General features: G+C 42.6%; 3 protein-coding genes, 2 long non-coding RNA genes and 1 pseudogene across 5 annotated transcripts in view; all 6 read left to right on the top strand.

Annotated features, from left to right (window-relative positions):
- Positions 1-8855: 8855 nt before the first annotated feature.
- Positions 8856-24211, top strand: LOC106592482 (adhesion G-protein coupled receptor G7). The gene is made up of 16 exons (XM_045697972.2): positions 8856-9002; positions 10053-10763; positions 12255-12359; positions 12474-12583; positions 13060-13203; positions 13323-13408; positions 13531-13655; positions 14058-14171; positions 14446-14615; positions 15585-15737; positions 18619-18731; positions 18989-19320; positions 19587-19668; positions 21689-21847; positions 22152-22311; positions 22557-24211. The coding sequence occupies exons 1-16, from the start codon at positions 8966-8968 to the stop codon at positions 22734-22736; spliced, it is 2781 nt and encodes a 926-aa protein (XP_045553928.2). The 5' UTR covers positions 8856-8965; the 3' UTR covers positions 22737-24211.
- A 1840-nt stretch (positions 24212-26051) lies between these two features.
- Positions 26052-34691, top strand: LOC106592483 (uncharacterized). The gene is made up of 3 exons (XR_001325650.3): positions 26052-26469; positions 28229-28359; positions 32391-34691. It is a non-coding gene; the product is annotated as an uncharacterized LOC106592483 (long non-coding RNA).
- Positions 34692-36790: 2099 nt separating this feature from the next.
- LOC106574768 (adhesion G-protein coupled receptor G7) lies at positions 36791-48239 on the top strand. Its single transcript, XM_045697973.2, has 10 exons — positions 36791-38242; positions 38789-38886; positions 39373-39516; positions 39635-39720; positions 39858-39991; positions 40210-40323; positions 41026-41195; positions 41663-41815; positions 45385-45497; positions 45881-48239. The coding sequence occupies exons 1-10, from the start codon at positions 38086-38088 to the stop codon at positions 46323-46325; spliced, it is 1614 nt and encodes a 537-aa protein (XP_045553929.2). The 5' UTR covers positions 36791-38085; the 3' UTR covers positions 46326-48239.
- Positions 48240-48765: 526 nt separating this feature from the next.
- Positions 48766-53507, top strand: LOC145861144 (uncharacterized). Its single transcript, XR_014380985.1, has 3 exons — positions 48766-51017; positions 51309-51468; positions 51711-53507. It is a non-coding gene; the product is annotated as an uncharacterized LOC145861144 (long non-coding RNA).
- Positions 53508-56999: 3492 nt separating this feature from the next.
- LOC106574662 (protein jagunal homolog 1-B pseudogene) lies at positions 57000-57538 on the top strand (annotated as a pseudogene).
- Positions 57539-69001: 11463 nt separating this feature from the next.
- Positions 69002-72089, top strand: part of LOC106574663 (adhesion G-protein coupled receptor G7-like) — a 9828-nt gene continuing 6740 nt past the window's right edge. The window contains exons 1-5 of the mRNA XM_045697974.2: positions 69002-70747; positions 70843-70944; positions 71061-71170; positions 71813-71956; positions 72075-72089. The exon at positions 72075-72089 is cut by the window's right edge and continues 71 nt beyond it. Of these exons, the coding sequence (XP_045553930.2) occupies positions 69505-70747; positions 70843-70944; positions 71061-71170; positions 71813-71956; positions 72075-72089 (1614 nt within the window). The 5' untranslated portion in view covers positions 69002-69504. The remainder of the gene's footprint in view (positions 70748-70842; positions 70945-71060; positions 71171-71812; positions 71957-72074) is intronic.

Consider the following 72089-nt stretch of genomic DNA (forward strand, 5'->3'; position numbering starts at 1 on the left):
TTCAGTAGAGGACTTGGATGGTCAAACCTCTGGCCCTAGAGTGTAGGCCTGGTCTGGAGAAATGTAAATCAGGGAGTGTTTTATAGTGCCCATCGAACAGGCTGGTCAAATGACGCCTGGTCCTGTATATGTCCCTGGGGCGTGCCTATGACTCAGTTAGATTTGGTTACAGAAATACAATTCTATCACATTACATCAGTACATAGCATCTCAATGTCTTACAAAAGCTTTATCCTTATTAATACATTCCATACACCCATATGAGGCAAGTCTTAAACTGAGTCTATTATATAAACAGTTTTATGGTAATATGGCTATATTGTCTCTTCTGAGTATCACAAAATTGTACCAAAAGAGGCCAACGTCATGACAATCTATAGCCATTCCATCGCATGACAACTACCGCCGACAATTCAAGTCATACTCTAGCGGGTCCATTCAATGGTTGGAGTACTTGGCCCAGGATAAGAACATTTTTATTCAACATGCTTTGAATAGAGGGGAGATGGCTATTGGGCCATATCACGTAGATGGATACACAGAGATTGACGTTGTTGAGACAGTGTTTGAGTACAACGGTTGTTTCTTCCACGGTTGTAAATCTTGCTTTGTGCCCCAGGCCATGTGTGTCTTATCCCAAAATACTTTTGGGGATATGTAACAGGAGTTCCAAGACAAATTGGAATCTTTACAGGATACTTATGGGTTGAAAGTGAATGTGATGTGGGAGCATGAGTGGACAGAACTCAAAAAGTCTGATCCTCATGTTCGAGCTTTCCTTTCCACCTTTGACATACCAGAACCCTTGGGAACCCTGACAGGCCTTGTATGGAGGTCATACCAATGCTTTGACATTATGGTATGTAGCGCAACCCGATGAGACAATTGGATATGTAGATTTTACATCCCTTTATCCTCATGTAATGAGTTCCTCTTGTTATCCTATGGGTCATCCTGAAATTATTCACCGTGACTTTGACTTACCACAAAACTATTTTGGTCTGATAAAAGCAACTGTTTACCCTCCCCGGGGTTTGTTTCTGCCAGTGTTGCCTTACAAGGGACCTCAAGGAAAACTTTTTCTTTCCCCTTTGTCGCACCTGCAGTGAAAACAACAACCAAGAAAAGCCTTGTGATCATTCCGATCAAGAAAGAGCCCTGACAGGTGTATGGGTCACCGTTGAATTCTCTAAGGCTCTAGAGAAGGGGTATCGTGTGGCCAAAATCTTTGAAGTGTGGAACTTTTCCAGGAAATCAGACACTCTTTTTAAACTCGCTTTGGGATAAACTATCCCAGAGAAGCAATATGCTAACAACATCGATCATTAAAGATCCCGAAGAATTTATGGAATTTGTTTTTTCGGACCAATACGAAATTTCACATTTTTCATTCTTGAGTCAAGACATTGCCCTGGTGCAATGGAGACGTAACAAGAAGTGGGTTCTACCCCCGGGGTAATGTAAATGTGTTTCTTGCAGCATTTACCACGGCCTATAGTCGAATGGAACTGTACACACTCATGGAACAGTTACAGAGGCAAGTTATTTATCGTGACACAGACTCTGTGGTCTATGTAAGCAAACTGGGTGATTGGAACCCCCCTCTTCGCAACTATCTGGGTGGTTAACGAGTGAACTCGAAGATGGTGACCATGTCATAGAGTGGTCATCCTGTGGTCCCAAAAGGTATGCTTTTAGGACTAAAGACAATCACGTGGTATTGAAAGCCAAAGGCGTGTCTCAAAACTATGAAAATGCCCCGCATATAAACTTGGAATCAATCACACGCTTGGTCGAGGGGTTCATAAACGACCGGAATAGTGAATTGGACATTTTGAACTCCTACAAAAAGATTGTTAGGGATAAAAGGTGGTTCCATCTACGTAATGCCCCACTTACTAAAAGATTCCGGGTAGTCTATGACAAGAGATTGCTTTCCCCTGACGGGACCACCTTGCCCTTTGGTTACTGACTTATGTTACAAGCCCCGTGTGTCTTAACCCTTAAGATATAATGGCTGCTGTAGAAGTTTTTGATCCCAGGTTGCAACTACCATTTTCGGCCTTAATCGCAGGCCCATCCAATAGCGGTAAAACTTGTTTTGTAAAAAGTATTTTTAGAGAATTCTGAACATTGTCAGAAACCTGACAATATTGTGTGGTGTTATTCATGTTTTCAACCTTTGTATGATGAGTTGTTGAAGAAAATAAAAATAAAAAATTTCGAAGGAATACCAGCATCCCTGTCTGATGATGAACTTTTACCTCCTCATAAAAACAATCTGCTGGTTTTGGACGATATGCTATTTGCCGGTAGCGAACATCCTGAAATTGCACGAGCTTTTACACAATATACTCAAAATTGATACCTGTCCATGCTTTACATTGTACAAAATGTGTTTCACCAAGGTAAAAATAGCCGTATCATTAGTTTGAACGCCAATTACATGGTTTTGTTCAAAAGCCCTAGAGACAAACTACAAATAAACACTCTAGCTCAGCAGATGTACCCTGGAAGGAAATCCTACTTTATGGAAAGCTATGAGGACGCTACCAAAGCACCATTTTCTTATTTAACCTCTATGGGCTAGGTGGGACGCTTGCGATATTCAAATACCTTAGAAATGCTATTACTTCAATTTCTCAAACATATGACTATTTTACACCATTTTAAAGACAAGACTCTCGTTAATCTAACCACACTGTCCGATTTCAAAAAGGCTTTACAACGAAAGCAAAACATTAGATTATGTCAGCAGAGTACCCAGCCAGAAATAATCAGACACCCATTTTTCAAGCTAGCATATAATGTCACATAAACCCAAACCACAGCTAAATGCAGCACTAACCTTTGATGATCTTCATCAGATGACAATCCTAGGACATTGTTATACAATAAATGCATGTTTTGTTCAATCAAGTTCATATTTATATCAAAAACCAGCTTTTTACATTAGCATGTGACTAGCATGTGACTAGCATTCCCACCGAACACTTCCGGTGAATTTACCAAATTACTCACGATAAACGTTCACAAAAAACATAACAATTATTTTAAGAATTATAGATACAGAACTCCTTTATGCACTCGCTATGTCCGATTTTAAAATAGCTTTTCGGTGAAAGCACCTTTTGCAATATTCTGAGTAGATAGCCCGGCCATCACAGGCTAGCTATTTTGACACCCACCAAGTGTGGTACTCACCAAACTCCGATTTACTATTAGAAAAGTTTGATTACCTTTGCTGTTCTTCATCAGAATGCACTCCCAGGACTTCTACTTCAATAACAAATGTTGGTTTGGTTCCAAATAATCCATAGTTATATCCAAATAGCGGCGTTTTGTTCGTGCGTTCAAGACACTATCCGAAGGGTAAAGAAGGGTGACGCGCCCGACGCGTTTCGTGACAAAAACTTCTAAATATTCCATTACCGTACTTCGAAGCATGTCAACCGCTGTTTAAAATCAATTTTTATGCGATTTTTCTCGTAAAAAAGCGATAATATTCCGACCGGGAGTCGTTGTTTTCGTTCAAAGAGAGAGAAAGTAAACATGCTGTCGGCTCGTGCACGCGCCTCCAGTCTCATTGTCCTCAGATCGACCACTATCCAAATGCGCTAATGTTTTTCAGCCATGGCCTGCAAAGCTACCATTCATCATTCTGGCGCCTTCTGAGAGCCTATGGAGCGTTAGAAAATGTCACGTTATGCCAGAGATCCCCTGTTTTGGTTAGAGATGATCAAGAAGGCCAAGAAATAGTCAGAGAGAGCGCTTCCTGTTTGGAATCTTCTCAGGTTTTGGCCTGCCAAATGAGTTCTGTTATACTCAACTTTAGGGTGTTTTCTATCCAAATCAAACAATTATATGCATATTCTAGTTACTGGGCAGGAGTAGTAACCAGATTAAATCGGGTATGTTTTTTATCCGGCCGTGCAAATACTGCCCCCTAGCCCCAACAGGTTTTAAGACATGAAGGTCAGTCAATACGGAAAATTAAGAACTTTGAAAGTTTCTTCAAGTACAGCCGCAAAAACCATCAAGCGCTATGATGAAGCTGGCTCTCATGAGGACCGACACAAGAATGGAAGACCCAGAGTTACCTCTGCTGCAGATGATAAGTTTGTTAGAGTTACCAGCTTCAAAAATTGCAGACCAAATAAATACTTCACAGAGTTCAAGTAACAGACACATCTCAACATCAACAGTTCAGAGGAGACTGTGAATCAGGCCTTCATGGTTGAATTGCTGCAAAGGAACAATTACTAAAGGACACCAATAAGAAGAAGAGACTGGCTTGGGCCAAGAAACATGAGCAATGGACATTAGACCGGTGGAAATGTATGCTTTGGTCTGGAGTCAAATTCTGAGATTTTTGGTTCCAACCTCCGTGTCTTTGTGAGACGTGGGTGAACGGATGATCTCAGCATGTGTATTTCCCACCGTAAAGCATGGAGGAGGAGGTGTTGTGGTGTGGGGGTGCTTTGGTGGTAACAATGTCTGTGATTTATTTGGAATTGAAGGCACACTTAACTAGCATGGTTACCACAGCATTCTGCAGAGATACGCCATCCCATCTGGTTTGAGCCTAGTAAGACTATCATTTGTTTTTCAACAGGACAATGACCCAACACACCTTCAGGCTGTGTAAGGGCTATTTTACCAAGAAGGAGAGTGATGGAGTACTGCATCAGATGACCTGGCCTCCACAATCCCCCAACCTCAACCAAATGGAGATGTTTTGGAATGAGTCGGACCGCAGAGTGAAGGAAAAGCAGCCAACAAGTGCTCAGCATATGTGGGAACTCCTTCAAGACTGTTGGAAAATCATTCCAGGTGAAGCTAGTTGAGAGAATGCCAAGAGTGTGCAAAGCTGTCATCCAGGCAATGGGTGGCTATTTGAAGAATCTCAAATCTCAAATATATTTTGATTTGTTTAACACTTTTTTTGGTTATTACATGATTCCATATGTGTTATTTCATAGTTTTGATGTCTTCAGTATTATAAAAAATAAAGAAAAACCCTTGAATTAGTACTGTATACATACAGTTGAAGTCGGAAGTTTACATGCACTTAGGTTGGAGTCATTAAAACTCGTTTTTCAACCACTCCACAAATTACTTGTTAACAAACTATAGTTTTGGCAAGTTGGTTAGGACATCTACTTTGTGCATGACACAAGTAATGTTTCCAACAAATTGATTGCAGACAGATTATTTCACTTATAATTCACTGTATCACAATTCCAGTGGGTCAGAAGTTTACATACACTAAGTTGAATGTGCCTTTAAACAGCTTTGGCTAATAGATAGGCTAATTGACATCATTTAACCTTTTAAAACTATGCTATAATTAGTACAAACAATTTTACTATTCCTTTCTTACAGATAAAGGGGCCGGCTATATGGTTAGTCCTGACATCCATCCGTTTCCAATTCACCATCGTCAAGACAGGCTCTCTTGCTCGCTAGATATCCCGCACATTCCACGTTCCATAAGTTTTCATTCCATGGCTAGTTCAAACGTCTTGCACTTAGGCTGGCACACAACCGGTTGTGTCTTAGGGATAGAAGAGCCCAGTGGCGTAATTGTTCACGATTTTGGAAAAGATTGTCCAGCTTTTTCATCATGGTTAGGAATATATGATAATCATCCCCACTTAAAGCTAAAGACAGGCACATCCTTGCAGGCTTTGGAAAATACATATGAACTAACTGATTTTGTAGCATTTGAACTATATCTGACATGTTACTCTGGTCTTTGTTTAAGTCAATAAACATGTGTGTAAAGTGTACACTTTTGTTTCACAGTAGATTTCTTTAAGACCACCAAGAAACACCTGATTTAGCCCACTGCATTAATTATTAAGTGGGGTAGAAAATGAATCTGTTTAAGTCATAAGTAAAGGGCCCAACTTTAAGAGTAAAATTACCCTTTCAAAAAGAGGATGGCATGATTGACTGTGACAGCCACCCCCTGGAGAGCAGCTCTCCTTTGGAGTGTAAGGGGTATAAACGTTTTTTTTTTAAAACCCCCAACCTAGAAAAATCACCTGTTGTTTGGGTGTCGTTAAGTATATATGCCCTCCTATTGTTGAATTGTTTAGATAAAAAAACATTGTTTCAAACACCCCTGCAGAGACGCGCACACGCACACACACACCAAAAAACATTGTTTTGAAACACAATTGCACACACACACACACACACACACACACACACACACACACACACACGCACGCACACGCACGCACACGCACACACACGCACACACACGCACACCCCAGGATAGATCAACTGCAAACACATGCTTTAACATATACAGATGCACTATCTTGTTAAATAAACACTAACTCTAAAGCATGACAGCTTCAAAGGAATAGATGCACTATATGCATAAATTAACTCTCACTCTAAGGCGTGAGAACGGACGACAGGATGTCCTGACAGGATGCCCATATATGGGCACTCTCTAGAGCACTTGATAACTTCCCGCCAGGATGTCCTGACAGGATGCCCATATATGGGCATACACACGTGACCCATGACATAGGGTCATAAATCACACGTTTGACGTGTGCCGCCTACTGTATTCTCTCTCATGTTCATCTGTACAAACAATAGTATGCAAGTATAAACACCATGGGACCATGCAGCCGTCAGGGCGTGGCAGGGGTGTGTTTGGTATGTGTTGTTGGGATTTTGGGGATAGTTGTATGGTTCTTATGTTTATATTTCTACGTTCCCTTCTAGGTGTTGTATTTCTAAGTTTTGGCCTGATATGGCTCTCAATCAGGGACAGCTGTACATCGTTGTCACTGATTGGGAGTCATACTTAGGTAGCCCTTTTTTCCACTGTGTTTGTGGGAAGTTGTTTTTGCACTGCTGTGTGTAGCCTGCAAGACTGTTTGGCTGTCGGGCGTTTTTTCTTGTTTTGTGGTCTCTAAAGTCAAAGATGAGCACTCAACCCGCTGCGCCTTGGTCTACTCAATACGACGGCCGTTACAATATCCACAGTAAAACGAGTCCTATAATCAACATAACCTGAAAAGCTGCTCAGCAAGGAAGAAGTCACTGCTCCAAAACCGCCATAAAAAAGCCAGACTACGGTTTTCAACTGCACATGGGGACAAAGATTGTACTTTTTGGAGAAATGTCCTCTGGTCTGATGAAACAAAAATAGACCTGTTTGGCCATAATGCCCATCGTTATGTTTGGAGGAAAAAGGGGGAGGCTTGCAAGCCGAAGAACACCATCCCAACCGTGAAGCACGGGGGTCATGTTGTGGGGGTGCTTTGCTTCAGGAGGGTCTGGTGCACTTCACAAAATAGATGGCATCGTATGGCAGGAAAATTATGTGGATATATTGAAGCAACATCTCAAGACATCAGTCAGGAAGTTAAAGCTTGGTCGCAAATGGGTCTTCCAAATGGACAATGACCCCCAACTATACTTCCAAAGTTGTGGCAAAATGGCTTAAGGACAACAAAGTCAAGGTATTGGAGTGGCCATCACAAAGCCCTGACCTCAATCCTATAGAAAATTTGTGGGCAGAACTGAAAAAGCGTGTGCGAGCAAGGAGGCCTACAAACCTGACTCAGTTACACCAGCTCTGTCAGGGGGAAGGGGCCAAAATTCACCCAAGTTATTGTGGGAAGCTTGTGGAAGGCTACCTGAAATGTTTGACCCAAGTTAAACAATTTAAAGGCAATGCTACCAGATTCTAATTGAGTGTATGTAAACTTCTGACCCACTGGGAGTGTGATGAAAGTAATAAAATATTAAATAAATCATTCTCTCTACTATTATTCTGACATTTCACATTCTTAAAATAAAGTTGTGATCCTAACTGACCTAAAACAGGGATTTTTTACTTGGATTAAATGGCAGGAATTGTGAAAAACTGAGTTTAAATGTATTTGGCTAAGGTGTATGTAAACTTCCGACTTCAACTGTATATATACATACATAGTCCGTATATATTATGTTTGTGTATGTATATATAGCCCATATATATTCTGTTTGTTCATTGTGTGTCTGTTTATTCTGTTTATTGTAGCAGCTCCATTTCACCCAGTCAAATTCCTGTAAGGTGATTCTGAGTTCCTTGAAGGAGGAAGAAGGAGTAACGATTACAGTGACATCCTGCTCCCAGAAGACACAGGGTGGCGAGTACCTTTCAGGTGAGCCGGCAGTGATGACCCCCATTGTATTTTAAATACTGTACTTCCTCACAGTCAACTTTAGCTAATTGAATATTCCAGGCACTCTGACTGACTCGGTTTTATTTGGCTTTAATCAAGCTGGACAGAGTGAAGAGACTATAATGTAGGTCCATTATAATTTTAACACAGTTTCGATGTGGTTTGATTCAAATAATAACATCTTGATGAGTTGGTTATTGTAATTAACTGTGTAGTGCTAGGGTGAAAAACAAAACATGCTCCAGGAGGGCCCCAGGACTGAGTTTGGGAAACCCTGTTCTAGAGAAGTCCACCCTCTAGTGGCCTCACATTCTAATCCAGACCTCCAAGACACTTCCATTACTTTGTTTTATTCTAACCCTCAAATCAGGAGATCTAATTACACCTGCTCTAGTGGAAAAAAGTTGTTCTGTTTACCAAAACATGTACTGTACCTTACCAGGTGCAACCAATAATGTTTTGTATAGAGAAGGTTAATGCTATTTGTTGACTGGTCCTCACACTATCCATCCATGTGTATCCATTTTATTCATCCTATGATGTAGCTGATCTACTTGTGTGTGTCTTTAATGATCCTGTTGACAATGTAGGTTGTGCTGGAGCCAATGTACAGTACTTCCCCCTTAATTTCAATAGTAAATCATTAACTGGTACCTGCACGTTACTTCAGTCTCTGTAATAGGTTGAGAGCAGCACGGCATAAGACCAACAGACGTCCTGATAATGTGTAGTCTGCTGACACTGCATGCCTGTAAACAGCAGAGATGAAGGAGCTATGGATTATGGTTGTCTTTGCGACAGGTAAGACTTGATCTATATTTGATTCATTCAGGGTGATTTAAGATGTTCAGACATGCACTGAGTGTAGAAAACATTAAGAACACCTGCTTTTTCCATGAAATAAACTGGCCATGTGATTCCAGGTGAAAGCTATGATCCCTTATTGATGACACTTGTTAAATCCACTTCAATCAGTGTAGCTAAAGGGGAGGAGACAGGTTAAAGAAGGATTTTAAAACCTTGAGACATGGATTGTGTTTGTGTGCCATTCGGAGGGTGAATGAGAAAGACAAAATGTATAAGTGCCTTTGAACGGGGTAGGTGCTAGGCGCACCAGTTTGTGTCAAGAACTGCAACACTCCTGGGTTTTTCACGCTCAACAGTTTGTATCAAGAATGGTCCACCACTCAACGGACATCCAGCCAACTTGACACAACTGTGGGAAGCATTGGAGTCAACATGGGCCAGCATCCCTGTGGAATGCTTTTGACACCTTGTAGTGTCCATGCCCTAATGAGCTGAGGCTGTTCTGAGGGCTAATGTTTGGGGGGTGTTCCTAATGTTTGGTATGCTCAGTGTATGATGCTGGTGTTAAGTTTCTTCTATGATTGAGAAGTGTGTAGGAAATTTGCTTTCACTTCAGATGTGCAAAAAAGTATGATTCATTTATCTATTGATTATTACCAATATGTGAATTCAGTTTGGTTTAAGTATTTAAAAGTTTGGTTTATGATTGATCAATGTTTTGTCTGTTTGCTGTGAAGAATACATCAGTGTCTATTAAGACATTGTTTCAGACATTATTTTATGCAGACACTATTGACGGTGAATAGACTACTGTCAGGTCTCAGATACAGTTGATAACAGAGTAGCCTTTGCTATCAACTGTCAACCATTTATTGGCAGTGATAATTACTTCTTTCTGTTATAAAGTACAGTAGAAAAGATTTCTATACTGATGCAGACACAATGAAACTGGAACAGCATGGATCATCTCCTATGATTATAGGAACTGCCACTATGTATCCTTGTTTATGTGGTTTACAGAGTTCTTAACATTTTTTGGGGCAGTTTCTTTGTCACAGGTGGATCGAACCACATCCTTTTCCATTCCAACCGCCACTGACTTAACTATCCCAACTACTGATTCCCCTTTAACCCCTGACCCTACATCTACCGATTCTCCTATAGCCACTGCCCCTACAACTACTGATTCCCCTATAACCCCTGCCCCTACATCTACTGATTCCCCTATAACCCCTGACCCTACATCTGATTCCCCTATAACCCCTGACCCTACACATTCCCTCATAACCCCTGACCTTACAACCCCTGAGACTCCAACCCCTGAGACTGCAACCCCTGAGACTGCAACTCCCGATTACCTAACTACTACTGGCATTCAAACTACTGACACTCCTACTCCCGAATACCTAACTACTACTGGTCTTCCAACTACTGACACTCCAACTCCCGAATACCTAACTACTACTGGCATTCAAACTACTGACACTCCAACTCCCGAATACCTAACTACTACTGGTCTTCCAACTACTGGTTACCCTACCTCTATCCCTATTACCAGTACCAGTCTCCCAACCACCTCTACCACCACCTCTACCATCACCACCACCACCTCTCCTACCACCTCTACCACCCCCACCATCTCCACCACCACCTCTACCACCACAATCCCTCCTCTGGACTGTATCAACGGTGGTGAGCTGCAGAGTGGAGTCTGTATCTGTCCTGATGAGTGGACAGGAGAGACCTGTTCAGAAGGTACGTAAACACTCACTTACACTATACTTAACCCTGGATCTACCATTCAGACTCCTCCACAATACTACACCACTATACTTAACCCTGGATCTACCATTCAGACTCCTCCACAATACTACACTACTATACCTAACCCTGGATCTACCATTCAGACTCCTCCACAATACTACACTACTATACCTAACCCTGGATCTACCATTCAGACTCCTCCACAATACTACACTACTATACCTAACCCTGGATCTACCATTCAGACTCCTCCACAATACTACACCTAACCCTGGATCTACCATTCAGACTCCTCCACAATACTACACCTAACCCTGGATCTACCATTCCGACTCCTCCACAATACTACACCTAACCCTGGATCTACCATTGACTCCTCCACAATACTACACTACTATACCTAACCCTGGATCTACCATTCAGACTCCTCCACAATACTACACTACTATACCTAACACTGGATCTACCATTCAGACTCCACTCCACAATACTACACTACTATACCTAACCCTGGATCTACCATTCAGACTCCACTCCACAATACTACACTACTATACCTAACCCTGGATCTACCATTCAGACTCCTCCACAATACTACACTACTATACCTAACCCTGGATCTACCATTCAGACTCCTCCACAATACTACACTACTATACCTAACCCTGGATCTACCATTCAGACTCCTCCACAATACTACACTACTATACTTAACCCTGGATCTACCATTCAGACTCCTCCACAATACTACACTACTATACCTAACCCTGGATCTACCATTCAGACTCCACCACAATACTACACTACTATACCTAACCCTGGATCTACCATTCAGACTCCTCCACAATACTACACTACTATACCTAACCCTGGATATACCATTTAGACTCCTCCACAATACTACACTACTATACCTAACCCTGGATCTACCATTCAGACTCCTCCACAATACTACACTACTATACCTAACCCTGGATCTACCATTCAGACTCCTCCACAATACTACACTACTATACCTAACCCTGGATCTACCATTCAGACTCCTCCACAATACTACACTACTATACCTAACCCTGGATCTACCATTCAGACTCCTCCACAATACTACACTACTATACCTAACCCTGGATCTACCATTCAGACTCCTCCACAATACTACACTACTATACCTAACCCTGGATCTACCATTCAGACTCCTCCACAATACTACACTACTATACCTAACCCTGGATCTACCATTCACAGTACACACCACTACACTATTATACCTAACCCTGGACCTCACATTCACAGTACACACCACTACACTTGTATACCTAACCCTGGATCTCACATTCATAGTACACACCACTACACTACTATACCTAACCCTGGATCTCACATTGAGTCTACAACACTTTTCCCTGGATCTCTCATTCAGAATGTATATTTCATGTTCAGTCATACATTTGGTCAATGTTGAAATGCATTTTCCTTCGATAGGGAATTTCTGCAATTCCACCATCATTGGTCATTTCTCATACCCAAGAACAACGGTTGGCTGGTCTGCTTATTCAAAAGAGTTGTGTGATGCGAAGACAACCAGTGGTATTACTTTTATTCACCTAAAATGAGAAAAATGTATTCATCTGTTACAGTCCTAATTAATGTTGTATTAGGTAACACAAAATCTTGACTATCTTTTTATCTTGGTTCCTCCAGCCGGTTTACCAAGATCATCAGCAAGATGTTTGAATAACACTGGATCTCCAATGTTTGGTACTCCTCATGAACTGCAGTGTGAATTTACCCTCAGTGAAATTCAAGGAAATGTAAGTCAATAAGCATATTTTTTATGATCCTGATATACGACAAGTCTCGATGTTGCGTTACTTAGGTTATCATTACGAGGAGTGGATCTTACAGTTTGAAGATCAGTAACAACAGGCTTTTACCTTCAGCACATGTATTCTGTTCCTTTATTCTGCTTAACAGTTGATGAAGAACATTCTTTTTTTATTTGTTGTGTTTTACATTACGGTATTTGGGGCATTTTAGTAATTTAGCAGACTCTCTTATCCAGAGCAACTTAGAGTAGCAAGTGCATACATTTTCATACTGGTCCCCCGTGGGAATGAAACCCACAACCCTGGCGTTGCAAGTGGCGTTGCAAGTGCCTGATCCACATAGTTAGTACTGCCAATTTTAATATTGAAATGTACTCACAGTTCAACATGTTGCTGTCACTTATAAAATGTTCTGTTGAAAAACAACACTAAAATATAAATCATTCTCTCTCCCTATTCAGATCTCCAGCAGTCCAGGTGATTTACTACAGTTAGCCTTCAGTACTCAGATCCTGACCTCCCAACCAGAGTGGCTGTCAGCTGACAACATCACCACAGCAGCTCAGATAGCTAACACACTGCTTCAGTCTGCAAATATCACAGAGGTATTAGATGTTTTGAAATCAAGTCGTGAACTATGACATGTTCTGGAGAGAAACGTGAGGTTGTTACTGCAGTGATATGAACACTTGAGGGTCATCCCCTGGTTTTGATTATGTTGCAGGACATCGCAGTGGCAGCTGTAACTACCATCAGTCAGCTGCTGAATGCCAGTGAGGAGAGTACACAGGAGAGAGACGCTGTCCAAAAGTACTGGACTGTGTGTGTGTGTGTGTGTGTGTGTGTGTGTGTTTCTGCATATATTTGAGTTTATGTTTGTACGTGTATCTGTATGGGTGCATGTAAACTAATGTTTTGTGTTTCTCTCCCAGCCTCACAGAGACCTTGGGGAACTTTTCCCTGGACCAGCACAGTAATGTGGTTCAGCCCAACCTGGCAGTCCAGTCGGTCCAAGTACAAAGTGACTCAGTAGGGATCCAGTTTACTGCTCTGACTGGTGGGTGGGACTGCTAGTGAACCTACATACTGGCATTTAAAGTGATAGTTACCTCTTTAAGGAATACCTAGGATAGGATAAAGTAATCCTTCTAACCCCCCCCCCCCCCCTTAAAAGATTTAGATGCACTATTGTAAAGTGGTTGTTCCACTGGATATCATAAGGTGAATGCACCAATTTGTAAGTCGCTCTGGATAAGAGCGTCTGCTAAATGACTTAAATGTAAATGTAATAGTTTATATCTGTGTTGACAGACTGGGTTAAACTTCTCATTTTTTGAAATGTTTCCTCTGTTGGTCAATAAGGTTTGTAATGGATTGTATCTGTTCTACAGACAAGTACAGAAGTAACACTATATTGTTCTGCCTTAAATGTCTAAATCAAATGAATCTCCTTCTCCAGGAAGATCTGGTAATTTTGTGGCCAACAGAATTCATCTCAACACCAACACCTCTGAACTGATAGCTGACAAAGGAGGTTCTACCGATATCCAGATTGTTATCAAATTCCCACCAGGTGAATCAATGTTGGTATGCAAACATAATTTATCCTTCCTTATACCGCTTTCATCGAGAGAACTTAACTGCTCTTTGTGGTCGTCAAAATCAGGTAAGCAGTGCCACAAATATTGATTGTTAAATAAAGTTGAGTCACATGAGAAATGGATAAGTAAACTATCGAGATAAGCCTACAAGGCAAGGTCAAGTTACTCATGGATATTAAATCCTGAGATAATAAACAATCTCTCTCTCCCCCCTCTCTCTTTCTCCCCCTCTCTCACTACACTCAGTTTTACGTAGTAAAAACACAAACAACTCCATTGGTTTTGTACTCTACCAAAACGACCGGTTCTTCAGGTCCAGGGCTTTCAGTGCTTCTTCAGGGACCAGCAGAAGGGTCATCTCTGCTAACCTGGGACAGGTGTCTGGGTTACATGTTGAGATGCTCTTCAAGCCCACAGTAAGATTTATCTTAGAATCAATAAATGCATAGCGGTCCAAATTCTCTGGGATACATAATGGGAAGTTAACCATTATCTAAGTCACATGTGTCAAACTCATTCCACGGAAGGTTGAGTTGCTGTGGGTTTTCCGCTTCTCCCTTGTACTTGATTGATGAATTAAGGTCACTATTTAGTAAGGACCTCCCCTCATCTGATTGTCTAGGTCTTAATTGAAAGGAAAAAACTAAAACCAGCAGACACTAGGCCCTGTGTCACGGTTGTCATTGGTAAAGGAGGACCAAAACGCAGCAGGTATGTGTATGCTCATCTTGACGTTTTAATAAATTCAAAATGAACACCAAAATAACAAAAAGAACGAACGATCAGCAAAACAGTCTGGCAAGGCACAAGGCTAAACACAGAACAATCTCCCACAAACACACCCAACTAATATAGGACTTCCAATCAAAGGCAACACCACACAGCTGCCTTCAATTGGAAGTCCACCCCAATTAACTCAACATAGAAACAGACTACCTAGACTAAACATAGAATACATGAATCACAAACAGTGCCCAAAAACCCCGGAATACTAAATCAAATGCCCTTTCTACAAAAACACCACCCTGAACCACATAAAACAAATACCCTCTGCCACGTCCTAACCAAACTACAATAACAATTAACCCTTATACTGGCCAGGACGTGACACCCTGCATGGAATGAGTTTGACAACCCTGATCGAAGTTTTCCATTGACGCTTATATTTTGGCCAGTGAACAAGGAAGCACATTTTTGAAAGTGAACCAGGAAGCATATGTTGTCTTGTATATCATATGATCTATAATAATTATTTCCCACATATGCTTAATGACCTGTTATATTTTACAATTTACTTTATGATTATTTTTTAAATGAGGAATACTGTGAATGCACGTGTTTGCTGAAGGATTTACAGTGAGTTTGTTTCTGTTCTCACTTCTCAGGCTGTTCCCAACGCCTCTCTCTATGACTTTGCCTGCGTGTCATGGAACTACACGTTGAAAGACTGGAGCACCTATGGCTGCTCCAAAGTCAACCACTCAGAAGACAGCCTGCAATGTTTCTGTAACCACACCACTAACTTTGCTGTGCTTATGGTGAGTACTGTAGCTAGCTGCCCTAATCTCCCTTTTACTGACCACACTCTGACCTATGATCAAACGTTTTTGGCCCATGACCCAATTTTGATATCTGATAATTCTCGACCCCAACCATGTGAATTTTTTTGTAGTAATTAAGATGGCAGTCAGTTGCAAAACATTCGAACAGTTTTTCTGATTGTCTTCTCAACTCACCATCACATACTTTTAATGTGGGACTATGACAGTCAATTGCAAATGAGTCTGACATAATGTCTTTTATCTCACCACCACTAATGAGATGGTTATATAGGAGACATACTTGATGCATGTTGCTTTGGATCTTCTCAAAATCAGGGGGTGTGGTTGACAATGCTCCCCTCATCTCTGCTGTCACTTCTAACTTGGATCGATATTTGGTTTTAATGCAGACTAGTACACTAAATCCAGCTTCACACCGATATGAGCTGTCAAAGAGTACCATGACTTTTAATTCTCAGAGGGAGACGGCAGGGTATTTATTCACTTTGGGTCAGGAACCAAAATGCTTTATCTGCAGCATTCGGTCATAAGGGCGAGACCCAGATGCAGACACGGGAGGCAGATGGTTTGAGTCGCTGATATTTATTAGTATCCAAGGGGCAGACAAGAGTATGGTCGTGGACAGGCAAAAGATCATAAGGTCAGAGTCCAGGAGGTACAGAGTGGCAGGTAGGCTCGAGGTCAGGGTAGGCAGTATGGTCAGGCAGGTGGGTTCAGAGTCAACGCAGGCAAGGATCAAAACCGGGAGGACTAGCAAAAAACAGAGAAGGAAAAAGTAGGAGCACGGCATAACATGCTTGTTGACTTGACAAAACAAGACAAACTGGCACAGACAAACAGAAAACACAGGTATAAATACCCAGGGGATAATGAGGAAGATGGGTGACACCTGGAGTGGGTGGAGACAATCACAAGGACAGGTGAAACAGATCAGGGTGTGACAATAATGGCTCTTGAAGCTTTTGATTTCACTTACTGGCATGTCAACAAAGGCAGGATAACAGTCGAACAGATTTCTCTCCAGTAATAAATATTTCCTCTGAATCCACTGATTCGGTCACTCATCTGTAGAATGTTTTTGTATTTCCCCTGCATGCTTGCGTTCAGTTCGTTCAGTTTCCCAAATATGTCATTTACATAGGCAACGAGACGTATTTTCTTTTCATTATAAAGAAAGTCAACAAAGGCTGTTTGTTTTTTTGCCCATCAGTCAATCCCATGGAATCAGTTTTTTTTGTCAATATAGTCACGCATCCTCTGGGCAGTTTCATGTTCAAGAATCGTTTGACAGAACAATATGTCATCGTGAATAACATCCCCGACATGTAGCGAACAAAAGTAAATGAACGGGCATCTCGGCCCTCACAACTAACATCCATTTGGAAAGCTGGGGCGTTTTTTAGTGGTTCAGTCAGTTTCCTATTGATTGCTAGCTATAGCATCAATTCTTAGATTCAGTGTTAGCTGACAAAGGTATTGATGTGAGTTTTTGTTCCTGCCCATTCACCTGGGAATAGGGTGACCACGTGTATCCATAAATTCAAACACCACCATCAGTCAGACATTCCAACCTGTCTCTTGCAGTCACAGAGTGAGTGAGTGAGTGAGTGAGTGAGTGAGTGAGTGAGTGAGTGAGTGAGTGAGTGAGTGAGTGAGTGAGTGAGTGAGTGAGTGAGTGAGTGAGATTTTTTTTCTAAAACCTGTACATTATATACCTTTTTCAATTGACATTTCTTTGTATATATCCATAAAAAATTATGCCAGCTGAATCACGATTTCGACTGGCTGAGAAACACTGCCTCCCTGTCAAATCTCCAAGTGTTGAAAACGAAATGTTAGTCTAAAAGAAATGTGAGATAATGTCTAGATGCTTTTTATAGTGGAGTTAAAGTTTATACATTTCTTGGCTAGGCTGATGACAGTGGACAGCACAGTCAGATGGAACAGAGTAAATAGGCATTTTAACATCATAGATTTAGCCGGTGGTAATTCATTCAGGATTAGACACACATTGTATAAAAAAGCTGAATCAATTTCTTGGAAGATCACTTAATGATTAACTAGTATTCTGCATAACAGAATCAAATATAATAGCATAGTATAACGTTACTGTTACACTAAAAACACCACCTCATGAGATTTAGGATGGTTAGCTGAATAGTCCCAAAAAATGATAATGCAGCCAAACCTCAACAGCGCACATGCCACTAGGCAGAATGTGCTTTGATTGAAAAAATTCAGGAAGGCTATATAGTTTAACACCATATGCTCTAATTTGTGCATGAAACAGTTACTCAATAAGATCTAAATGCATATTCTCATGAATCTGATTGAGATCAAACGATTGGCAATCAGACGCAGTTTGGACATTTCACTGGCAAAACATGAAGAATTATAATTTGTGATTGACAGCGATGATGCATTGGCCTATTTTGAAGTTAGGTACAGGGTAGGTTACACTGTCCCGCAAATCCTTTTGTTGTCTCGCATTTGTGTATTTTAAATGTGGTCCCATTAACTGGGAATGATTCAAGTGCACCGGTCAAGTGCTGCCTTTTGCCACAATTTAAGGGTGCTCTCTGGTTTAATTTCATATTTAATATTTGAATAATTTTCATTTAAATTAAGGTTAACCACATTACAGGGATTTTGAGATCACTGAGATTTTATTTTATTTTTATTTATTTTTTTGCAGGATTTTGGAAATTCTCATTTTCATATCAAGTGACCCCTTGTGTGGGAACCGCTGACCGATGGTTTACCGCTGCATATCCAGACACATGAGGGGCGAGGACTTTATACAGTATGACTGTGACAGAAACAGTGTTGAAATGTCTTTTTTTCTTTTTTTCTACAGTTGTTCAGGAGGGATTTTAAATACGCTGAAGCGCTAAACTGGATCACCATATTGGGATGCTCCATGTCCATCATAGGGTTGAGTTTAACAATAACGTTCCAGATCGTGACCCGGTAAGATACTACAGGGTTCCAGAACCAATTCAAAATATACAATAACATTCCAGATCGTTACCCAGTAAGATCCTAGAGGGTTCCAGAACCAATTAAAAAAATAATGGGTGATTCTCAATAGTGTAAAGAAGCCCTTTGTCTGATCCAACAGGACTTGATAGGTGAAACCATTATGAAACCCACTATTAATGAACCAACAAATCCATAGCTGCACATATAACTTCCCTAACATAGTGTTGTCTATCACCTATCCCCAGGAAATTGCGCAAATCCAACCCAACGATCCTCTTAGTGAGCGTCTGCGTGTGTCTCCTGATCTTCACCCTCCTCTTCATGTTGGGAGTGGACAACCCTCATAAACAGCTGGACAAACCTGAAATACAGAAGGACAACATTCTCCCCCCGTCCGACACACACACAGAGCGGGACAGAGGGCCCTGTACTGTAGTGGCGGTCCTGCTGCAGTACTTCCTATTAGGGACATTCACCTGGAACACGCTGTACGCAACACATGTCTTCCTGGTGATCAGAAACAGCTTGGCCACCAGCCCGTCAGACTTCACAGCCTATACCGTGGCCATCGGATGGGGTAGGACAGCATGGAGAAAAATACATTATTTTGTTGTTTCAGAAGCTATGGCTGGCATTATCCCTGGGCTCCTTTAACCAAAACTAATGCTAGGTGATATTTTCAGGCTCTAATAAGCCTGAAATAGAACTTAAAAGCAACTTGTATAGTGATGTTATGTCTTTAGAGGATGTATGTGTAGTATATTGTGTATATACTGTATATACTCTGTATATGGCTGCATGCAAAACTACCAGGAAATAACAACATCATTCTCTGTCTTTTAGGACTGCCTGCGGTTGTGGTGGCTCTCACCTTAGGAATTAGTTACAGAGTGGATGATCCACTGGGTTACAGGCAGGAGGAATTGTTAGTCATTACTGTACTATACTACTACTGTACTGTTCTGTACTGTTCTATACTCTACTGTACTACCACTACTATACCCGAGTACTGTGCTGTACTACAATTTAGTTCCTCTTCTGTGGTTATTTTATAATAGGTTCAATTTAATTTAAAGTGGAGCAATTGCATTATAAAATTACATAACTCATGCTGTTAAAGGTTATCCCTATCAATGTTCGTATGCATGTTTGTAATGCATGCTAATAATTGTCCAAAAGCAATGTAAATATACAGTGGGGGAAAAAAGTATTTGATCCCCTGCTGATTTTGTACGTTTTTCCACTTACAAAGAAATGATCTATAATTTTAATGGTAGGTTTATTTGAACAGTGAGAGACAGAATAACAACAAAAAAATCCAGAAAAACGCATGTCAAAAATGTTATAAAATTATTTGCATTTTAATGAGGGAAATAAGTATTTGACCCCTCTGCAAAACATGACTTAGTGCTTGGTGGCAAAACCCTTGTTGGCAATCACATAGGTCAGACGTTTCTTGTAATTGGCCACCAGGTTTGCACACATCTCAGGAGGGCTTTTGTACCAATCCTCTTTGCAGATCTTCTCCAAGTCATTAAGGTTTTGAGGCTGACGTTTGGCAACTCAAACCTTCAGCTCCCTCCACAGATTTCTATGGGATTAAAGTCTGGAGACTGGCTAGGCCACTCCAGGACCTTAATGTGCTTCTTCTTGAGCCACTCCTTTGTTGCCTTGGCCGTGTGTTTTGGGTCATTGTCATGCTGGAATACCCATCCACGACCCACTATCAATGCCCTGGCTGAGGGCAGGAGGTTCTCACCCAAGATTTGACGGTACATGGCCCTGTCCATCGTCCCTTTGATGCGGTGAAGTTGTCCTGTCCCCTTAGCAGAAAACACCCCCAAAGCATAATGTTTCCACCTCCATGTTTGACGGTGGAGATGGTGTTCTTGGGGTCATAGGCAGCATTCGTCCTCCTCCAAACACGGCGAGTTGAGTTGATGCCAAAGAGCTCCATTTTGGTCTCATCTGACCACAACACTTTCACCAGTTGTCCTCTGAATCATTCAGATGTTCATTGGCAAACTTTAGACGGGCATGTATATGTATTCTTGAGCAGGCGGACCTTGCGGGCGCTGCAGGATTTCAGTCCTTCACGGTGTAGTGTGTTACAAATTGTTTTCTTGGTGACTATGGTCCCAGCTGCCTTGAGATCATTGACAAGATCCTCCCGTGTAGTTCTGGGCTGATTCCTCACCGTTCTCATGATCATTGCAACCCCACGAGGTGAGATCTTGCATGGAGCCCCAGGCTGAGGGATATTGACAGTTATTTTGTGTTTCTTCCATTTGCGAATAATCGCACAAAATGGTGTCACCTTCTCACCAAGCCGCTTGGCGATGGTCTTGTAGCCCATTCCAGCCTTGTGTAGGTCTACAATCTTGTCCCTGACATCCTTGGAGAGCTCTTTGGTCTTGGCCATGGTGGAGAGTTTGGAATCTGATTGATTGCTTCTGTGGACAGGTGTCTTTTTTACAGGTAACAAGCTGCGGTTAGGAGCACTCCCTTTAAGAGTGTGCTCCTAATCTCAGCTAGTTACCTGTATAAAAGACACCTGGGAGCCAGAAATCTTTCTGATTGAGAGGGGGTCAAATACTTATTTCCCTCATTAAAATGCAAATCAATTTATAACATTTTTGACATGCGTTTTTCTGGATATTTTTGTTGTTATTCTGTCTCTCACTGTTCAAATAAACCTACCATTAAAATTATAGACTGATAATTTCTTTGTCAGTGGGCAAACGTACAAAATCAGCAGGGGATCAAATACATTTTCCCCCCATTGTATATATTATTTTCTTTCTTTTTTTTATGATCAGTTTTGTTCAAAGGTTTCTTGTTTACTTATGCCACCCACCATGTTTACTTCATACCACATTATTCAAATCACTGGTGTCCTGTTTTGTCACTGTCCCACTCTCTAACTCATTCATTTGACCTCTCAGTTGCTGGCTTGCTGCCCTCGATCCAAAGGGGAACTTTGACTTCAAGCTACCAATGTTTTGGGGGTTCCTGATACCTGTGGCGTTCATGCTTATCTTCAACACAGTGGTGTTGATATATTTTGCAGTTACAACATGCAAGACCAACCCACATTTAACTAGGTAACATTAATGGGGGCATTTTGGGGACACAAAGTAGAACGTTGTAGTCATAAAGATCAGTCTTGATTTGAAATGCCTACTAACGAGCTTGTTATTTTTTTTTATTGTATTTCAATGAAAAGCTTGTTATAAATAAAATGTATTGTTATTTTGTCATTATGAATTCAGCCATTAGTAATCAAATTATCCAATTTAATGAGCACCTTGCACTAACCCACTCAGTCAATGGAAGAATACTGTTATTATATCACAGCATTACAGCAGTCTATTACAGCAATCTAAGTATTTTGGTTATGTTTCCCAGTACAAGACACACATCGATGAAGAAGAAGTTCCTCAGTAGCTTTTCTCTGGCTATGGTGCTTGGTCTCTCCTGGATCCTGGGCTATCTGTTGCTCATTACACAGAACCAGACCATGTACACCATACTGAACATCTCCTTCTGTGTACTCACCACCACTCAGGTAGTAAATGTATGCACTCACTGCTGGAAGTCACTCTGGATAAGAGCGGCTGCTAAATGACTAAAATGTAAACTATAAATACTAGTGTACTATTGTACCACAGAATTCAGACATGATTTGAAAATTAGACACCGAGTAAACATAAATATATTGAGCTGGTCTTTATGGAAACGCTACCTTTTGTTTGTCCTTGTGTGTTCCTGAAAATACTTTATAATGTCTGTGTTTTTGCTTTCGCTCCACAGGGCTTGCAGATTTTCATTCTGTTCACAGCAAGAACAGCAATTTTCAAGAAAATTATGGCAGATGCTTTGAAATCTGTTTCTAGTGTTGAGATCCCGCTTCACACCGGGAGGTTCAGTCTATGGCGAGGCAAGCACAGAGAAAATGTGGAATCATACACACAGCTGGACACTATTCTGTGAACCTATTAACCATTTAACTGCCACAGAAAAGTATTTTCCTGAAAAATGTGTATTTAGCCTTAATATAGGCCATAAATAATTTGTATTTGATCGCAAACATCTCAACCCGCCTACTGAGTTTCCCGATTAGGTTAAACTAATGTTGTATTGGATTTTACATATGCTTTTTAAATCATCTGAAAAATGGTACATTAATTAACGTCATGTCTGCTTCAGTTACTTACAATGGAAGACAGGCCAAGATAAATGACGACTGATATCAAATATGATACATTTGTGTGTCAATATGAGTATTCATATATATGTAATTTCATGTTTACTGTTTATATGCACATAATACCTGTAAACTGACATGTCCCGAAAACATTTGTGAAACAAATTGAAGATAACAGGCTGATATCAATATGAAAATATTTTTGTATTTGCATAGAGAAAAAATCCCATAATAGTATTTCTCCAATGTCCATAGTAGCTAGCTTCGTCTAAATAGCATTCCTTTAATGGGCAACTCAACCACCTGGTAGAGCATATTTTTCAAGAGTTCCTCAAATTAATAAATAACAACATATTAGTAATTAAATGATACCAAAATTATGTTTGAGGCAAAAACATTTTACAGTCATGTCATATCCCATTTTATACACAATTAGTACTGAAAGTGTGTGATTAATCAGGATCAATTTTGCTCACGTTAACGTCTTCTCTCACCTTCACATCTTTGAATGTTTGTGTAAATAGATAGGAGTCCAATAATGAAAACCACATGATCATTTTAATAAATGGCATGATAAAATTTCATTTCATTTAATTTGGTTGTCAACTGCTCAGTTGAGCTGCCTCTTAAAAGGGTTAATTTTCACCTTGTTACTCACAGATTGTATAAAATAATATATATATATTATTTTTTATTTCACCTTTATTTAACCAGGTAGGCCAGTTGAGAACAAGTTCTCATTTACAACTGTGACCTGGCCAAGATAAAGCAAAGCAGTGCGACAAAAACAACACAGAGTTACACATGGAATAAACAAACATACAGTCAATAACACAATAGAAAAATCTGTATACAGTGTGTGCAAATGAAGTAAGGAGGTAAGGCAATAAATTGGCCAATAGTGGCGAAGTAATTACAATTTAGCAATTAAACACTGGAGTGACATATGTGCAGATGAGGATGTACAAGTAGAAATACTGGTGTGCAAAAGAACAGAAAAACAAAAAACAAATATGGGGATGAGGTAGGTAGTTGGTTGGATGGGCTATTTACAGATGGGCTGTGTACAGCTGCAGCGATCGGTAAGCTTCTCTGACAGCTGACGCTTAAAGTTAGTGAGGGAGATATAAGTCTCCAACTTCAGTGATTTTTGCAATTCGTTCCAGTCATTGGCAGCAGAGAACTGGAAGGAAAGGCGGCCAACCGAGGTGTTGGCTTTGGGGGTGACCAGTGAAATATACCATTAAAAAAATCAGACATCTTTGTCTTTGTCGTGTCCCTTGTATATATCTTTTTACATCTTTTTCTTTGCATATCTTTAAAAAATATTTCCTAAACCTCAACTTCTAAATACTCTCCTGCAACCCGTCTCACCCAATGTGGCGTGGATCTGCTTTTTTATCTCTAAAGTATTTCTATTTACTTCGGATCTGGAATCCCTCAATTGAAGCTAGCCAGCTAACTACCTACCAACTATCAGTCAGCAAACCATTGCTAGCGGTCATCAGCTAACCTTTAGCTCGGAAAGCTCTCGCCAGTTCGAACAACGTGACTCAAACCAGAGCATAACGGACCTATGCTGACCAGTGAGCTGAGATAAGGCAAAGCTTTACCTAGCAAATACTTATAGATGACCTGGAGCCAGTGGGTTTGGTGAAGAATATGTAGCGAGGACCAGCCAATGAGAGCATACAGGTCGCAGTGGTGGGTAGTATACCATATATCATTTTTATGATTATTTATTTGAATTGCGCGCCCTCCAGTTTCACCGGAAGTTGTCCTGCTAGCGGGACACCTAGCCTTATTACGTTTTTTCAACAACAGGTTATGGTCAATAATATTAAAGGCAGCACTGAAATCTAACAGTACAGCTCCCACAATCTTCTTATTATCAATTTCTTTCAACCAATCATCAATCATTTGTGTCAGTGCAGTACATGTTGAGTGCCCTTCTCTATAAGCATGCTGAAAGTCTGTTGTTAATTTGTTTACAGAGAAATAGCATTGTATTTGGTCAAACACAACAGTTTGCTAAGAGCTGGCAGCAAGCTTATAGGTCTGCTGTTAGAACCAATAAAGGCCGCTTTACCACTCTTGGGTAGCGGAATTACTTTGGTTTACCTCCAGGCCTGAGGACAAAGACTTTCCTCTAGGCTCAGATTAAAAATATGACAGATAGGAGTGGCTATAGAGTCAGCCACCATCCTTAGTAGCTTTCCATCTAAGTTGTCAATGCCAGGAGGTTTGTCATTATTGACCGTTAACGATCATTTTTCCACCTCTCCCACACTAACTTTACAAAATTCAAACTTGCACTGCTTTTATTTCATTATTTGTTTTTTATGCATGAATATAATTGCTCACTGTTTGTCGTGGTCATTTCCTGCCTAAGTTTGCCCACTTTGCCAATGAAATAATCATTAAAATAATTGGCAACATCAAATGGTTTTGTGATGAATAAAGCCATCTGATTCGATGAAATATGGAGATGAATTTGTCTTTCTGCCCATAATTTTATTTAAAGTACTCCATATTCCTTTATATCATTGATTTTGGCTTCGTAATAAAGTTTATTCTTCTTTTTGTTGAGTTTAGTCACATAATTTCTCAATTTGCAGTAAGTAAACCAGTCAAAATGTACAGCCAGATTTATTAGCCACTCCTTTTCCCCCATCCCTTTCAACCATACAGTTTTTCAATTCCTCATCAATCCATGGAGCCTTAACAGTTCTAACAGTCAGTTTCTTAACAAGTGGATGTTTATCAATAATTGGAAGAAGCAATTTCATAAATTCAGATGAAACTGGCAAAACTGAAAGGTATTATTTTATGTCAGATTTGTTCAAGCCTAAAATGTTAGTCTGTAATCGTAATGTGGTGTTCATATGTTCACAGATTAAATTTCATGTTTACGCTTCACACATTTCTTATGAGCCTAACAATTTACATATGGATTTTCTTACTATCCTAACGATGCGTACGTTAAACCTTTTGGCAGCTATCTGGCTCCATACTGACTCACCAAAAAAAAAGTGTCAAGGAAAGCAAGCTTGGATTTTGGCGTCACTCCTTTCAAGTCCCATTGAGAGCACACGTCATTGACAGATAAACTTGAATTGTTGCTTCTCGTTGTGTTGTTGTCCTCCGGTGGCTAGCTAGCAAAAAAAAAAAGCCCTTTCCTAAATTAGCCATGGATGGAGATAGGGATTTTGACTTGTGGTTTTATTTATCTTCCGTAATGGCGATTCTGATCCAACCATTAATTCATACATTGTTGTGCCACTGGCCTGAGAGGATGGAAGTTCAATATGTAGCTACAGTAACGTTAAATGTAGAAGGCTAATGTTTTAACTCGCTAATGTTGCCTCGAATTGAAGTTAGGCTAGCGAACAAGCATTTTAGCTAGGTAGCCTAGGACAACAAACAAATAAAAGCGTGTACTGCTGTATGACAGAGTGATAGACCGTGTCCTCAACATGAAAGCGAGGAGGATGGCATTGGCGTTTCTCTACAAGTAGTGTAGGTTAACATGTTTTTCTACTTGCACACAGAAATCAGAACCAGGACAGCCACATCATATTTAGCTTACGTTGATTGGACTAAATTGTTTTTGGTATCTTTTTGTTGTGACTGTATTAGACAAAGCAGAGGTGATTTAATGATCAAATGTTTAAGTTGAAATGGTGCTGGAATAGTGGAGGCAGCTCCTGTTTTCTTTGCGACTTGCGGTAACACTGGTTCTAATTCAATAGTAGTTTAGTGGTCATAAAATTTCGAAACATTAACTTGCTTGACAATGCTGTAGGTCATGTAACTGTCTTACTGTACACGTAATATGCTCTGTGGACTTCATTGGACAGAGCTATACGGTTTTGTGATAAAACAAAGGTGTGGTTGAATTTATTCTGCCGCTTTGTCTTCTTATTGTCTCGGCCTTTAGACCTATATCACGGTCGCAAAGATTACGAATTAACAGGTTATAGCACAATTATCACAGGACAGGTTGTAATATGGCTTTTTTGTTGTTGTTGGGGGGGGCTTGGTATTCCCGAGTGATTTTACCCAGGCACCGCTGCTGATAGTCTACACCTGTTGATTACGAAGCATGTGACAATTCCATTTGATTTTTGACGCAACCTCTGTGTCTACCTTCAACTGCCATGCGGTGGCGCCAAACTCTTCCTCTAAAGGATGTCCAAACTGTTCACCAGTCTTCCTCATTAATGTGCAGATAAATAGAGATGTTTATGAAAACACTTTGAGCATATTCACTGTCACTGATGTATGTCTAATTTCAAGAATTCAAGGTTCATTTAGGGGTACATTCTTAGAGAACTGCTATACATTTTACTCACTATTTTATGGAAAAAAGTGACAGTTCAATAAAGTGATACAAAAGCCTTTGAGCCTTCATTAGGGCCAATAGGCTGTCCTGTCATCTACCTGGTAAACCCTCGCCTCATTATCTCATCTCCTGGCTCTGGAGTCTCTGGACAGATTAAGACTTGAGTTGTCTATCTGAGACTTCAGGGTTTACTGTTGACCTGTCCTGCTGCCTTTAGAAACCCATCCTCTTCATATCTCATCCTGGTCTATGGAGCTGGCTGCCATAATCTGTCCTGCAAGGGATAGTACGCTAGCTACCTCCAGTCTTAGCCATATGTTCCAAGTTTCGCTCTTTCCTCCCCAAGTTTGAATTTGTTCACCTTCACTGATTTGAAAGGAAATTACTGGAATAATAAATATGGTAGAAACTCCCACTAGAACAGTGATGGACAACTTTGAAGGAAGTGTCTCCCACACATGCAGTCAGAGCCAGCCCTAACGTTTTGGGGGCCTTAAGTGGAATTTTCTACCCCCACCCAGTTTAGGAAACTCACTTCCTACCCCAGGACCGAATTTGGAAAACCCTGTTCTAGAGAAGTATACCCTCTAGTGTCCTCAAATTCTAATCCAGACCTCCAAGACACTTCCATAATTTTTTTTACACCTGCTCTAGTGCCAAAAAGGTCTGCTGTGCTGTACCTTCCCAGCTGCAACTAAGAATGTTTTGCATAGAGAAGGGTAATGCTATTGGTTGACTGGTCATCACAGTATCCATCCATGTGTATCTAATTTATTCATCCAGTCATGTCTGTTCTATTTTCAAAGAATTTTCTTCTTTGTCTTTACTGATCCTGTTAACAACATTGGTTGTGTTGGAGCCAATGTACAGTAACGTTACTTTCCCCTTAATTTCATCACTAAATCATTAACTGGTACCTGCATGTTACTGCAGTCTCTGTGACAGGTGGAGAGAAGCACAGCATAAGACCAACAGACGTCCTAATAATGTGTAGTCTGCTGACACTGCATGCCTGTAAACAGCAGAGATGAAGGAGCTATGGATTATGGCTGTCTTTGCTACAGGTAAGACTTGCTCTATATTTGATTCATTCAGGGTGATTTAAGATGTTCAGACATGCACTGAGTGTACAAAACATTAAGAACACCTGCTCTTTTCCCTTATTGATGTCTCTTGTTAAATCCACCCCGATCAGTGTAGATGAAGGGGAGGAGACGGGTTAAAGAATGATTTTTAAGCCTTGAGACAATTGAGACATGGACTGTGTTTGTGTGCTGTTTACAGGGTGAATGAGCAAGACAAAAGATTTAAGTGCCTTTGAACGGGGTATGGTAGTAGGTGCCAAGCGCACCGGTTTGTGTCAAGAACTGCAACGCTGCTGGGGTTTTCACGCTCAACTGTTTCTGTGTGTATCAGAAATGGTCCACCACTCAACGGACATCCAGCCAACTTGACAAAACTGTGGAAAGCATTGGAGTCAACATGGGCCAGCATCCCTGTGGAATGCTTTTGACACCTTGTAGTGTCCATGCCCTGATGAGCTGAGGCTGTTCTGAGGGCTAAGGGGGGGTGGGGGGTGTTCCTAATGTTTGGTATACTCAGTGTATGATGCTGGTGTTAAGTTTCTTGTATGATGGAGAACTGGATCGGAAAATTGCTTTCACTTCCGATGTGCAAAGATGTATGATACATTTAACTTATCAATTGATTATAACCAATATATAACCTTACTGTTTTTACAGTTTGGTTTATGAATTTTGAAGTTGAGTTTTTCTTAAATGATTGATTTATGTTATATCCTTTTCTTGTGAAGGATGTACAGTTGAAGTCAGAAGTTTACATACACCTTAGCCAAATACATTTAAACTCAGTTTTTCACAATTCCTGACACTTAATCCTAGTAAAAATTCCCTGTTTTCGGTCAGTTAGGATCACCACTTTATTTTAAGAATGTGAAATGTCAGAATAATAGTGATTTCTTTCTTTCATCACATTCTAGAGGTCGACCGATTAATCGGAATGGCCGATTAATTAGGGCCGATTTCAGGTTTTCATAACAATCGGAAATCGGTATTTTTGGATGCCGATTTGGCCGATTTTTCATTCTTATTTTCAATGACGGCTTAGGAACGGTGGATTAACTGCCTTGTTCAGGGGCAGAACGACAGATTTTTACCTTGTCAGCTCGGGGATTCAATCCAAGGTAAGTTGGTAAGTTGCGAGCTAGCATTAAACTTACCTTATAAAAAACAATCAATCAATCATAATCACTAGTTAACTACATGGTTGCTCCAACCATAAACATCAATGCCTTTCTTAAAATCAATACACAAGTATATATTTTTAAACCTGCATATTTAGTTAATATTGCCTGCTAACATGAATTTCTTTTAACTAGGGAAAATGTGTCACTTCTCTTGCAAACAGAGTCAGGGTATATGCAGTAGTTTGGCTCGTTGCGAACTGTGAAGACTATTTCTTCCTAACAAAGACAGCCAACTTCGCCAAACGGGGGATGATTTAACAAAAGCGCATTTGCGAAAAAAGCACAATCGTTGCACGACTGTACCTAACCATAAACATCAATGCCTTTCTTAAAATATATACTTCTGTGTATTGATTTTTTTTAAACCTGCATATTTAGCTAAAAGAAATCCAGGTTAGCAGGCAATATTAACCAGGTGAAATTGTGTCATTTTGCGTTCATTGCACGCGGAGTCAGGGTATATGCAACAGTTTGGGCTGCCTGGCTCGTTGCGAACTAATTTGCCAGAATTGTACGTAATTATGACATTGAAGGTTGTGCAATGTAACAGGAATATTTAGACTTAGGGATGCCACCCGTTAGATAAAATACGGAACGGTTCCATAATTCACTGACAGGAAAACCTTTTGTTTTCGAGGTTATAGTTTCCGGATTTGACCATATTAATGACCTAAGGCTCGTATTTCTGTGTGTTACTATGTTATAATTAAGTCTATGATTTGATAGAGCTGTCTGACTGAGCGATGGTAGGCAGTAGCAGGCTCGTAAGCGTTCATTCAAACAGCACTTTCGTGCGTTTGCCAGCAGCCCTTCGCAATGCATTGCATTGTTTATGACTTCAAGCCTGTCAACTCCCAAGATTAGGCTGGTGTAACCGATGTGAAATGGCTAGGTAGTTAGCCGGGTGCGTGCTAATAGCGTTTCAAACGTCACTCGCTCTGAGACTTGGAGTAGTTTTTCCCCTTGCTCTACATGGGGAACGCTGCTTCGAGGGTGGCTGTTGTCGATGTGTTCCTGGTTCGAGCCCAGGTAGTAGCGAGGAGAGGGACGGAAGCTATACTGTTACACTGGCAATACTAAAGTGCCTATAAGAACATCCAATAGTCAAAGGTATGTGAAATACAAATCGTATAGAGAGAAATTGTCATTATTACAAATAAAGACATTTTAAAAAATTGTCCGATTTAATCGGTATCGGCTTTTTTTTTTGGTCCTCCAATAATCGGTATCAGCGTTGATAAATCATAATCAGTCGACCTCTATCACATTCCCAGTGGGTGTGATGAAGCAGCAAACTTAGTATTTGGTAGCATTGCCTTTAAATTGTTTAACTCGGGTCAAACGTTTCGGGTAGCCTTCCACAAGCTTCCCACAATAAGTTAGGTGAATTTTGGCCAATTGTTCCTGACAGAGCTGGTGTAACTGAGTCAGGTTTGTAGGCCTCCTTGCTCGCACACGCCTTTTCAGTTCTGCCCACAAATTTTCTATGGGATTGAGGTCAGGACTATGTGATGGCCACTCCAATACCTTGACTTTGTTGTCCTTAAGCCATTTTGCCACAACTTTGTAAGTATAGTTGGGGTCATTGTCCATTTGGAAGACCCATTTGCGACCAAGCTTTAACTTCCTGACTGATGTCTTGATGTTGCTTCAATATATCCACATAATTTTCCTCATGATGCCATCTATTTTGTGAAGTGCGCCAGTCCCTCCTGCAGCAAAGTACCCCCACAACATGATGCTGCCACCCCCGTGCTTCACGGTTGGGATGTTGTTCTTCGGCTTGCAAGCCTCCCCCTTTTTCCTCCAAACGTAACGATGGTCATTATGGCCAAACAGGTCTATTTTTGTTTCATCAGACCAGAGGACATTTCTCCAAAAAGTACAATCTTTGTCCCCATGTGCAGTTGCAAACCGTAGTCTGGCTTTTTTATGGCGGTTTTGGAGCAGTGGCTTCTTCCTTGCTGAGCTGCCTTTCAGGTTATGTCGATTATAGGACTCGTTTTACTGTGGCTATCGATACTTTTGTACCTGTTTCCTCCAGGATCTTCACAAGGTCCTTTGCTGTTGTTCTGGGATTGATTTGCACTTTTTGCACCGTCTCCTTCCTGAGCGGTATGACGGCTGCGTGGTCCCATGGTGTTTATACTTGCGTACTATTGTTTGTACAGATGAACGTTGTACCTTCATGCGTTTAGAAATTGCTCCCAAGGATGAACCAGACTTGTAGTCTACAATTTTCTTTCTGAGGTCTTGGCTGATTTATTTTGATTTTCCCATGATGTCAAGCAAAGAGGCACTGCGTTTGAAGGTAGGCCTTGAAATACAGCCACAGAAAACCCCTCCAAATTAACTAAAATTATGTAATTTAGCCTATCAGAAGCTTCTAAAGCCATGACATAATTCTCTGGAATTTTCCAAGCTGTTTACAGGCTCAGTCAACTTAGTGTATGTAAACATCTGACCCACTGGAATTGTGATACAGCGAAATAATCTGTCTGTAAACAATTGTTGGAAAAATTACTTGTCATGCACAAAGTAGATGTCCTAACCGACTTGCCAAAACTATAGTTTGTTAACAAAACATTTGTGGAGTGGTTGAAAAACGAGTTTTAATGACTCCAACCTAAATGTATGTAAACTTCCGACTTCAACTGTATTAGTGTCTATGAAGACATTGTTTTTTTTTTTTTTATGCAGACACTTGATTGTAAATTGGCTACTGTCAGGTCTTATATGGAACAGCATGGATTACCTCCTATGATTATAGAAACTGACACTATGTATCCTTGTTTATGTGGTTTACTGAGTTAATTATCTTTTTTAAAGTCTCTTTTCCACAGGGGGATCTCACCACATCCTCTGCCATTCCAACCACCATTGACATAACTACCCCAACTACTGATGACCCTTTAACCCCTGAACCTCCAACTACTGGTTACCTAAATACTACTGGTTACCCTACCTCTATCACCAGTATCAGTCTCCCCTATCCCACCACAACCCCTCTGGACTGTATCAACGGTGGTGAGCTGCAGAGTGGAGTCTGTATCTGTCCTGATGAGTGGACCGGAGAGACCTGTTCAGAGGGTACATCCACACACTTACACTATACCTAACCCTGGATCTACCATTCAGACTCCTCCACAATACTACACTACTATACCTAACCCTGGATCTACCATTCAGACTCCTCCACAATACTACACTACTATACCTAACCCTGGATCTACCATTCAGACTCCACTCCATAATACTACACTACTATACCTAACCCTGGATCTACCATTCAGACTCCACTCCATAATACTACACTACTATACCTAACCCTGGATTTACCATTCAGACTCCTCCACAATACTACACTACTATAGCTAATCTTGGATCTACCATTCAGACTCCACTCCATAATACTACACTACTATACCTAACCCTGGATCTACCATTCAGACTCCACTCCATAATACTACACTACTATACCTAACCCTGGATCTACCATTCAGACTTCTCCACAATACTACACTACTATACCTAACCCTGGATCTACCATTCAGACTCCTCCACAATACTACACTACTATACCTAACCCTGGATCTACCATTCAGACTCCACTCCATAATACTACACTACTATACCTAACCCTGGATCTACCATTCAGACTCCACTCCATAATACTACACTACTATACCTAACCCTGGATCTACCATTCAGACTCCTCCACAATACTACACTACTATACCTAACCCTGGATCTACCATTCAGACTCCTCCACAATACTACACTACTATACCTAACCCTGGATCTACCATTCCGACTTCACTCCATAATACTACACTACTATACCTAATAGAGGTCTACCAATTTATCGGAATGGCCGATTAATTCGGGACGATTTCAAGTTTTCATAACAATCGGTAATCAGCATTTTTGGACACCGATTATGGCCGATTGCATTCCACGGGGAGACTGCGTGGCAGGCTGACTACCTGTTACGCGAATGCAGCAAGGAGCCAAGGTAAGTTGCTAGCTAGCATTAAACGTATCTTATAAAAAACTATCAATCTTAACATAATCACTAGTTAACTACACATGGTTGATGATATTACTAGTTTATCTAGCTTGTCCTACGTTGCATATAATCGATGCGGTGCCTGTTAATTTATTATTGAATCACAGCCTACTTCGCCAAACGGGTGATTTAACAAGCGCATTTGTGAAAAAAATCCCTGTCGTTGCACCAATGTGTACCTAACCATAAACATCAATGCCTTTCTTAAAATCAATACACTAGTATATATTTTTAAACCTGCATATTTAGTTAATATTGCTTGCTAACATTAATTTATTTTAACTAGGGACATTTTGTCACTTCTCTTGCGTTCTGTGCAAGCAGAGTCTGGGTATATGCTGCAGTTTGGGCTGCCTGGCTCGTTGCGAACTGTGTGAAGACCATTTCTTCCTAACAAAGACCGTAATTAATTTGCCAGAATTGTACATAATTACTACATAACATTGAAGGTTGTGCAATGTAACAGCAATATTTAGACTTAGGGATGCCACCCGTTAGATAAAATATGGAACGTTCCGTATTTCACTGAAAGAATAAATGTTTTGTTTTCGAAATGATCGTTTCCGGATTTCACCATATGAATGACCCAAGGCTCGTATTTCTGTGTTAATTATATTATAATTAAGTCTATGATTTGATAGAGCAGTCTGACTGGGCGGTGGTAGGCAGCAGCAGGCTCGTTAGCATTCATTCAAACAGCACTTTCCTGCATTTGCCAGCAGCTCTTCGCTGTGCTTCAAGCATTGCACTGTTTATGACTTCTAGCCTATCAACTCCCGAGATTAGGCTGGCAATACTATAGTGCCTATAAAAACATCCAATAGTCAAAGGTATATGAAATACAAATGGTATAGAGAGAAATATTCCTATAATAACTACAACCTAAAACTTCTTACCTGGGAATATTGAAGACTCATGTTAAAAGGAACCACCAGCTTTCATATGTTCTGAGCAAGGAACTTAAACGTTAGCTTTTTTACATGGCAAATTTTGCTCTTTTACTTTCTTTTCCAACACTGTTTTTGCATTATTTAAACTAAATTGAACATGTTTATTATTTATTTGAGACTAAATTGATTTTATTGATGTATTATATTAAGTTAAAATAAGTGTTCATTCAGTATTGTTGAAATTGTCATTATTTTATTTATATATACTGCTCAAAAAAATAAAGGGAACACTAAAATAACACATCCTAGATCTGAATGAATGAAATCTTATTAAATACTTTTTTCTTTACATAGTTGAATGTGCTGACAACAAAATCACACAAAAATAATCAATGGAAATCCAATTTATCAACCCATGGAGGTCTGGATTTGGAGTCGCACTCTAAATTAAAGTGGAAAACCACACTACAGGCTGATCTAACTTTGATGTAATGTCCTTAAAACAAGTCAAAATGAGGCTCAGTAGTGTGTGTGGCCTCCACGTGCCTGTATGACCTCCCTACAACGCCTGGGCATGCTCCTGATGAGGTGGCGGATGTTCTCCTGAGGGATCTCCTCCCAGACCTGGACTAAAGCATCTGCCAACTCCTGGACAGTCTGTGGTGCAACGTGGCGTTGGTGGATGGAGCGAGACATGATGTCCCAGATGTGCTCAATTGGATTCAGGTCTGGGGAACGGGCGGGCCAGTCCATAGCATCAATGCCTTCCTCTTGCAGGAACTGCTGACACACTCCAGCCACATGAGGTCTAGCATTGTGTTGCATTAGGAGGAACCCAGGGACAATTGCACCAGCATATGGTCTCACAAGGGGTCTGAGTATCTCATCTCGGTACCTAATGGCAGTCAGGCTACCTCTGGCGAGCACATGGAGGGCTGTGCGGCCCCCCAAAGAAATGCCACCCCACACCATGACTGACCCACCGCCAAACCGGTCATGCTGGAGGATGTTGCAGGCAGCAGAATGTTCTCCACGGCGTCTCCAGACTCTGTCACGTCTGTCACATGCTCAGTGTGAACCTGCTTTCATCTGTGAAGAGCACAGGGCGCCAGTGGCGAATTTGCCAATCTTGGTGTTCTCTGGCAAATGCCAAACGTCCTGCACGGTGTTGGGCTGTAAGCACAACCCCCACCTGTGGACGTCGGGCCCTCATATCACCCTCATGGAGTCTGTTTCTGACCGTTTGAGCAGACACATGCACATTTGTGGCCTGCTGGAGGTCATTTTGCAGGGCTCTGGCAGTGCTCTTCCTGCTCCTCCTTGCACAAAGGCGGAGGTAGCGGTCCTGCTGCTGGGTTGTTGCCCTCCTACGGCCTCCTCCACATCTCCTGATGTACTGGCCTGTCTCCTGGTAGCGCCTCCATGCTCTGGACAGTACGCTGACAGACACAGCAAACCTTCTTGCCACAGCTCGCATTGATGTGCCATCCTGGATGAGCTGCACTACCTGAGCCACTTGTGTGGGTTGTAGACTCCGTCTCATGCTACCACTAGAGTGAAAGCACCGCCAGCATTCAAAAGTGACCAAAACATCAGCCAGGAAGCATAGGAACTGAGAAGTGGTCTGTGGTCTCCACCTGCAGAACCACTCCTTTATTGGGGGTGTCTTGCTTATTGCCTATAATTTCCACCTGTTGTCTATTCCATTTGCACAACAGCATGTGAAATTTATTGTCAATCAGTGTTGCTTCCTAAGTGGACAGTTTGATTTCACAGAAGTGTGATTGACTTGGAGTTACATTGTGTTGTTTAAGTGTTCCCTTTATTCTTTTGAGCCGTGTATATAAAAAAAAAATCAGCTGATTAATCGGTATCGGCTTTTTTGTCCTCGAATAATCGGTACCGGCGTTGAAAAATTATTATCGGTCGACCTCTAATACCTAACCCTGGATCTACCATTGACTCCACTCCACACCACTACTATACTGTACAGTCGTGGCCAAAAGTTTTGAGAATGACACAGATATACATTTTCATAAAGTTTGCTATTCAGTGTCTTTAGATATTTTTGTCAGATGTTACTATGGAATACTGAAGTATAATTACAAGCATTTCATAAGTGTTAAAGGCTTTTATTGACAATTACATGAAGTTGATGCAAAGAGTCAATATTTGCAGTGTTGACCCCTCTTTTTCAAGACCTCTGCAATTCGCCCTGGCATGCTGTCAATTAACTTCTGGAACACATCCTGACTGATGGCAGTTTGTCAGAATTTGTGGATTTTTGTTTGTCCACCTGCCTCTTGAGGATTGACCACAAGTTCTCAATGGGATTAAGATCTGGGGAGTTTCCTGGCCATGGACCCAAAATATCGATGTTTTGTTCCCCGAGCCACTTAGTTATCACTTTTGCCTTATGGCAAGGTGCTCCATCATGCTGGAAAAGGCATTGTTTGTCACCAAACTGTTCCTGGATGGTTGGGAGAAGTTGCTCTCGGAGGATGTGTTGGTACCATTCTTGGCTGTGTTCTTAGGAAAAATTGTGAGTGAGCCCACTCCCATGGCTGAGAAGCAACCCCACACATGAATGGTCTCAGGATGCTTTACTGTTGGCATGACATAGGACTGATGGCAGCGCTCACCTAGTCTTCTCCGGACAAGCTTTTTTCCGGATGCCCCAAACAATCGGAAAGGGGATTCATCAGAGAAAATGACTTTACCGTAGTCCAATCCCTGTACCTTTTGCAGAATATCAGTCTGTCCCTGATGTTTTTCCTGGAAAGAAGTGGTTTCTTTGCTGCCCTTCTTGACACTAGGCCATCCTCCAAAAGTCTTCGCCTCACTGTGCGTGCAGATGCACTCACACCTGCCTGCTGCCATTCCTGAGCAAGCTCTGTACTGGTGGTGCCCCGATCCCGCAGCTGAATCAACTTCAGGAGACGGTCCTGGCGCTTGCTGGACTTTCTTGGGCGCCCTGAAGCCTTCTTCACAACAATTGAACCGTTCTCCTTGAAGTTCTTGATGCTCCGATAAATGGTTGATTTAGGTGTAATCTTACTGGCAGCAATATCCTTGCCTGTGAAGCCCTTTTTGTGCAAAGCAATGATGACGGCACATGTTTCCTTGCAGGTAACCATGGTTGACAGTGGAAGAACAATGATTCCAAGCACCACCCTCCTTTTGAGGCTTCCAGTTTGTTAATTGAACTCAATCAGCATGACGGAGTGACCTCCAGCAAGGTCCTCGTCAACACTCACACCTGTGTTAACGAGAGAATCACTGACATGATGTCAGCTGTGGCAGGGCAGAAATGCAGTGGAAATGTTTTTGGGGGATTCAGTTCATTTGCATGGCAAAAAGGGACTTTGCAATTCATCTGATCACTCTTCATAACATTCTGGAGTATATGCAAATTGCCATCATACAAACTGAGGCAGCAGACTTTGTGAAAATTAATATTTGTGTCATTCTCAAAACTTTTGGCCACAACTGTACATAACCCTGGATCTCACGTTCACAATCCACAACACTATTCCTTGGATCTTACATTCAGAATGTATATTTCATGTTTGCAGTCACACATTTGGTCCATGTTGAAATATATTTTATTTTGATAGAGAATTTCTGCAATTCAACCATCAAGGATGGATTCTCCTTCCCAAGAACAATGGTTGGCTGGTCTGCTTATTCAGAAGAGTTATGTGATGAGAAGACAACCAGTGGTATGTTACTTTTATTCACCTAAAATGAAACTTTTATTTATTTGTTACAATCCTAATTAATGTTGTATTCGGTAACACAAATCATGATTATATTTTTTTCTTTTCTTTTTTTTTTATCATCCAATTTTGTGGTATCCAATTGGTAGTTAGTCTCATCCCATCGCTGCAACTCCCGTACGGACTCGGGAGATGCGAAGGTCGAGAGCCATGCGTCCTCCGAGAAACAGCCCAGCCAAACCGCACTGCTTCTTGACACAATGCCCGCTTAACCCGGAAGCCAGCCGCACCAATGTGTCGGAGGAAACAGCGTGCACTGCGCCCGGCCCACCAGTATGCGATGGGACAAGGCAAACCCTCCCCTAACCCGAACGACGCTGGGCCAATTGTGCGCCGCCCCATGGGTCTTGCGGTCGCGGCTGGCTGCGACAGAGCCTGGACTCGAACCAGGATCACTAGTGGCACAGCGATGCAGTGCCTCAGACCACTGCACCACTCTGGAAGCCCTTGATTACCTTTTTGTCTTGTTTCCTCCTGCCGGTTTACCAGAAGCCTCAGCAAGATGTTTGAATGACACTGGATCTCTGATGTTCGGTTCTCCTCACAAGCTGCAGTGTGAATTTACCCTCATTGACATTCAAGAAAATGTACGTCAATAGGTATATTTTTTTTATTATCTTGATTTCATGACCAGTCTTGATTTAGCTTTCTTCAGGTCAGTTAGTTATCATTACGAGGAGTGGATCTTACAGTTTGAAGATCAGTAACAACTGGCTTTTACCTTCAGCTCATGTATTCTGTTCTTTTACTCTGCTTGACAGTTGATGAGGAACGTTCTTTTTTTATTTGTGTTTTACTTTACTTTTTATTTAGTAATTTAGCAGATGCTCTTATCCACAGCGACTTACAGTAGTGAGTGCATACATTTTCATACTGGTCCCCTGTGGGAATTGAACCCACAACCCTGGTGTTGCAAGTGCCATTCTCTACCAACTGAGCCACATAGTTAGTACTGGCAATTATAATATCCAAATGTACTCACAGTTCAACATGTTGCTGTCACTTATAAAATGTTCTGTTGAAAAACAATACTAAAATACAATTTATAAAAATCCTTCTCTCTCCCTGTTCAGATCTCCAGCAGTCCAGGTGATTTACTACAGTTAGCCGTCAGTACTCAGATCCTGACCTCCCAACCAGAGCAGCTGTCAGCTGACAACATCACCACAGCAGCTCAGATAGCTAACACACTGCTTCAGTCTGCAAATATCACAGAGGTATTAGATGTTTTGAAATCAAGTCGTGACTATGACATGTTCTGGAGAGAAACGTGAGGTTGTTACTGCAGTGATATGAACACTTGAGGGTCATCCCCTGGTTTTGATCATGTTGCAGGACATCGCAGTGGCAGCTGTAACTACCATCAGTCAGCTGCTGAATGCCAGTGAGGAGAGTACACAGGAGAGAGACGCTGTCCAAAAGTACTGGACTGTGTGTGTGTGTGTGCATGGGTGGTGGTGTGTATTTCTGCATACATTTTGAGTTTGTGTTAACGTGTGCCTCTGTGCGTGTCTGCATGGTGCATGTAAACTAATGTTTTTCTGTGTTTCTCTCCCAGCCTCACAGAGACCCTGGAGATGTTTTCCCTGGACCAGCACAATAATGTGTCCTTGGTGGTTCAGCCCAACCTGGTAGTCCAGTCTGTCCAAGTACCAAGTGACTCAGTAGGGATCCAGTTTACTGCTCTGACTGGTGGGTGGGACTGCTAGTGAACCTACATACTGGCATTTAAAGTGATAGTTTATGTCTGTGTTGACAGACTGGGTTAAACTTCTCATTTTTTGAAATGTTTCCTCTGTTGGTCAATAAGGTTTGTAATGGATTGTATCTGTTGTTCTACAGACAAGTGCAGAAGTAACACTATATTGTTTTGCTTTAAATTGCTAAATCAAATGAATCTCCTTCTCCAGGAAGTTCTGGCAATTTTGTGGCTAACGGAATTAACGTCAACACTAATACCTCTGAACTGATAGCTGACAAAGGAGGTTCTACCGATGTCCAGATTGTTATGAAATTCCCACCAGGTGAGTCAATGTTGGTATACAAACATAGTGTATAAACTCAATCTTCAATTTCCTTAAATCGATATCACAGAGAGAGCTTAACTGCTCTTTGTGGTCTCAGAAATCAGGTCAGCAGAGACTTAAATTTTGTTGAGTCACATGATATTTATGGTTGTTTGTAATTTTGTTTTGCCTTTTAATCATTATATATATATATATATATATATTTATATATTTTTTTTTAAATGTAACCTTTATTTATCTAGGCAAGTCAGTTAAGAACAAATTCCTATTTACAATGACGGCCTATTAAAAAAAAAATACAGTAAAAATATGTTTGATGTCTTCTGTGCCCATATGAAAAACCCCTATGATGTAACTGGAATGATGAGATCATGTTCTTCTTCTCTGTTTCTGTTGTATTATGTCACTGCCATACTGTGTTCGATCTTGTCTAGCCATCTTGTCTCAAGAGGACCACAATGGAAATAAGTCCCAGACTTTATTGTGTGTTATCCACGATGATTTTATTCATGTGCATGTATGGCTTTTTCAAGTTTTATGTGTGCTTGTTTTTCTAAAAGGTCAAATGAATAAACTAAACGAAAAGGGGAAAAAAAGGAACAGTGGGTTAACTGCCTTGTTCCCACTCGCTTTCTCTCGCTCTTTCTCTTCACCCCTTCTCTCTCCCTCTCCCCTCTCTTTCAATTTCACTCCACTCAGTTTTGCATAGTAACAACACAAACCACTCCATTGGTTTTGTGCTCTACCAAAACGACCGGTTCTTCAGGTCCAGGGCTTTCAGTGCTTCTTCAGGGACCAGCAGAACGGTCATCTCTGCTAACCTGGGACAAGTGTCTGGGTTACATGTTGAGATGCTCTTCAAGCCTACAGTAAGATTTCTCTTGGACTCAATAAACACAGTGGTCCAAATTCTCTGGAAACGTGTTGGGAAGTTATTCATTATCTAAGTCACGTGTCAAACTCATTCCCCGGAGGGTCGAGTGACTGTGGGTTTTTGTTCCTCCCATGTATGTGATTGATAATTAAGGTCACTGACTAGTAAGGAACTCCCCTCGTCGGATTGTCTTAATTGAAAGGAAAAAACTAAAACCAGCAGACACTAGGCCCTGCATGGAATGAGTTTGACACTCCTGATCTAAGTTATCCATTGACGCATATGCGCCACAAGGAACAAGGAAGCATATTTTGTATTGGGTATATAATATGATCTATAATTGTAACTACTTCTTTCCCACATGTACTTAATGACCTGTTATGCTTCATAATTGACTTGCATACTGTGCATGTCTTTTGCTGAAGGATTTACAGTGAGTTTGTTTCTGTTCTCACTTCTCAGGCTGTTCCCAACGCCTCCCTCTATGACTTTGCCTGCGTGTCATGGAACTACACGTTGAAAGACTGGAGCACCTATGGCTGCTCCAAAGTCAACCACTCAGAAGACGGCCTGCGATGTTTCTGTAATCACACCACTAACTTCGCTGTGCTGATGGTGAGTAGCTAGCTGCCTTCTTCTCCCTTTTACTGACCACACTCTGACCTATGGAGGGGTTCATGACCCCATTTTGATATCTGACAATTCTCGACCCCAACCATGTGAATTTTTTTGTAGTAATTAAGATGGCAGTCAGTTGCAAAACATTCGAACAGTATTTCTGATTGTCTTCTCAACTCACCATCACATCATTTTAATGTGGGGCTATGATAGTCAGGAGACATTATGTCAGACCAATTTGCTACTATCTCACCACCACTATTGAGATAGGAGACATGATGCATGTCACGTCGGAGGTTCTCAAAGTCAGGGGGTGTGGTTGACAATGCGCACCTCATCTCTGCTGTCACTTCCAACCTGGATCGATATGCACTAAATCCAGCCTCACACAGATATGATCTGTCATGGGGTACCATGAGTTTTAATACTCAGAGGGAGACGGCAGGGTATTTATTCACTTTGGGTAAGGAACCAAAATGCTTTATCTGCAGCATTCGGTCATATGACGGCACAATCTGATTTCGATTTCACTTACCGGCATATCAACTGAGGCAGTATCACAGTCAAACAGATTTTTCTCCAATAAGAAATCTTTTCTCTGAATCCACTGAATCGGTCACTCATCTGTAGAATGTTTTTGTATTTCCCTGCATGCTTGCGTTCAGTTTCCCAAATATGTCATTTACATAGGCAACGAGATGTATTTTCTTTTCATTACAAAGAAAGTCAACAAAGTTTTGTTTTTTTGCACGCTATTCGATCCCATGGATTCTGTTTTTGTCAATATAGTCACGCAGCGTGTCCTTAGTGCAGTTTCATACTCGAGAATTGTGAGAGAACAATTTGTCTTCATGAATAACATCCCCCGGCATGTAGCGAACAAAAAAAGTAAATGAACGGGCATCTTGGCCCTCACAACTAACATCCATTTGGAAAGCTGGGGAGTTTTTTAGTGGTTCAGTCAGTTTCCTATTGATTGCTAGCTATAGCATAAATGCTTAGTTTGATTTTGTTATTATTTTGTGTACTTTTTACCCCTTTTTCTCCCCAATTGGTAGTTACTGTCTTGTCCCATCGCTGCAACTTCCGTACGGACTCGGGAGAGGGGAAGGTCAAGAGCCATGCGTTCTCCGAAACACAACCCCGTCAAGCCGCACTGCTTACTGCTTCTTGACACACTGCTCGCTTAACCCGAAGCCAGCCGCACCAATGTGTCGGAGGAAACACTGTACAGCTGGCGACTGAAGTCGGTGTGCGTGCGCCCGGCCCACCACAAGGAGTCGCTAGAGCACGATGGGACAAGGACATCCCAGCCAGCCAAACCCTCCCCTAACCCACAGACGACGCTGAGCCAATTGTGCGCCGCCTCATGGGTCTCCTGTCTCTGGCGGCTGCAACACAGCCTGGGATCGAACCCGGGTCTGTAGTGATGCCTCTAGCACTGCGATGCAGTGCCTTAAACCGCTGCGCCACTCGGTAGGCCAATGAATTCTTATTTTTACTGTGTTATCTGACAAAGGTATTAATGTGAGTTTCTGTGCCTCGGCCTCCACATACCTTGTGTTCACCATATCGATTGTGGCGGTAATACCTCTGAACTAGTGTGTAGTTTCATGCAGTAGTGGGCCTTGCCATTCACCTGAGAATAGGGTGACCGCAAGTCCCGGATTTTATTCGGACAATCCTGAATTTTGGCCCTTTACTCCGCAACCAAACAGTCATGTCCCGCATTTTATCAAGAAGTTAAAACACTACCAATTTTTGCCGAAAAAATAGATTTGTCTAGTATTTGTCAGGCATTCCAACCTGTCTCTTGCAGTCACGTTGCGCTTATGAACGAATATACACTACCATTCAAATGTTTGGGGTCACTTACAAATTTCCTTGTTTTTGAAAGAAAAGCACTTTTTTTTTGTCAATTAATATATCATCAAATTGAACATAGGCATACAGGCCCATTATCAAAAAGCATCACTCCTGTGTTCCAATGGTACATTGTGTTAGCTAATACAAGTTTATCATTTTAAAAGGCTAATTGATCATTAGAAAACCCCTTTGCAATTGTTAGCACAGCTGAAAACTGTTGTGCTGATTGATTAAATTCAGCAATAAAACTGTCCTTCTTTAGACTAATTGAGTATCTGGAGCATCAGCATTTGTGGGTTCGATTACATGGTCAAAATGGCCTGAAACAAAGAACTAACTTCTGAAACTCATCAGTCTATTCTTGTTCTGAGAAATGAAGGCTATTCCGTGCGAGAAATTGCCAAGAAACTGAAGATCTCGTACAACGCTGTGTACTACCCCTTCACAGAACAGCGCAAACTGGTTCTAACCAGAATAGAAAGAGTGGGAAGCCCCTGTGCACAACTGAGCAAGAGGACAAGTACGTTAGTGTCTAGTTTGAGAAACAGACGCCTCACAAGTCCTCAACTGGCAGCTTCATTAAATAGTACCCTCAAAACACCAGTCTCAATATCAACAGTGAAGAGGTGACTCCGGGATGCTGCAAAGAGAAGGCCATATCTCGGACTGGCCAATAAAAAGAAAAGATTAAGATTGGCAAAAGAACACACAATGGACAGAGATACGGCTTTTTCTTTGCAACTCTGCCTAGAAGGCCAGGATCCTGGAGTTACTTTTTCACTGTTGACATTGAGACTATTGAGACTATCATTATTGATATCTGATATTTTTGCAGCATAAGACATAGGCCTATGTCATAGGCCTTTCGTCAACAAATTATTTATCAAATCCTTTCAGCCTAAATTCCTGCTAAACTTGGAGAGGATCGTCAGGCCTCCTAACTACTAGAAAACATGCTTCTGATGAAGAGCTATAAAAGTAAGTAAATAGCCATATTAGACTGAAAGATATAAGCATAGCCGTGGGAAGTAGGGTGCTGAGAGTGCTGCACCCCCTGAAAAATCAGAAATACAAAATAATATTAATTCATATTTTCACAAAAGTAGTGCATTGGGCCTTTACTAGTCCTGTATTAGCAGACTGATATAGCCGTTTGTAGTACAGACCAAAAAAATTGTTTCAGCAAAAAAATGTGAAATTATCGTTCACAAATTGACAGCAACGATGCATTGGCCTATTTTGAAGTTAGGTACAGGGTAGGTTACACTGCCCCGCAAATCCTTCTGTTGTACCGCATTTTTGTATTTTAAATGTGGTCACCTTAAGTGGGAATGATTCAAGTGCAACGGTCAAGTGCGGCCTTTTCCCATGGTCTAAGGGCGCTTTTTGGTTGAATTTTAATAATTTTCATTTAGTTTTTTAAGGTTAACCACATTACAATGATTTTGAGATACAAAGACAATATTATAATATTTTATACAAATTAGTTTTATTATTTAAATGTTTAGCAGGATTTTGGAAATTCTCCTGCGATCCCATTTTCATATCAGGCGACCCCACATGGGGTCGTGACCCCTATTTTGGGAACCGCTGACCTGTGGTTTATCGCAGCATATCCAGACACGAGGGGGATGATTTTATACAGTATGACTGTGACAGAAAGTTAGTGTTGAAATGTCTTTTTTTTTTTTTTTCTACAGTCGTTCAGGAGGGATTTTAAATACGCTGAAGCGCTAAACTGGATCACCATATTGGGATGCTCCATGTCCATCATAGGGTTGAGTTTAACAATAACATTCCAGATCGCAACCAGGTAAGATCCTACAGGGTTCCAGAACCAATTCTAAATATACAATAACATTCCAGATCGTTACCCAGTAAGATCCTAGAGGGTTCCAGAACCAATTCAAAATATACAATAACATTCCAGATCGTTACCCAGTAAGATGCTAGAGGGTTCCAGAACCAATTCAAAATATACAATAACATTCCAGATCGTTACCCAGTAAGATCCTAGAGGGTTCCAGAACCATTTAAAAAGATTGGGTGATTCTCAATAGTGTAAAGAAGCCTTTTGTCTGATCCAACAGGACTTGATAGGTGAAACCAATATAAAACCCACTATTAATGAACCAACAAATCCATAGCTGCACATCTAACTTCCCTAACATAGTGTTGTCTATCACCTATCCCCAGGAAATCACGCAAAACCAACCCAACGGTCCTCTTAGTGAGCGTCTGCGTGTGTCTCCTGATCTTCACCCTCCTCTTCATGTTGGGAGTGGACAACCCTCATAAACAGCTGGACAAACCTGAAATACTCGAGGACAACGTTCTCCCCCTGTCCGACACACACACAGAGCGGGACAGAGGGCCCTGTACTGTAGTGGCGGTCCTGCTGCAGTACTTCCTGTTGGGGACGTTCACCTGGAACACGCTGTACGCCACACATGTCTTCCTGATGATCAGAAACAGCCTGGCCACCAGCCCGTCAGACTTCACAGCCTATACCGTGGCCATCGGATGGGGTAGGACAGCATGGAGAAAAATACATTATTTTGTTGTTTCAGAAGCTATGGCTGGCATTATCCCTGGGCTCCTTGAACCAAAACTAATGCTAGGTGATATTTTCAGGCTCTAATAAGCCTGAACTATAACAAGCTACTTGTATAGTGATGTTATGTCTTTAGATGATGTATGTGTAGTATATTACTCTGTACAGTGCATTCGGAAAGTATTCAGACCCCTTGACCTTTCAACATTTTGTTACGTTACAGCCTTATTCTAAAATGGATTCAATAGTTTTTTCCCCCTCATCAATCTACACACACTACCCCATAATGACAAAGCAAAAACAGGTTTTTCAATTTTTTTGAATATTTATTAAAAATAAGAAAGTTATCACATTTACACAGGTTGAAAATGTCAGTGAAGGCACTTGGAGTATACGTCCTGGTAATACATCTGTCACTGGGCACTGGGCAGCTCCTGGCTGGGCTTCCTTTTGTATTCCGTAATAGTTTGCAAGCCCTGCCACATCCGACAAGCGTCGAAGCCGGTGTAGCAGGATTCAATCTTAGCCCTGTATTTACTCTTTGCCTGTTTGATGGTTTGTCTGAGGTTATAGCGGGAGTTCTTACGTCCTGGTTAGAGTCCCGTTCCTTGAAAGCGGCAGCTCTAGCCTTTAGCTCAGTGCGGATGTTGCCTGTAATCCATGGCTTCTGGTTGGGGTATGTACATATGGTCACTGTGGGGACAACGTCATCGATGCACTTATTGATAAAGCTGGTGACTGATGTGGTATACTCCTCAATGCCATCGGATGAATCCCGTAACATATTAGTCTGTGCTAGCAAAACAGTCCTGTAGCTTAGCATATGCGTCGTCTGACCACTTCCGTATTGAGCGAGTCACTGGTACTTACTGCTTTCGGTAATGCTTGTAAGCAGGAATCAGGAGAATAGAATTATGGTCAGATTTGCCAAATGGAGGGTGAGGGAGAGCTTTGTACGCACCTCTGTGTGTGGAGTAAAGGTGGTCTAGAGTTTGTTTTTTTCCTCTGGTTGCACATGTAACATGCTGGTAGAAAATAGGTAAACGGTTTGAAATTTCCCTGCATTAAGGTCTCTGGCCACTAGGAGCGCAATTTATTGTTTGCTTATGGCTTTATACAGCTCGTTGAGCGCGGTCTTAGTGCCAGCATCGGTTTGTGGTGGTAAATAGACAGCTACGAGAAGTATAGATAAACTCTCTAGGTAAATAGTGTGGTCTACAGCTTATCATGAGATACTCAATGTCAGGCGAGCAAAACCTCAAGACTTCCTTTTGGGGCTAGGGGGCAGTATTGAGAATCTTGAAAAAAATATGTGCCCATTTTTAACTGCCTCCTACACCAACTCAGAAGCTAGAATATGCATATTATTGTTCAGGTTTGGATAGAAAACACTCTGACTTTTCTAAAACTGTTTGAATGGTGTCTGTAAGTATAACAGAACTCATATGGCAGTCAAAACCCTGAGACAAATTCTGACAGGAAGTGGATACCTGATGTGTTGAATTACCTTTAAGCCTATGCCATTGAAACACACAGGGGCTTATTAATTGTTGAGCACTTCCTATGGCTTCCACTAGATGTCACCAGTCTTTAGAAAGTGTTTTGAGTCTTATACTGTGAGAACTGAACGAACAAGAGCCTTGGAACGGTGGTGGCCGATTAGACTCTGGCGCGCGAGTTCATGTTTGGTACTCTCGTTCCAAAACGTTTTAAAAGAGAATGCAAACGTCCGCCTTGAATATTATTCATGTTCTGGTTAAAAAAGGCACTAATGATTTATGCTATACAACGTTTGACATGTTTGAACGAACGTAAATATTTTTTTTCCCCTCGTTCATGACGAGAAGTCCGGCTGGCATAGATCATGTGCTAACAACACGGAGCTTTTTGGAACAAAACTACATTTGTTATGGACCTGGGATTCCTGGAAGTGACATCTGATGAAGAGAATCAAAGGTAATAGATTATTTACATAGTATTTTCGATTTTAGATCTCTCCAACATGGCGGTTAGTCTGTATCGCAAAGCGTATTTTTCTGGGCGCAGTGCTCAGATTATTGCAAAGTGTGATTTCCCAGTAAGGTTATTTTTAAATCTGGCAATCCGGTTGCGTTCAAGAGATGTAAATCTATAATTCTTTGAATGACAATATAATATTTTACCGATGTTTTCGAATAGTAATTATTTAATTTGTTGTGCTGCTTGACTGGCGGTTATTGGAGGGAAACGATTTCCTCAACATCAACGCCATAGTAAAACGCTGTTTTTGGATATATATATGAACTTGATAGAACAAAAAATGCATGCATTGTCTAACATAATGTCCTAGGAGTGTCATCTGATGGAGATTGTCAAAGGTTAGTGCATCATTTTAGCTGGTTTTCTGCTTTTGGTGACGCCTGTCTTTGAATTGACAAAACATTACACACAGCTATTGTCAATGTACTCTCCTAACATAATCTAACTTTATGCTTTTGCCGTAAAGCCTTTTTGAAATCGGACAACGTGGTTAGATTAAGGAGATGTTTATCTTTCAAAGGGTGTAAGATAGTTGTATGTTTGAGAAATTTGAATTATGACATTTAATTGTTTTCAAATTTGGCGCTCTTGATATTTCACCTGTTGTTGATTGGGTGTACCAGGGGTGGGACGCTTGCGTCCCACATAGCCCATAGAGGTTAATATTTGATTTCTCACACCAGCTGTTTTTGACAAATAGACACAGACCACCACCCTTGTCTTACTGGAGACAGCTGTTCTGTCTTGCCGATGCACGGGAAAACCGGTCAACTGTATATTATCCATGTCGTTCAGCCACGACTCGGTGAAACATAAGATAATACAGTTTTTAATGTCTCGTTGGTAGGATAGTCTTGAACAGAGCTCATCCAAGTTAATCCTCAAAGTCCGGCTGGGCTACTCAAGGACATTCAGAGATTGTTCCCAAGCCACTCCTGTGCTTAGGGTTGTTGTCCTGTTGGAAGGTGAACCTTTGCCCCAGTCTGAGGTCCTGAGCGCTCTGGAGCAGGTTTTCATCTCTGTTCCTCTTTCCCTTGTTACTGACTAGTCTCCCAATCCCTGACGCTGAAAAACATCTCCACAGCATGATGCTGCCACCACCATGATTCACCGTAGAGATTGTGCCAGGTTTCCTCCAGACGTGACACTTGGCATTCAGGCCAAATAGTTCAATCTTGGTTTCATTTTGGCACACTCCAAGTGGGCTGTAATGTGCCTTTTACTGAAGAGTGACTTACGTCTGGCCACTCAACTATAAAGGCCTGATTGGTGGAGTGCTGCAGAGACCGTTGTCCTTCTAGAAGGTTCTCCCATCTCCAAAGAGGAACTCTGGAGCTCTGTCAGAGTGACCATCGGGTTCTTGGTCACCTCCCTGACCAAGGCCCTTCTCCACCGATTGCTCGATTTGGCCAGGAGGCCAGCTCTAGGAAGAGTCTTGGTGGCTCCGAACTTATTCCGTTTAAGAATGATGGAGGCCACTGTTCTTGGACATTCAATGCTGCAGCATTGTTTTTGTACCCTTCCCAAGAGCTGTGCCTCGACACAATCCTGTCTCAGAACGCTACGGACAATTATTTTGACCTCATGGCTTGGATTTTGCTAAGGTATAAGGTATTTCTGTTTTTTGATTTCAATAAATTTGCAACAATTTCTCAACCTGTTTTCACTTTGTCATTATGGGGTACTGTGTGTAGAGTGATGAGGAAAACATTTGTTTAATCCATTTCAGAATAAGGCTGTAACGTAATAAAATGTGGAAAAAGTAAAGGGGTATGAATGCTTTTCAGAATACTCTGTATATGGCTGCATGCAAAACTACCAGGAAATAACAACATCATTCTCTGTCTTTTAGGACTGCCTGCGGTTGTGGTGGCTCTCACCTTAGGAATTAGTTACAGAGTGGATGATCCACTGGGTTACAGGCAGGAGCAATTGTTAGTCATTACTGTACTATACTACTACTGTACTGAATTGTACTATACTACTTCTCTATACTGTTCTGAGAGTGACCCGGCTCAACGTATTTACCAGTCTATGACCCACTGACACCGCCCCCGGTTAGAGAGGATTAAGGCAATCCAAGAGTTAACCCACACATGAACTTTATTCACACACAGGAGAAGATGCACATGGGGATGATTTTTGTAATCACGCATCCCATACACGTATGTTTACCCACGCTCTAACCCTGGAAACAACACAGTTCAGGCCCAGCTAATACTGACAAACTTGAGAGAGCATGCAATGGACCTGACGGGCCAGTGTTGGGCTAGCTAGGAGCGTCTGACCAATCACAGGATGCATGGTCAGAGCATTGGCAGAGTGTAGGGTGCATGGGGACAGTGATTGGCTGAAGCCACGAGTTTGAGGTGATCTATCATAACTAATACTGTAAAAGCTTTTCCCTATCAATGATTGTATTACATGCTTTTAACGATGGTAAAGACCAATTTTAAAAGTTATAAAAAACTAAAAGAATGATCCATTGTGTTGAAAGGTTTCTTGTTTACTTATGCCACCATGTTTACTTTGTACCACATTATTCAAATCACTGCCTGTTTTGTCTGTCACATTGTCCCACTCATTCATTTGACCTCTCAGTTGCTGGCTTGCTGCCCTCGATCCAAAGGGGAACTTTGACTTCAAGCTGCCAATGTTTTGGGGGTTTCTGATCCCTGTGGCGTTCATGCTTATCTTCAACACGGTGATGTTGATATATTTTGCAGTTACAACATGCAAGACCAACCCACATTTAACCAGGTAACATTAATGGGGGCATTTTGGAGGCACAAAGTAGAACGTTGTAGTCATAAAGATCAGTCTTGATTTGAAATGCCTACTAACGAGCTTGTTATTTGTCTTTCAATGAAAAGCTTGTTATAAATACAATTTATTATTTTATTATTATTAATTGCCATTAATAAGCAAGTCATCAAATTGTAATGAGCACCATGCTTTAACCCACTCACCCATTGGAAGCCAAATGTTCTTTTACAACAGCTTTACAGCAGTCTATTACAGCAATCTAATTATGTTGGTTATGTTTCCCAGTACAAGACACACATCGATGAAGAAGAAGTTCCTCAGTAGCTTTTCTCTGGCTGTTGTGCTTGGTCTCTCCTGGATCCTGGGCTATCTGTTGCTCATTACACAGAACGAGACCATGTACACCATACTCAACATCTCCTTCTGTGTACTCACCACCACTCAGGTAGTAAATGTATGCACTCACTGCTGTAAGTCACTCTGGATAAGAGTGTCTGCTAAATTACTAAAATGTAAACTATAAATACTAGTGTACCACAGAATCCAGACATGATTTGACAATTAGACACCTACTAAACATAAATATATTGAGCTGGTCTTTATTGGAAACGCTACCTTTTTGTTTGTATTTGTGTGTTCCTGAAAATACTTGATAACGTCTTTTGTGTTTTTGCTTTCGCTCCACAGGGCTTGCAGATTTTCATTCTGTTCACAGCAAGAACAGCAATTGTCAAGAAAAAGATGTCAAGTGCTATGAATTCTGTCTCTAGCGCTGGGATCCCTCTTCACACTAGGAAGTTCAGTCTATGGCGAGGAAAGCACAGTGATCAAGTAGAATCATACACACAGCAGGACACTGTGTCATTTCCACCTTGTTCCTCACAGACATCTAACTCATGGGCTGCAGGTTCAACCTGTTGTAAAACTTCTCCTCTTGTACTATAATATACAATATACTGCACACAATTTTGTATCCACGTAGAGTACATTTACTGTGAAGACTAGTCCCTCAGAAGTTGTCCAATGTTTTTTTGAATAAAAGTGTTCAATAATTATGTGATTGTCTTTTAAGCTAATGTTTGTTTTAGTTTTCTTAGTGAGAAAAACACAATTTTACACAATATCTCAGAAAATAGCTTAAGACAGTGTATCCCAGGGGTGTCAAAATAATTTCCCCTGCCGGCCACATTTGGTCATTACCAAGGTCAGATGGGACGCACTTAAAATTGATTAAGAAGCTTCTGCTCCATCTGCCTGTTCAGCACAGGCTGCAGCTGCCAATTACAGGTATGAAAGGCTGAGGAAGAAAACAGGCATGTAAGATGGAGGTATGAAAGGCTGAAGACGGAAGCAGGCATGTCATAACCATGAAAAAAAACAGGGCAGCTGGACATTCTGGGGCAGCTTGAGAGCAAGGGCACTCACCTGGCAAGACATCTGCATCATGGCAGGGCAGCGGATTAAGCTTCTGCATTGTACACAGAGCAATGTTTTTTCCATACCAACAAACCTTCACACGTGGGGGTTGGCAGTGTCATGACATGGACCTCTTTGGGTATAGCGAGCACCATCCCCCTCTCTCTCTCTCTCTTACCACCTCTCTCTCTTTCCCCTACACCCAGGCTCTGTTAGGCAGGTCATAAATTCCTAGAGGAGCTTCTCTCCTCATGGCCAGAGTATAGAGAGAGTGAGTTTCAAAGGAGAACAAAGGAACCTCTTCCACATCACAGAACTTGACAACTGAAGAATGTCCATGTTTTGGAGAATGTGTACACGGTTGGGGAAGAATCCAGCTACGAACTGGTCCATTTTGTACAATTTTGTGAAACTCATGAGAGACAATACAGCCACATTACCATAACTCTGTTTAAACAAGAGTCTCCATTGTGAGGCTTGCATCTAATTGTTGTATTAAATGAATGAGGAAAGATGAAACTATTTGTGAAATTGTCATGTGATTTTTAAACTGTTTAATGAACGAATCAAATTCCCTTTAAAGTTGAACTAAATCAGACATTGATCTGGCGTCATGGGACAGCCCCTTTCTACTGTTACGAATATGACCCCCACCTGGAGGAATTCCCTTCAGACCAGCTTACATCAATTACCACAAGAGGGCTAAGGTTTGAGACCAGACCAGTACCTCATCACAGAGGGAGCTAAGGTTTGAGTAGATTGCTGAATCTTTTAACCATAGCACGTGGTTAAACTCTTGAGACTATCGATCCGACAAAATAAGAGCTACTCTTCGATACTAATTACTAGTCTGCAGCTAGAAATTATGTACCCGTGAATGCGAAGGCCAACAACCGCCGAAACAGCTATTCTATAACATTTCTGAATGGGATTCTGAACTATCCATTCTAACCACGTAAGAGAGAGAAAGTGAGGACAAACTCTCCAACAGAAACAAACTTTCCAACAGCGATCACGACGACACACTGAGCGTAAATATATATTTTGATTGCAATTATTCCCGAATGAGTGAGCGTTCATGTGCAAAGGATTAGCATTTCAGTTGTTAGACTTATCAACTGTGTAGTGTATTTTATCTTTTGTGCCCTTCTCAGTCCCTTTGTCTACCAAGCCGCGATGCCGGTTTAGCCCACTAGGGCACATCCCCTATCATTTCCTTGTAACCATATCTACTTTGTTTGTTTGTGTGTGCATTTCTGTGATTATTTAGTTAGTTAATAAATAAATGATTAAGACAATTGATGTATGGATCATTCTTAGTGAAGACTGGGTTCGTGCAGATAACCAACAATTTACGACGTTTGGAATGAGACTAACGTGAGGTAAATAATAATTCATTAATTAGAAGACTAATTGATCAGATATTAAAATATCTGAAAGTTATATTAGGAAAATTATAACTTTGTAATCTGAATATTTTCCTTGGTGCCCTGACTTCCTAGTTAATTACAGTTACATGATTTGAATAATCACATAATAATTACAGAGAATTGATTTGATAAACTAACAGTCTTCAGTTTTAATGATGCCAAAGCCACGACAGCAGACATCCCAGGCAGCTGCACACGATGTGGACGACCAGCCAATCTGGAGCATGTGCTCTCCTCCTGCCACGCAGGTCTGACTGATAGAAAATTAAAGTGGTAGCATGACCAAATAATGAATCAATTGGCCACGGGACTGGAGCAAGCAAGGAGAAAGCTGAAACATCTCACCCAGGGCTCCTGTTTCATCCACTTCCTCAGGTCAGGAGAGAGTGAAGAGAACAGGGAGCAAAGGGATCTTTACCACAGCAGGGGACTGGGAGATGCAGGCAGACCTCAAGAAGCAGCTCAGATTTCCAGAGATAGCCAGCACAAGCCTCAGACCACATATCGTTCTCTGGTGTGGAGACACCAGCAGGTGGTCCTCATCGAGCTCACAGTGCCCTGGGAGGAAATGTTAGATGAGGCAGGCACATGAGGGTAAGTTCAAGAAATAACAGTCCCTCATCCTTGAGTCAGCAGAATGGATGGAGAGCCTGGAATCTACCAACTGAGGTTGGCTGCAGGAGCTTCGCAGGCAAATTGTTCTGGTGAGCCCTGGGGCTGCTCGGCATTGAAGGAGTAGCAAGGAAGAAGCTAGTGGCTGCCGTCAGCAAGGTGGCAGACGTGGAATCTCGTTAGATCAGACAGAAGAGGAATGAGCAGTAGCAGAGCCAAGCAGGCAGTAGGGAGTCGGGGCTGAGTTGAGTGGTGGACCGAGGGATAGTTCCAGGATGCTGGTTCTACCAACAACCCCCCCTGAGGTGTTGTGGGCTTATCAACGATACACTGGTGAAGGGGGGTGACCCCATGAGAACCCGATGAAGTCCCACTTCGCTCTGGCCCAGTTAGCTGTGGAGCTTATCGTGTTTATAGTGTAGTGTGTAGTTTTTTACTTTGCTTGAAGAAGGAGTAGCGATTGCATTCGGCTCACAGAAGGCACAGGGTGACAAGTACCTTTTCAGGGGAGCCGACAGCGATGATCCCAATTGTATTTTAGATATTCTACTTAGCAATCAACATTTGCTCAAAATTGTCATCTATCCAACGCTTACAGAATTTTCGATGCTCCCTGACTGTCTACCAATTGTTTGACTTTTATCAAGCTGGACAGAGTGAAGAGACTGAATGTAGGCCCATTATCATTTCAAGACAGTTTATATTTGGTTTGAGTCATTTCAATGTCGTTTCTTTTCTCCAGAAGATAAAAATAAATATATTTGTATTAGGGATCCCCATTAGCCTCTTCCTGAGATCCTAACACATTAAGACACTTACATTACACAAAACAAAATATAAAACAGTACATCATATAACATTATTACACCACTACATATCTACAATGCAAAATGTATAATACCACCATACAACAATATTACAATGTACGTGTGTGTAGAGTGCGTGAGCTAGAGTTTGTGTGCATGTCCGTTTGTCTGTACCTGTGTGTGTGATTCTGTACGGTCCCTGCTGTTCCATAAGGTGTATTTGTATCTGGGGTTTTTTCAATCTTATTCTATTGCTTGAATTAGTTACCTGATGTGGAATAGAGTTCCATATAGTCATGGCTCTATGTAGTACTGTGCGCATCCCATAGTCTGTTATGGAATAGGTGATTGTGAAGAGACCTCTGGCATTGTGGGGTATGCATCTGGGCCGGATTGAATGGGCTCGCTGGGTGGATCCGGCCGTGATGTATCCAATCGCTTCTAGCCTAAACTAGACATAGGAAAAATAAGATTACAATAGATGTATTTCAATACATTTTGCATAAAGCATGACTGTGGTATTATATTATGGAAAGTTGATGTTGATGGTAATGTAGCTGTGACCTGAAGGTGTGATGTTGTCACCAGGAATGATGATGCTCACATTGTACTGTATATCTGCATTGTGCTGCTCAAACAAAGTCTGATGTACAGTTTATACTAATTCTTATTACATATGATTTGGTTTTTCTCTACCTCAACAGGCACTGATATTGTCACTATATATGACAGTTAGTATATCTCCCTGGTAGGGTTGCAAAATTCCAGGAATTGTCAATTATTTACATGGTTTTCCCAAAATTGTGGTTGGAGGAATCAGGAAGGAATAAGCAGGAAATCCAGAATCCTCCAAACATGATTTCTGGAAAAACAGAGAATTTATTGAAAGTTCCCAGAATTTTGCAACCCTACTCCTTAAGTACCCAGTGGTGTAGCACATTCACACTATTAGTACGTCTCAATGCATTGAAGTATGCATGACACTGTGTATTTATTCATTCTGTCACTATTTATATTATTGATCTTTAACTCTGCATTGTTGGAGAAGGACCCATAAGTAAGCATTTCACTGTTAGTCTACACCTGTTGTTTACAAGCATGTGACAATTAACATTTTATTTTATTTTAACACCAACTTCTCTGTCTACCTTCAATTGCCATGAGGTGGCGCCAAACTCTTCCTCTAAAGGATCATTTCTTATGGCAGTGGAACGTCCATCCAAACTGTTCATCAGTCTTACTCATTATTGTGCAGATAAATAGAGATGTTTATGAAAACACTTTGAGCATATTCACTGTCATTTATGTATGTCTAATTTAAAGAATTCAAGGTTCATTTGTTTCATAAGGTTCATGTAGGGGTACATTCTTATTGAACTGCTATCCAATATGCCCACTATTACAGGGAAAAAGTGACAGTTCAATAAAAAGTGTTTATTTTTTATTAAAAACAATGAGTTCATCCTTTGAGCCTTCAATAGGGCCATGCACATTTGTTGGACTGCAAATAGCAACAGACTGTATACTTTTATTTTGCATGTTGTTTAGTGTCAGAGTAAGTCATCACATCTCAGTGAGCTGTTGCGTGTGAACCATCCCTCATGTTTGGCATTAGTGGAGGGTTCTCAGGATGTACACTGACTGGAAACAGTGAGAGAAGGGCTGACATGGCACGTCAGCCCTTTTTGATGTGCACATGATCTGTCTCCTCTTAGCTGCCCAGGTGATGGTGAACCAGCTGAACCTGGTGTCCCACAGTGTGGTGGCTGCTCCCTACCAGTGGGAGTACCCCTACCTGCTCAGTATCATCCCCTCCCTCTTCAGCTTCATGGCCCTGCCCAAAAACAACATCAGCTACCTGGTGATCTCCATGATCAGTGCCGGTCTCTTCTGCATAGCGCCGCTCATCTATGGGGGTATGGAGATGTTCCCGGTGGCCCAGCAGCTGTACCGTCACGGCAAGGCCTACCGCTTCATCTTCGGCTTCTCTGCCGTGTCTGTCATGTACCTGGTGATGGTGATCGCGGTGCAGGTGCATGGCTGGCAGATCTACTACAGCAAGAAGCTGCTGGACGCCTGGTTCACCTCCACACAAGACAAGAAGAAGAAATGAGGACAGAGGAGGACTTCATTATTTAAACAACTGACAAAGAACAACTATTTCTGTCTGCCACTGTCTGACACCACTTCTAGGACTATCTTCCATCTATATTTGGGTTCTACATCCCCCCCTCGCCATCCCTAATTGATAGTTGTAGGACTAATTGGAATGTTTTATACCACTCAGGAAGTTGTCCTGTCATCTTCCCGGTAAACCCTCTCACCTCCGTTATCTCATCTCCTGGCTCTGGACAGATTAAGACTTGAGTTGTCTATCTGAGACTCCAGGGTTTAATGTTGACCTGTCCTGCTGCCTTTATAAACCCATCCTCTTTATATCTCATCCTGGTCTATGGAGCTGGCTGCCATAATCTGTCCTGCAAGGGATAGTACGCTAGCTACCTCCAGTCTTAGCCATATGTTCCAAGTTTCGCTCTTTCCTCCCCAAGTTTGAATTTGTTCACCTTCACTGATTTGAAAGGAAATTACTGGAATAATAAATATGGTAGAAACTCCCACAAGACCAGGGATAGGCAACTTTGATGGGGGTGGGGACCACAAAACATCTGAACTCATCACAAGGGGGCTGCAGTGCCTCGCGGGTCTATGTAACCTCATCCATACCCACACATGCAGTCAGAGCCGGCCCAGCCTTTTGGGGGCCCTAAGTGGAATTTTGTGTGTGTGTCCCTGATGTTCTACACATTTTGCCATGGGACAGAGAGAAATTTGCAGTTTTCCAGCTAACTTCATGAAATGTTACACTTTACTATTGGATGGAGAAAAATGTTTGCCGTTTTTAAAATGATATCTGAGTGAGAGTGTCGACCATGATTACTACAAGTTTAGATCGCTGGCTAGCAGGGGCGGAAATCCCGGGGGGGACGGGGGGGACACGACCCCCCCATCCTGGGAAAAATATGATTTGTCCCCCCCAATATATCACTGAAACATAACTATGTAATTTAAATAATATTAATAATACGCAATGAAAGCAATTGTGCTGATTATAGACACTTAATAGCGCGTTTTTAAGTTTCAAAAGATTGCGACCCCCCCGCCCTTTGCCTCACAATGGTTTGATCCACTGCCAGTTCCTTAGCTTGCTACGTAACTGCCGTGAGGTTCATCCAGTCAATCGCGCACACACACACTAGCTGAATATGCAGAGCTAGCGCGCAAATATTAACTATTATGCTAGCTAGTACCTATTCCATTTATGTGGCGTCGTCAAAGATGGAATCAGCATGCAGATGATGTAAGTTAGTGCTTCAAAGTCCCTGTGATAAGGTTAGCGATAAACTGAAGTCCAAACTGAACAGAACTACACTCTCTTCTACCATTGTCTTAAATATATTTAATGGTCTCGTTGCAAAAGCTAAATTGTCGCAAGGGAACTTTTATTTATTTATTTTATTTAACCTTTATTTAACCTGGGTAGCAAAGATTATAGCAAACACCACTGAAACTGAATTGGTGATCGCTAGCTTTACAAATTCAGCTATTGTTGGAAGCCAGCCAATATGAAACAAACTATTAAAATTACAAAAGGTTGCAGCATATGTTGTGTAAATGGTGAACTCATACAGCTGTCAACTCTTGTCATTTTAATCCGTTTCACATTTGCTAGCTACCTTTTAGATCGAAGCCCAAATAGAATGATAGAAGATGATAGAAGCCCAACTCCTACTGTAAATAACCTACACACTGTGTGTGGAGCCAGCCAGCCAGCCAGGTAGAAAATGGCAGAAAAATAAAAGACGGACATCAGAGTATTTTTCAATACACCAAAACGCATAGTAAGAACCCTAGTAGCCTAATATCTCAAAGACTAGTTGATAAAATGTTCATAAGAAAGAAATGAAATTCTAATGGAAATGTTTCACAATGATGTCATTAGGCAGAGCAGGCAACAGATGGCACACAGACAGCAGAGTTGGGGACAGATATGCAGGGACAGACTGGCAGAGACAGGGAGTCTCAGGTAAGTTTGTTGAGTCTTTGTTTGGCAACATTATGAAAGGTTCTCAATTTGTTTTACTTGTAAAATAGGAACATAATTGGAAAATGCCATGGAAACCCCCACTCTCAACTTAAACTGGTGACTGAACTAAGATTTGTTAAAGGCAATGGTATTGCTGTTGTGATTAGTTGTGTAGTTTTGGTTACCGGTAGTTAGGAGTACGGCAAACACCTTATTTCTTTGGTTCCTCAATATACATTTACCATATTACAATGTAGGCTATGTGTTACAGCACTACTTTTGGTGTCCCCCTCAGGAATTGCTCTTGAGAAAATTTCATGTAATTGTCCCCTCCAAAGTGGATATCAGATTTTCGCCCCTGCTGGGGACTATCTTACCAGTCTAGACAAATGTTAGCTGACATGGGCTAATTGAGTGACTGTCAAGTGACTGACATTACAAGAGAGAAACTGCTGATACACAACCAAACATTGAAATTGTACCTTGTGTTTTCTACTATTCTAACTCTCAACAGTAAGTTGAGAACCCGACTGAGTTCCTAATTTTTTTCTTTCATTTTTTAAAATGTATCGGCAGGTCTACACTGGGCCTGCAGTTGCCCATCTCTGCGTTGGACAATGCCTCTGCGAATCCAATGTTTTTAGATTTGTGGGTGAAGTAGTGAACGAGTGTACACTTCAGGATGAAGGAGATATTATTGTGACATACCCATGACTAGGTCAGGGCATGATGTGGCCTTAATAAGAGGAGCCATCCAGAACTGAGGGGCAGGACTGAGTTTAGGAAACCCTGTTCTAGAGAAGTCCACCCTCTAGTGGCCTCACATTCTAATCCAGACCTCCAAGACACTTCCATTACCTTGTTTTATTCTAACCCTCGAATCAGGAGATCTAATTACACCTGCTCTAGTGGAAAAACGTTGTTCTGTTTACCAAAACATGTACTGTACCTTCCCAGGTGCAACCAAGAATGTTTTGCATAGAGAAGGGTAATGCTATTGGTTGACTGGTCCTCACAGATTTCATCCATGTGTATCCTTTTTATTTATCCTGTCATGTCTGATCTATTTTCAAAGAATTTGCGTCATTGTCTTTACTCATCCTGTTGACAATGTGAGTTGTGTTGAAACCAATGTACGGTACTTTCCCCTTAATTGCAATACTAAATCATTAACTGGTACCTGAACGTTACTGCAGTCTCTGTAGTAGGTGGAGCGCAGCACAGCATAAGACCAACAGACGTCCTAATAATATGTAGTCTGCTGACACTGCATGCCTGTAAACAGCAGAGATGAAGGAGCTATGGATTATGGCTGTCTTTGCTACAGGTAAGACTTGATCTATATTTGATTCATTCAGGGTGATTTAAGATGCTCAGATGTATAATGCTGTTAAGTTTGTTGTATGATTGAGAATTGCGTAAGAAAATTGCTGTCACTGTCCAGATGTTCAAAAATGTATGATTAATTTAACTTGTCAATGGATTATTACCAATATATAACCTTACTGTTTTTACGGTGTGGTTAATGAATGTTAAAGTTTGTTTTATAGTCAATGATTGATTTATGTTTTGTCTGTTTGCTGCGAGGGCTACAATAGCATCAATAAAGACATGGTGTCAGACTTTATTTTTATGCAAACAGTATTTAGATGTATCGCTAAGCCGTTGTTTACAGACTGTAAATAGACTACTGTCAGGTCTCAGATACAGTTGATAACAGAGTAGCCTTTGCTATCAACTGTCTACTGTTTATTGGCAGTGATAATGACTTATTTTTTTCATAAAGTACAGTAGAAAACATTTCTTCACTGGTGAAAACACAATGAAACTGGAACATGGATCATCTCTTATGTTTATAGCAACTGACACTATGTACCCCTGTTAATGTGGTTTACTGAGTTAATCATCTTTTTGAAAGTCTCTTTATCACAGGGGAATCTCACGACATCCTCTGCCATTCCAACCACCATTGACATAACTACCCCAACTACTACTGCCCCTATAACCCCTGACCCTCCAACTACTACTGCTCCTATAACCCCTGACCCTCCAACTACTACTGCTCCTATAACCCCTGACCCTCCAACTACTACTGCCCCTATAACCCCTGACCCTCCAACTACTACTGCCCCTATAACCCCTGACCCTCCAACTACTACTGCCCCTATAACCCCTGACCCTCCAACTACTACTGCTCCTATAACCCCGGTCACTCCAACTACTACTGCCCCTATAACCCCTGACACTCCAACTACTACTGCCCCTATAACCCCTGACACTCCAACTACTACTGCCCCTATAACCCCTGACACTCCAACTACTACTGCCCCTATAACCCCTGACACTCCAACTACTACTGCCCCTATAACCCCTGACCCTCCAACTACTACTGCCCCTATAACCCCTGACACTCCAACTACTACTGCCCCTATAACCCTTAACACTCCAACTACTACTGCCCCTATAACCCCTGACACTCCAACTACTACTGCCCCTATAACCCCTGACCCTCCAACTACTACTGCTCCTATAACCCCTGACACTCCAACTACTACTGCTCCTATAACCCCTGACACTCCAACTACTACTGCTCCTATAACCCCTGACCCTCCAACTACTACTGCCCCTATAACCCCTGACCCTCCAACTACTACTGCTCCTATAACCCCTGACCCTCCAACTACTACTGCCCCTATAACGCCTGACACTCCAACTACTACTGCTCCTATAACCCCTGACACTCCAACTACTACTGCCCCTATAACCCCTGACACTCCAACTACTACTGCCCCTATAACCCCCGACACTCCAACTACTACTGCCCTTATAACCCCTGACACTCCAACTACTACTGCCCCTATAACCCCTGACACTCCAACTACTACTGCTCCTATAACCCTTAACACTCCAACTACTACTGCCTCTATAACCCCTGACCCTCCAACTACTACTGCTCCTATAACCCCTGACCCTCCAACTACTACTGCCCCTATAACCCCTGACCCTCCAACTACTACTGCCCCTATAACCCCCGACACTCCAACTACTACTGCCCCTATAACCCCTGACCCTCCAACTACTATTGCTCCTATAACCCCTGACACTCCAACTACTACTGCCCCTATAACCCCTGACCCTCCAACTACTACTGCCCCTATAACCCCCGACACTCCAACTACTACTGTCCCTATAACCCCTGACACTCCAACTACTACTGCTCCTATAACCCTTAACACTCCAACTACTACTGCCTCTATAACCCCTGACACTCCAACTACTACTGCCCCTATAACCCCTGACCCTCCAACTACTACTGCTCCTATAACCCCTGACACTCCAACTACTACTGCCCCTATAACCCCCGACACTCCAACTACTACTGCCCCTATAACCCCTGACCCTCCAACTACTACTGCCTCTATAACCCCTGACACTCCAACTACTACTGCCTCTATAACATCTGACACCCTAACTACTACTGCTCCTATAACCCTTAACACTCCAACTACTACTGCCTCTATAACCCCTGACACTCCAACTACTACTGCCTCTATAACCCCTGACCCTCCAACTACTACTGCTCCTATAACCCCTGACACTCCAACTACTACTGCCCCTATAACCCCCGACACTCCAACTACTACTGCCCTTATAACCCCTGACACTCCAACTACTACTGCCCCTATAACCCCTGACACTCCAACTACTACTGCTCCTATAACCCTTAACACTCCAACTACTACTGCCTCTATAACCCCTGACACTCCAACTACTACTGCCCCTATAACCCCTGACCCTCCAACTACTATTGCTCCTATAACCCCTGACACTCCAACTACTACTGCCCCTATAACCACCGACACTCCAACTACTACTGCCCCTATAACCCCTGACCCTCCAACTACTACTGCCCCTATAACCCCCGACACTCCAACTACTACTGTCCCTATAACCCCTGACACTCCAACTACTACTGCTCCTATAACCCTTAACACTCCAACTACTACTGCCTCTATAACCCCTGACACTCCAACTACTACTGCCCCTATAACCCCTGACCCTCCAACTACTACTGCTCCTATAACCCCTGACACTCCAACTACTACTGCCCCTATAACCCCCGACACTCCAACTACTACTGCCCCTATAACCCCTGACCCTCCAACTACTACTGCCTCTATAACCCCTGACACTCCAACTACTACTGCCTCTATAACATCTGACACCCTAACTACTACTGCTCCTATAACCCTTAACACTCCAACTACTACTGCCTCTATAACCCCTGACACTCCAACTACTACTGCCTCTATAACCCCTGACCCTCCAACTACTACTGCTCCTATAACCCCTGACACTCCAACTACTACTGCCCCTATAACCCCCGACACTCCAACTACTACTGCCCCTATAACCCCTGACCCTCCAACTACTACTGCCCCTATAACCCCTGACACTCCAACTACTACTGCCCCTATAACCCCTGACACTCCAACTACTACTGCCCCTATAACCCCTGACACTCCAACTACTACTGCCCCTATAACCCCTGACCCTCCAACAACTACTGCCCCTATAACCCCCGACACTCCAACTACTACTGCTCCTATAACCCCTGACACTCCAACTACTACTGCCCCTATAACCCCTGACACTCCAACTACTACTGCTCCTATAACCCCTGACACTCCAACTACTACTGCCCCTATAACCCCCTGACACTCCAACTACTACTGCTCCTATAACCCCTGACACTCCAACTACTACTGCTCCTATAACCCCTGACACTCCAACTACTACTGCCCCTATAACCCCTGACCCTCCAACTACTACTGCTTCTATAACCCCTGACACTCCAACTACTACTGCCCCTATAACCCCCAACACTCCAACTACTACTGCCCCTATAACCCCTGACCCTCCATCTACTACTGCCCCTATAACCCCTGACACTCCAACTACTACTGCCCCTATAACCCCTGACACTCCAACTACTACTGCCCCTATAACCCCTGACACTCCAACTACTACTGCCCCTATAACCCCTGACACTCCAACTACTACTGCCCCTATAACCCCCGACACTCCAACTACTACTGCTCCTATAACCCCTGACACTCCAACTACTACTGCCCCTATAACCCCTGACACTCCAACTACTACTGCTCCTATAACCCCTGACACTCCAACTACTACTGCTCCTATACCCCCTGACACTCCAACTACTACTGCTCCTATAACCCCTGACACTCCAACTTCTACTGCTCCTATAACCCCTGACACTCCAACCTCTACTGCCCCTTTAACCCCTGACCCTCCAACTACTACTGCCCCTATAACCCCTGACCCTCCAACTACTACTGCCTCTATAACCCCTGACCCTCCAACTACTACTGCCCCTATAACCCCTGACCCTCCAACTACTACTGCCCCTATAACCTCTGACACTCCAACTACTACTGCTCCTATAACCCCTGACACTCCAACTACTACTGCCCCTATAACCCCTGACACTCCAACTACTACTGCCCCTATAACCCCTGACACTCCAACTACTACTGCCCCTATAACCCCTGACACTCCAACTACTACTGCCTCTATAACCCCTGACACTCCAACTACTACTGCCCCTATAACCCCTGACACTCCAACTACTACTGCTCCTATAACCCCTGACACTCCAACTACTACTGCTCCTATAACCCCTGACACTCCAACTACTACTGCCCCTATAACACATGACACTCCAACTACTACTGCTCCTATAACCCCTGACCCTCCAACTACTACTGCCCCTATAACCCCCGACACTCCAACTACTCCTGCCCCTATAACCCCTGACACTCCAACTACTACTGCCTCTATAACCCCTGACACTCCAACTACTACTGCTCCTATAACCCCTGACACTCCAACTACTACTGTTCCTATAACCCCTGACACTCCAACTACTACTGCCCCTATAACTGCCGGCACTCCAACTACTACTGCCCCTATAACCCCTGACACTCCAACTACTACTGCCTCTATAACCCCTGACACTCCAACTACTACTGCCTCTATAACCCCTGACACTCCAACTACTACTGCCCCTATAACCCCTGACACTCCAACTACTACTGCCCCTATAACCCCTGACCCTCCAACTACTACTGCTCCTATAACCCCTGACACTCCAACTACTACTGCCCCTATAACCCCTGACCCTCCAACTAATACTGCTCCTATAACCCCTGACCCTCCAACTACTACTGCTCCTATAACCCCTGACACTCCAACTACTACTGCCCCTATAACCCCTGACACTCCAACTACTACTGCCCCTATAACCCCTGACCCTCCAACTACTACTGCCCCTATAACCCCTGACACTCCAACTACTACTGCTCCTATAACCCCTGACCCTCCAACTACTACTGCTCCTATAACCCCTGACACTCCAACTACTACTGCCCCTATAACCCCTGACCCTCCAACTACTACTGCTCCTATAACCCCTGACACTCCAACTACTACTGCCACTATAACCCCTGACCCTCCAACTACTACTGCTCCTATAACCCTTAACACTCCAACTACTACTGCCCCTATAACCCCTGACACTCCAACTACTACTGCCCCTATAACCCCTGACCCTCCAACTACTACTGCCCCTATAACCCCTGACACTCCAACTACTACTGCCCCTATAACCCCTGACCCTCCAACTACTACTGCCCCTATAACCCCGATACTCCAACTACTACTGCCCCTATAACCCCTGACACTCCAACTACTACTGCTCCTATAACCCTTAACACTCCAACTACTACTGCCTCTATAACCCCTGACACTCCAACTACTACTGCCCCTATAACCCCTGACCCTCCAACTACTACTGCTCCTATAACCCCTGACACTCCAATTACTACTGCCCCTATAACCCCTGACCCTCCAACTACTACTGCCCCTATAACCCCTGACCCTCCAACTACTACTGCCCCTATAACCCCTGACACTCCAACTACTACTGCTCCTATAACCCCTGACACTCCAACTACTACTGCCCCTATAACCCCTGACACTCCAACTACTACTGCCCCTATAACCCATGACACTCCAACTACTACTGCCCCTATAACCCCTGACACTCCAACTACTACTGCCTCTATAACCCCTGACACTCCAACTACTACTGCCCCTATAACCCCTGACACTCCAGCTACTACTGCTCCTATACCCCTGACACTCCAACTACTACTGTTCCTATAACCCCTGACACTCCAACTACTACTGCCCCTATAACCCCTGACCCTCCAACTACTACTGCTCCTATAACCCCTGACCCTCCAACTACTACTGCCCCTATAACCCCCGACACTCCAACTACTACTGCCCCTATAACCCCTGACACTCCAACTACTACTGCCTCTATAACCCCTGACACTCCAACTACTACTGCCTCTATAACCCCTGACACTCCAACTACTACTGCCCCTATAACCCCTGACACTCCAACTACTACTGCCCCTATAACCACTGACACTCCAACTACTACTGCCCCTATAACCCCTGACCCTCCAACTACTACTGCCCCTATAACCCCTGACCCTCCAACTACTACTGCTCCTATAACCCCTGACACTCCAACTACTACTGCCCCTATAACCCCTGACCCTCTAACTACTACTGCTCCTATAACCCCTGACCCTCCAACTACTACTGCTCCTATAACCCCTGACACTCCAACTACTACTGCCCCTATAACCCCTGACACTCCAACTACTACTGCCCCTATAACCCCTGACCCTCCAACTACTACTGCCCCTATAACCCCTGACACTCCAACTACTACTGCTCCTATAACCCCTGACCCTCCAACTACTACTGCTCCTATAACCCCTGACACTCCAACTACTACTGCCCCTATAACCCCTGATCCTCCAACTACTACTGCTCCTATAACCCCTGACACTCCAACTACTACTGCCCCTATAACCCCTGACCCTCCAACTACTACTGCCCCTATAACCCCTGACACTCCAACTACTACTGCCCCTATAACCCCTGACTCTCCAACTACTACTGCCCCTATAACCCCTGACACCCCAACTACTACTGCCTCTATAACCCCTGACACTCCAACTACTACTGCCCCTATAACCCCTGACACTCCAACTACTACTGCTCCTATAACCCCTGACACTCCAACTACTACTGCCCCTATAACCCCTGACACTCCAACTACTACTGCTCCTATAACCCCTGACACTCCAACTACTACTGCTCCTATAACCCCCGACACTCCACCTACTACTGCCCCTATAACCCCTGACACTCCAACTACTACTGCTCCTATAACCCCCGACACTCCAACTACTACTGCTCCTATAACCCCTGACACTCCAACTACTACTGCTCCTATAACCCCTGACACTCCAACTACTACTGCTCCTATAACCCCTGACACTCCAACTACTACTGCTCCTATAACCCCTGACACTCCAACTACTACTGCCCCTATAACCCCTGACTCTCCAACTACTACTGCCCCTATAACCCCTGACACTCCAGCTTGTCCCCCTCCAACAACTGACACTCCAGCAACCGACACACAAGCTACCGATCTTCCAGCAACAAACTTTCCAACTTCCGATACTACAGCTACCGACACTCCAGCAACTGACACTCCAACTACCGAAACGCCAACTACCGACACTCCAACTACCGACTGTCCAACTACTTACACTCCAACTACTGCTGCCCCTTTAACACCTGACCCTCCAACTACTGACTTTCCAGCTACCGACACTCCAGCAACCCACAATCCAGCAACCGACAGTCCAGCAACCGGCACTCCAATTACATACACTCCAACTACCGGCACTCCAACAACTGACACTCCAGCAACCGACACACAAGCAACCGATCTTTCAGCAACAAACTTTCCAACTTCCGACACTCCAGCAACCAACACTCCAACTACCGAAACGCCAACTACTTACACTCCAACTACCGACTGTCCAACTACTTACACTCCAACTACCGACTGTCCAACTATTTACACTCCAACTACCGACACTCCAACTACTGCTGCCCCTTTAACACCTGACCCTCCAACTACTGACTCTCCAGCTACCGACACTCCAGCAACCCACAATCCAGCAACCGACAGTCCAGCAACCGGCACTCCAATTACATACACTCCAACTACCGACAATCCAACTACTGACACTCCACCAACCGACCGTAAAACTAATGATCTTCCAACAACTGACACTCCAGCAACCGACACACAAGCAACCGACACTCCAACTACCGAAACGCCAACTACCGACACTCCAACTACCGACTGTCCAACTACTTACTCTCCAACTACCGACTGTCCAACTACTTACACTCCAACTACCGACACTCCAACTACTGCTGCCCCTTTAACATCTGATCCTCCAACTACCAACTCTCCAACTACCAACACTCCAGCAACCCACAATCCAGCAACCGACAGTCCAGCAACCGGCACTCCACCAACCGACTTTCCAACTACAGACACTCCAATTACCGACTTTCCAAATACCGACATTCCAACTATCGCCCACTCCGACTCCAACTACCGACTCTCCAACTACCGCGCCCCCCCCACTGCTCCAACTACCGACTGTCCAACTACTGACACTCCAATTACCGACTTTCCAAATACCGACATTCCAACTATCGATACTCCAACTACCGACTCTCCAACTACCGACTCTCCAACTACCGACTGTCCAACTACTGACACTCCAATTACTGACTTTCCAACTACCAACTCTCCAACAACCGACGCGCCAACTACCGACTGTCCAACTACTGACACTCCAATTACTGACTTTCCAACTACCGACTCTCCAACTACCGACTGTCCAACTACTGACACTCCAATTACTGACTTTCCAACTACCGACTCTCCAACAACCGACGCGCCAACTACCGGCACGCCAACTACCGACACTCCAGCTACAGTCACTAAAACTACCGACTGTCCAACTACCGACTGTCCAACTAAAGACTCTCCAACTACTGACTGTCCAACTAAAGACTCTCCAACTACTGACTGTCCAACTACCGACACTCCATTTACCGACAATCCAACAACCGGCACGCCAACAACCGACATGTCAACATCTGACACTACAGCTACCGACACTCCAGCAACCAAAACCCCAGCAACCGACACTCCAACTACCGACACTCCAACTACCGACACTCCAACTACTGGCTGTCCAGCTACTGACTGTCCAACTACCTACTTTACAACTACCGACACTCCAAATACCGGCACGCTATCAACCGGCACGCCAACATCTGACACGCCAACAACCGACATGCCAACATCTGACACGCCAACATCTGACACGCCAACAACCGACATGCCAACATCTGACACGCCAACAACCGACATGCCAACATCTGACACGCCAACAACCGACATGCCAACAACAGACATGCCAACAACCGACATGCCAACAACCGAGACGCCAACAACTGACATGCCAACAACTGACATGCCAACAACTGACATTTCAACTACTAAACATTCTTCACTTCCATACACAATAGTGTGTGGAACCACTGCCACTCTCCCCATCCCCTCTCCCACCACCACCTCTCCCACAACCTCTACCACCACCCCCACCCCCACCACCACCTCTCCCACCACCAGCACTCCCACCACTTCTACCACTCCCACCACTTCTACCACTTCTACCACTCCAGCTACAGTCACTAAAACTACCGACTGTCCAACTACCGACTGTCCCACCATCCCCTCTCCCACCACCACCTCTCCCACCACCACCTCTCCCACAACCTCTACCACCACCACCAACTCTCCCACCACCACCTCTCCCACCACCAGCACTCCCACCACCTCTACCACCACCCCCACCATCCCCTCTCCCACCACCACCTCTCTCACCAGCTCTCCCACCACCACCTCTCCCACAACCTCTACCACCACCACCAACTCTCCCACCACCACCTCTCCCACCACCAGCACTCCCACCACCTCTACCACCACCCCCACCATCCCCTCTCCCACCACCACCTCTCTCACTACCACCTCTACCACCACCCCCACCACCACCTCTCCCACCACCAGCTCGCCCACCACCACCTCTCCCATAATCCCCACCACCACCTCTCCCACCACCTCTCCCACCACCACCTCTCCCACAATCCCCACCACCACCTCTCCTACAATCCCCACCACCACCTCTCCCACCACCATCTCTCCCACCACCTCTCCCACCACCACCTCGACCACAACCCCTCCTCTGGTCTGTATCAACAGTGGTAAGCTGCAGAGTCGAGTTTGTATCTGTCCTGATGAGTGGACAGGAGAGACCTGTTCAGATGGTACGTAAACACAAGTACACAATATCTAACCCTGGATCTCACATTCAGAATGTATATTTCATGTTTGCATGTTGAAATGTATTTTAATTCAATAGGGAATTTCTGCAATTCCACCAGCAAGGATGGATTCTCCTTCCGAAGAACAACGGTTGGCTGGTCTGCTTATTCAAATGAGTTATGTAATAAGACAACCAGTGGTATGTTACTTTTATTCACCTAAAATGCAACCATTTTATTAATCTGTTACAGTCCTAATTAATGTTGTATTAGGTAACACAAAATCTTGACTATCTTTTTATCTTGGTTCCTCCAGCCGGTTTACCAAGAGCATCAGCAAGATGTTTGAATGACACTGGATCTCCAATGTTTGGTTCTCCTCACAAGCTGCAGTGTGAATTGCTCCTCAGGGACATTCAAGGAAATGTAAGTCAATAGGCATATTGACATATATCCTGATTTATGACCGGTCTCGGTTTTGCATTCTTCTTTCTAAGGGTCAATTACCTCAACCAACTCATTGCATTGACTCGATACCGGTACTCCTTGTATATAGTTTCGTTATTGTTATTTTATTGTTTTACTATTTCCTCAGGTGCTAATTTTCATACTTTTTACCTCTGCATTGTTGTGAAGGAGCTCGTAAGTGAGCATTTCACAGTAAAGTCTACATCTGTTGTATTTGGCACCTGTGACAAATCAAATTTGATTTACAGTTATTATCATGAGGAGTCCATTTTACAGTTTGAACAACTGGCTCTTACCTTCAGCTCATGCATTCTGTTCCTTTATTCTGCTTAACAGTTGATGATGAACATAATTGTTTTATTTCTTGTGTTTTACATTACATTTGCATATATTTTTGTACTTTTTTGTACTGTTCCTTGTTTGGAATTGAACCCACAACCCTGGCATTGCAAGTACCATTCTCTACCGACTGAGCCACATAGTTAGTACTGGCAATTATAATATCCAAATGTACTCACAGTTCAACATGTTGCTGTCACTTATAAAATGTTCTGTTGAAAAACAATACTAAAATATAAATCGTTCTCTCTCCCTGTTCAGATCTCCAGCAGTCCAGGTGATTTACTAAAGTTAGCCGTCAGTACTCAGATCCTGACCTCCCAACCAGAGCAGCTGTCAGCTGACAACATCACCACAGCAGCTCAGATAGCTAACACACTGCTTCAGTCTGCAAATATCACAGAGGTATTAGATGTTTTGAAATCAAGTCGTGAACTATGACATGTTCTGGAGAGAAACGTGAGGTTGTTACTGCAGTGATTTGAACACTTGAGGGTCATCCCTGGTTTTGATTATGTTGCAGGACATCGCAGTGGCA

Source organism: Salmo salar, chromosome 16, assembly GCF_965601325.2.
Source record: "Salmo salar chromosome 16, fSalSal1, whole genome shotgun sequence".
NCBI classification, from domain to species: domain Eukaryota; kingdom Metazoa; phylum Chordata; class Actinopteri; order Salmoniformes; family Salmonidae; genus Salmo; species Salmo salar.

Coding starts and splice junctions, on each gene's coding strand:
- LOC106574768 (XM_045697973.2), top strand. CDS start 38,086: ATGTTTGCAGTCACACATTTGGTCCATGTTGAAATATATTTTATTTTG. Junction 41,196..41,662: donor AGATGCTCTTCAAGCCTACA/GTAAGATTTCTC, acceptor CTCACTTCTCAG/GCTGTTCCCAACGCCTCCCT. Junction 41,816..45,384: donor CTAACTTCGCTGTGCTGATG/GTGAGTAGCTAG, acceptor TTTTTTCTACAG/TCGTTCAGGAGGGATTTTAA.
- LOC106592482 (XM_045697972.2), top strand. CDS start 8,966: ATGAAGGAGCTATGGATTATGGTTGTCTTTGCGACAG. Junction 14,172..14,445: donor TGTTATCAAATTCCCACCAG/GTGAATCAATGT, acceptor CACTACACTCAG/TTTTACGTAGTAAAAACACA. Junction 14,616..15,584: donor AGATGCTCTTCAAGCCCACA/GTAAGATTTATC, acceptor CTCACTTCTCAG/GCTGTTCCCAACGCCTCTCT.